Source organism: Quercus lobata, chromosome 12 (assembly GCF_001633185.2).
Source record: "Quercus lobata isolate SW786 chromosome 12, ValleyOak3.0 Primary Assembly, whole genome shotgun sequence".
In the NCBI taxonomy this organism is placed as follows: domain Eukaryota; kingdom Viridiplantae; phylum Streptophyta; class Magnoliopsida; order Fagales; family Fagaceae; genus Quercus; species Quercus lobata.
In genome coordinates this window covers 6669514-6730461 of record NC_044915.1, presented here as the reverse complement: position 1 = coordinate 6730461, position 60948 = coordinate 6669514, and the positions used below count along the sequence as shown (strand labels likewise).

Below are 60948 nucleotides of genomic sequence, written 5' to 3'. Positions count from 1 at the left end.
ACTTAGAATTTGTTGTAAAAATATTGTAGACATATCATTTATAAAAAAAAATTCCTTTTGTTTTCGATGATTGTTAAGGGCCTAGGGAGGGAGCCATGCCCATGGCCCCTGGCTTTTTAAATTTCTTACCCTCTCCCCTATTTTATTAATAAAACCTTTTTATTTTGTATAAATATTTTAATTAGATTTAAATTTTATTCTATATTTAAACATTATATTAATTTATTATCAAATCATATTATTTTAAATGGTTGATAGTTATATACATATATATATATATATAATCATAATAAATTTTCTATTAATAATTACCATAACTGTCAATTTTATATTAAAAGCTAAAAGTAAAAGAAAGAGAAATTGATATTTTATTAAGCCATTAAGTGCCTGTTTGGATTCAGAATTTTCCGTTGAATCTTAGGCTGCGTTTTCTGATTTTTTTTTTTTCCCCAGCCACACTATTTGACCAAGTCAATCGTAAACAGTGCATGAGTGCACTGTTCACGAACCCACAAATTTCATTTTTCAGCAACTTTTTCATTAAAAATGGGTCCCATGATACTATTCACACATTTAAAAATTATTTTGCTATAGTGTTTTCAGTTCTCAAAAAATTTTCAGTTTCAGCAAAAATAAGCTCAATCCAAATGAACCCTAAGTACATTTCATGAGTTACCAAGTACTAACTAGTTTTTAACAAATATACGAAGAGAGTGTTTATATTATCATAATTTAAATAAGTCTCGAGTTTAAATCCATAATAAATTTTTTTATAAAAAAATGATAAAATTAAATTTTTTATTTTTGGACATAAAAGATAGATAGGGTATACTAATAAATATTCACAGGAAGGAAAGTTTGATTATTATTTTTTTCAAAAGAATTTCCTTAAAAAAATAAAAATAAAAATTGAGGCTTTTATTTCTGTAATTTTAATTTATATGGGGGATGTTAATATGTTATATGTTGTTCAGATTCCTCAGAGGAGTCAGAGCCGCAAAGAGGCGCAGCCCAACTGTCCCCAACGAGACTGGCTCTCGTCCTCGTATTCTCTCTCTCTCACGCAAACACAAACACAAACACAAACACATATAATATAAACAACTCTTTCTTTCACTTCAACACATTTTTTCTATAACTCTCCGCCACCCTCTCTCTCTTCCTCTCTCTCTCTCTCTCTCTCTCTCTCTCTCTCGGAAGCTCAGAGTTCAATGGCGACGATAAATCTTTCGACTACAATGTCACTGCTGAATCCTGACCCCACTACTGCCAAGGCCTCTGATCGCCTTGCTTCCTCTAGAAACTTGAGTGACTTTGTGTTCCAACCCAGAAGGAAGCGCTTTCAGAAGCAATTCTTTTCAGTCAGATCGATGAAGGCCACGGAGCAGAGTCAGCATGGCCAACTCACTTCCCAAAATGGTCCTCTAGGATTTGTGAGTTTTGCTTTTTTGGCTTATGGATTTTTCAAGTTGTTCTTGATTTTTAGTTTTTTTTTTGGGTTTCTTACTCTTTCTGTTTGCTGAAAAAGTGTGGGAGAAAAAAGGAAATGGAGTTTTTGACTTTTGGGTTTTTTTTTTGGTAACTAAAGATGGTTGCTTTACGAACTAATTAAACTTTATGAAACTGTTTTGCTCCGTTTGGTTAATGAGAAAGTGTGAGAAAACTGAAGAAGTTGGGATTTTGGAACTTGGTTTTTGTTTTTTTAAAGGGCTGAAGTTAAAAGTTGGTTATATGATTTTGCTCTGTTTAGTTGATGAGAAAGCGTAGGAAATACGAAGAAAATTAGAATTAAAATATTAAACATTAGGAATTTCATTATGTGGCACCTGAAACTGCAAAGGTGTCCTCGAGAAAAAAAGGCCTAATTTAAACACTTTGGCTTAGTTGGTGATCTTAATGACATTAGATTTAGAATTTCCATTAGTGTCTGTGTCTGTCTAGCACTGGTCAACTACTTTCTCTACTTTTATAGACATGCTGATAAGCAGTTCCAAAGTTAAAGTCTTAAACAGTTCTGTTTTTTTTTTTTTTTTTTTTGGATGCATTTTTAGTTAGTGTTTTTCATTGGCAAGTAGGTAGAGTTGATTTATACTTCTCTTAACAGTAACAGGGAATAGGCCATATTTGTAATAATTGCATGTTGATTCATACTTAAAATTCTCTTGTATTGATGTTCTGCCCATGTTAAATCTTGGATCTTCCTTTTTTTTCTTGCCACTGCATTAAGGTTCATTGTGCTATCTAAGTCTAGGGGGTTTTGAGAAAAAAAATTCTTTTTGAGATGTTGAGCCAGACCCTTTGAAGACTTAATGTGAATGTTTACTCTTGGTTTGGTTCTTGAAAAATATGAGTGAAGGAAAGGAATATGCTTAAAAACGATTCAATATGCCAATGAAAGTAGAACTTGCTGATCCAAAAAAGAAAAAGAAAAAAGTTTAATTTTTTATTTTGTGTGGGGGGCGGGGGGGAGGAAGCCATTGCTAAGTGACCAAGTGTCTTTTCTCCTTGCTCTTATACTCTAACTGTACATGGACTTTTTGAAAGGTGCAGTTAAAAATAATTTGCATCAAAGATATCAATTAAGAGAGAAATGTCTTTTGATTAAGAAGTGGAGTATTTCTAAGAAACTAGTGCTTTTAAGGTAGAAATGGATATTGTGTAATTTCACATTTCGGTTACTTTGATTAGATACAGTTCTCCGATATAGAATGCTTTACGGTTGGTGAATTCTTAAGATTTTTAAAAATCCTATCTAGATTCGTGTTTATCAACTTCTCGTAAGGATGTGTTAGTGGCATTTATTTGATCCAATATGTTGTTAATTCCATTTTTTTTTTCTGAATATTCTTCTTGTTGTGTAATTTGTAACCGTGTAACAAGCTCAATTTTTTATTTTTCTTTTGTCAGGATAAGTTGAACTCTCCATTTGAGCTTCAGTCTAGTGATAACACTCTTGGGCAGGAAAGGGGAACTTCAAATTCTCTAAGAAAAACTAAGATTGTCTGTACAATTGGTCCATCTTCAAGCTCACGTGAAATGATATGGAAACTGGCAGAAACTGGAATGAATGTGGCACGTTTAAATATGTCACATGGGGACCATGCATCACACCAGAAGACAATAGACCTGGTAAAAGAATACAATGCTCAATTTGAAGACAAGGTTATAGCCATAATGCTGGACACTAAGGTATGTTGCTTAAAAATATATTTTGATTCTTCAATAACTGGTTTCCTCTGTGATGCTTAGTTAAAAGTATAGGGCATTATTCCATTGATACACGTTTGAGGTTACTTTCTGTCAATTCCAAGTAGATCAATGTTGAAACTTAAACTGAATATACGGATATAAGATTTTCATTATTATTATTATTATTATTATTACTATTATTTTTATAAATAACTGTTACTTTAATTAGGGTGGAGCACATTCTTGTTTCTGCTACAGAACATGGAAGTATTTTTCAATTTTTATTTTTCTTTAATATACTTCTTGGTATAGGAGCTGTCTGTGGAAGTTATGGTGAAAGTCAGAAGGTTGCTTCTTTTGAAATTAACATTTACCCAATGCGTATGAATTTATATTGGCATCCTGAAGTAGTTATACTGACCATTCATTTATAAGTTATAAACTAAGCAACATATTGCATAACCCAAATTTCTGTCTACCATTTGTTTTATCTACACATCAGTATCTATCTGGTTCAATTTTGCCATATATGTATATGTAGGCCTACAGCTATCATTTGAAGTTATTGATACACTACGCTTCTACTCTCTTCATGCAGGGTCCTGAAGTTAGAAGTGGAGATGTACCTCAACCAATTCAGCTTGAGGAGGGACAAGAATTTAACTTCACTATTAAAAGAGGAGTCAGTACAGATGATACTGTTAGTGTAAATTATGATGACTTCGTGAATGATGTGGAGGTTGGAGACATACTACTGGTTGATGGTAAGAATAGATGCCTCTCATGGGTGCTGAATTGGTGCATTAGTTAATGAATGTTGGGTTATTGTCCTATCTGATGCAGAGTTTGCTGTGCATATATTGTTTGAATTATTGATGTGTGAAGTCCCTGAGGACCCTGACTCATTCAAGTTTACAAGAAGTAGGATATAAGATGTTTCTCCATCTGCAGAAACCTGTTAAATTATTGATCATTGTGATGGGGTGGTTGGGAATTCATATATTTTATTTTTGGCCAAATGTTGGGATATACGATGAAGGGTAGCCCTCCCCTTCCCTTAAAGCCCTCCATCTTTGGTGTGAGTGGGATTGGATCCCTAGTCTCTGATACAACACCAAGAGACGTTACTATTTAGGCTAGTTGATATTCATGTTGAGAATTCAGATCTGCATGTAGATTATATCCTTTTTAGTCCATCTTTTTCTCAATATTTTTTTGTGCGAAGTAGCAAACTAGTTAGAGAACTGGACAGATATATATATATTATTGATAGGTAATGTAAAATATTATTAAAATCATAGCCAACCTGAGTACATTGGAAATGTACTATAGGGGCAAAAATCAAGAACCAAAATTACTACGATCAAGTAAAACTAGAAGGGAAAAACATGAAAAATGAGATAGAACCAAAATCCATTCAAGGAGAGTATGAAAGAAAAAAGACTTAATATCTAGCCTAGACCGTTCACATCCCTCAAAACTTCTAGCTATGTGACACAAACCTCCAAAAAGCTATATTGTGATTTTGCTTGAACTTACCTTGCCAAGACTTGAACAACTCAATAACCTTATGCGGCATAACCCAGTGAGTTCCAAAAAAGCAAAACACCAAAGACCACAGCTCATATGCTATGGGGCAATGAAGAAGAAGATGATCCACTGACTCCCTACACCTTTTGCACGCATAAGTATATAACACCAATCAAGAACAATAATACGCCTTTTTCGAAGGTTATCTATTGTTAAAATTTTACCTAAAGAAGCAAACCACGAAAAGAAAGGTACCCCTGGAGGAACCTTTGATTGCCACACCATTTTCCTTGGGAAAGATATGATAGTAGGAGGGTATAAAGAAAGATAAAATCCTTGAATCTCAAAACCTCTACTCATTGCTGGCTTCCAACAAACCAAGACCCCGCACAAACAAAGAGTGGACAATGTCCATAAACAAAGCCAAAGATTCGAGCTCCCAATCATGCACTATATGACAAAACTGAACATCCCAATGAATCCTCCCATCAGAAAAACACAACCTTCACAGCTGAAGAATCCCTTGCCCTACTAATACAATAAAATTCTGGAAAAGGCCTCCTTGAGGATACAATCCCCACTCCACACATGCTTTCAAAAATTCACTCTAGTACCATCACCCACGTCATATTGTAGGAGTTTAAAAAGTTCAACCAACCACTTCTAATGATTTTCCAGAGGCTAACACCATACGCACTCGACACAGTTTTCGTGCACTAACCACCATTGATTCCCATATATTGCCTTTATAACCCTCCTCTATATCGCATCTGTCTCCATGCCATACCTCCACAATGATTTGACCAAAATAAATGATAGAGGTTATTCCACTGGATTCTAATTAGAGAACTAGACAGACAACCATTTGTTGAGCTGGTTTCTAATTAACCTCTATTTGTTGGGTTTTGACTAAGTTGATCTGCGTTCTAGGAAAGAACTGAACTATGTTGCCGTTTTACGTCATAGATGCAAGTGATTATTCCACTGGATTTCCTGTAGTGTTCTCTTACGTAATAGTTGAATTTTTGTTATTTACTGACTTGGAAGATGGCTACCCTTACGTCACCTTTCAGCTTGTTAGTCCTTTATTCATATATTTGATTTATCAACCTGAAAAATATGTCATATCTCGTAATTGTTGATGGTGATTTACCATTAATTATTATTATTATTATTATTTTGACATAAGTTCTAAGATATAAATCCCTGTATAATATAAATATTTACCCTGCTGAAGTTTAAACTTAATACATGCCCCAAGTTGCTGATCCAGTCACCTAATGAGGTTTTTTTTATATTTTATTTTAAATCTATGTGCTAGGTGGAATGATGTCTTTAGCTGTTAAGTCAAAGACCAAGGATCTGGTCAAATGTGTAGTAGTTGATGGTGGAGAACTAAAATCAAGGCGTCATCTAAATGTGCGTGGAAAAAGTGCAAATCTGCCTTCGATTACGGGTACTCTTCATATGTAAATGGACTTCATGCAAGGATCTACTTCATCTACCTGTGGTATTGATATTCATTATATTTTTTCATTTGCTCAGACAAAGATTGGGAAGATATCAAATTCGGGGTGGACAACCAAGTTGATTTCTATGCAGTCTCTTTTGTAAAGGATGCGAGAGTGGTCCATGAGTTGAAGGATTACCTAAGAAGTAATTTTTTATTTATTTATAATTTTCATTTTTACGCTCTATTCAATTTATTATTATTTTTTGGGGAATACTTACTTTACATACTGTTTCTGATTCAAATTATTTCAAACCTCTTCTGTAGATAGCAATGCGGATATACATGTGATTGTCAAAATTGAAAGTGCAGACTCAATACCAAATCTTCATTCAATAATTTCAGCATCTGATGGGGTTAGTGTTAATATTATGATTTAAGTATTGTGTATGCTACATATGTTTGCTGCAGAAAGTAAAAAGGGAAGAAAATTTAAATACCATGTTGTGCTTATTTCCGTCATGCATTGGTTATAGTTTTTCTTTATTTTTGGGCGTGGTGAAGAAATTTAACTGGTGAAGATATCTTAAGAGTAGAAATCTCTAAGAGGTAATAAAAAGAAAAAAAAAAGCCTTAGAGAGATAAAAGTCTAAAGCAAAAGAAAATTACTTTCTTGAGTGAAATATTAACATTATGGTACTGTGCCACTATTGAGCTTATAGATGTATGTATTCCTTAGCTTGTCAAACAGTCAAAGGTGTATCAGTTGTCTTCTAACTCATCAAGAGTGGTTTGGGTTTTGCTCTTTAAGCCTTATTAAAATTAGAAGGTTTTGTGAAATACTTTATATAATATTTTTTTTTGAAACAAAAATAATTTCTAGTCCTTAACTTTAAACTTTCTCATACAAAAATAAGGTTTAGTGATGGTATTTGCATAGATTACCTATGCCCCGTCCAATATGACCAAACCTTCTATAATGCACTCAGTTTTTAGATTTTAAATGGAAAATTTGTTTTATAAGGTTGTGTTGCTGTGATGGGGAGTCGGTAGACCACCTTCTTCTTCATTGTCCTATTACTCATTCCCTATGGGCTTTCATGCTTTAGGCTTTTGGTATTCATTGGTTATGCCGGGTTCGGTGGCAGGTTTGTTATCTAGTTGGCATCAGTGGCTTGGGAAGCATAATTCGGAGATTTGGGATTTGGTTCCAGGGTGCTTAATGTGGATTGTGTGGTTGGAGCGAAATCGTCGATCTTTTGAAGATAAAGAGAAAAAGTTGGAGGAGTTAAAGATTTTATGCCAACGCAGTCTAATGGAGTGGTCTCGTTGTTGGAGTTTTACTAAGTTTTCTTCTCTCTCTGAGTTTTTGCCTTCCCTTAGCTTAGTTTCCTAACATCTCTCTTGCTGTTGTGTTGCTGTTGTTGTTCATCATCATGAACATCTTGTAATTCTCATTTATTTTTTTCCCTCTTTAATATAAGTTTTTTGATTACCTATCAAAAAAAAAAAAAAAAAATTGTTTTATAAGGTGCTTATCATGAGATGCTGTGAGAGTTATTTTTCTTTGTTAAAGTGCTAGGTGTAGACTATGTAATCTAGATATAGATAATTTTCTTATTTTGGAAGAAAAAAAAGGTTGGTACCATTTATTTGTGAAGAAAACATCATATTGTGATCCTCTCCAATTGCTGCTTACTACTAGTTTTCTTGACTTTTCAGGCAATGGTTGCCCGTGGAGACCTTGGAGCTGAACTTCCAATTGAGGAAGTTCCCTTGTTGCAGGTAAATTAGTAAATTGATGTAATGAATACACCATACTTTTGACATTTCAACTGAAAGTATGATAAGTCTAAGATGAAGTTGCTTGACATATATTGCTATAGTAGTTAACTAATTTGGTAATTTTTTTGTTTTGATTTTTTATAGATACAATAGAATAATATGTACTTTGGTTAAACATCAAAATTTTTGTGCAACTGAGTCAGGGAAAGAATAAATCTAAATTCTAAACGCCAAATGTTTGATTCAATTATTGAAGCAAGAGCCCCATACTAACTACAACACCAATAGTTTTGCACATGTAAATCAGGGAAGAATTGATCTAGCATCATACGTTTGTTCGTACCATTGTTTATATCAACTATTGAAGCAAAAGCCCCAATGCTTTCTTTTTAGACACTATTTATTCTAAATTCTTCACTCGATATCACATACATTAAATAATTAACTTACATGCATGTTTAATTTAAGTAAAGCCACCCCACAAGGGATCCAGTGCCTGCAGCAGCTAGGAGCCTCATTCAAAGTGCAGATGGTGTTGGATGCTGGGCTTGACATATAAATTTGGCCCCATTTACTATGGTCTCAAATGGTCTTTGGAGTATGGGCTTCGGAAGAATCCTTATTGTCAAACAGTTTAGAGTTGGCCATTGGAAATTGGGGGCTCTCTGTATTTGAGTTGGTTTGTTGTTGTTTGGGGGTTGAGGGCTGCAGATTTGACCCTCAACTCTAGCCTAACCAACCCATGAGCACTCTAATCCAATACATTAGGACATGCCTCATGTAGGCCTTACACATAGTCCATGTCTTATATGGGCCTTACATAGACTCCAACCCTATTAACTTGTTGCTGGGAAAATTACTGAAAGGCCAAAATTTCCCTCACTTGAAACTTGAAAGCTATCAATGAAAATGAAACTAAATTAAAATAAAGCTGATTTCCTGCTGCCTGCATCACACCTGGCCCATAAGCTGTTCTTTGCAAATGACTCCCTAACTTTGTAAGAGCAGTTGCTCTTCTATATTTTGATTAGGAAAGCAGCACATGGCAGGGGATAGCGTTTGGTATCATGGATGTAATATGTTGTAATATATATGTCAGGAATTTAAGTGGAGGAGATTGCAATACTCCAAATGAATTGTATTGGATTAAATTGGACTAGGGAAAAAGATACGTTGCAGTATAGATATGTCTGTCTTCTGTGTTAAATTTCTAACCTTATCAAGCTTGCATTATTAATTTAATATTATACTTCAAAAACTTAGGGTGGAATTGCTATCTCTAATTATATGTAGCCTTGCTATGTCATCATATGATATTTTCCCCTTTATATTCTGGAGTTTAAGAAAGTGTGACTGATGTTGTATTGGATTTCATTGTGTAACTCAATCCTATGTTTCATTCAAACAGGAGGACATAATTCGAAGGTGTCAAAGTATGCAGAAACCGGTAATTGTAGCGACAAACATGCTGGAAAGTATGATAAATCATCCTACACCAACGAGGGCAGAGGTGTCTGACATTGCAATTGCAGTACGAGAAAGTGCTGATGCAATCATGCTTTCAGGAGAAACTGCCCACGGAAAGTAAGTTTTTGTGTATGTCTGGTGGCCTCATCTTTTTATTTTTATTTTTATTTTAAGTTTATACTATAATAGCAGATGCATAAATTTTCAAATTTATGCATCAGCAATGATAATGCTTCTTTCATGCGGATTATCATCCTTTTTTCCTTTTTTTGTTGTGTTTTTTGGTTGTATCATTTCTTTAACCCAGGAAAATGAGGTAGAAAATGGTTGTTTTAAGGTTCTTCATGCTTTGGCTTATGATTTTGTGGGCTTTCTTAAGATACAGGTGTGTGTGTGTGTGTGAATATATATATGGGTTAAGTTCAAGTTACACTTGTTTTTATTTGATGCTTTTTTAGTTCTCATAAAATTATTACTTATCAAAGAAAAGTACAGATGCATTATCTATGATTGGAGAAAGAGTTTTTGGGGTTCATTTGACTTTATGATATGCAACTCTCATTTCTTACATGTCTCATTACTAGCTAAATTAGATATGCCATGTGTTTCTTTTTCTTTTCTTTTCTTTTTCTTTGGGGGGGGGGGGGGGGGGGTGGGGTTCTTCCATGTATACACTTGTTTATTTATCTGTTACCTGTTGTTGATGTTAACCACTTCAAGTCATCAACGATGATATTCATGCTTGCTCTTTTGTTTTGTTTTGTTTTTGTTTTTGTTTTTGTTTTGTTTTTCTGATTGGCCTATTCTTGTTATACATGAGTTGGTTATTCTGTCCTCTTCTAGACGACTTCTCTTTTTCCTCTTTCATTTTTTTTTTCTTATTTGAAATTTTTTTATTAATTGCATAATTATAACAATGACTCAAGGTATCCATTGAAAGCTGTAAAAGTAATGCATACTGTGGCATTAAGGACTGAGTCAAGTCTACCAGTTAGCACAACTCCACCAATTCAATTGGGTAGCTATAAGGTATGCATTCACTAAAACGAGAAGTTACAGCCTGTTTTTATCTCTTATATTCTTCCCTTGTACTTGGGTTGCACCCATTTTGCTCTTATTAATGAATCATTAACTTACCAAAAATTTTCAATAAGAACTGCTGCAGTTTCTCTTTTAAAATCTGATAACTTTCTGGACATTCTTTCACAGAGCCATATGGGTGAAATGTTTGCTTTCCATGCCACGACTATGGCTAATACTCTCAATACTCCTATCATTGTTTTCACAAGAACAGGATCCATGGCTGTACTTTTAAGCCATTATCGGCCTTCCTCAACAATATTTGCCTTCACAAACGAGTGAGTTCAGTAGCCTTATAGCATATAATATTTTTCAATTTCTTTTCAAGTCACATTTCATGATTTATAATGTGATCTTACCCTCGACAAAAGCATGTATGTTGGTTAATAAGAAGAGTACTACTGACTTATCAAAAAAGAAAGAAAAAAGAAGAGTACTACTGATTTAGTGCCATGTTGCAGTGGCCAACATTTTTTCCAGAATGATTGACATGCTGACATCTGTGCATTTATCATATTTTTATTCTTTGTATTCAACTCATACACGATGGGATTTGCATTCTGACCTCATCCATGACCCCCATACTGGGTTTGGAGGTGCCACAGTGGTTGAAGGTGTGTGTATTTGCTCAAGAAAAAATCCTTTAAAAGAAGCAAAAAAGAAATATCATGAAGAGTGACAGCCCAGAAACACCCCTCAAAAGAGTTATCTGAGCTTCTTTTGGAAATGCCCTTGGCAATACAGGACCTGAAACAATGTAATGATTAAAACCCAATTTTGCAAAAGTGTGCCACTGTATAACAGTCCCTGCTAATTCATTTGAAAAGCCTACAAAGTACTGGTATACATACTCATTCAGGTGGTGGACCTGGATATCTTCTGCTTCAAGGATTTATTTTTCCCATGAAGTTACATACACAATTTATCACTCTACAAAGATATAAATATGTTCTGGAAGAATTACTTCTGGCTTAATCAATTGTTGTATGCATATTTGAAGAAGCTAGATAGTCTCTTTATACTAACTGTTGCTTAATTTTTAAACAATTCAATAGGTAAGGAGCATAAAAATTTAATGGGCTTCCTTTACAACAAAAGAAAAAAACAGAACAAAAAACCAGAAAGGAAGAGGAAAAAGTAGTAGTTTTACTTTTTATGTCTTGTTGGGAGTAGCATTGGAATTTATTTGAAATGATTTCATGCTTAGCAGAGAAAGGATTAAGCAGAGGCTGGTGCTTTATCATGGTGTCATGCCCATATACATGCAGTTTTCGAATGATGTTGAGGAGACCTTCTCCAGAGCCCTTAAGCTATTAGTGGTCGGTAATTTCTGGATGACATATTATCGTTTGTCCACTCAAATTTTCATATTAGAGTAAAATGTTAAAATTCTATGCTTCAGGGTAAAGGTCTGTTGAAGGGGGGAGAGAGTGTAACTCTTGTCCAAAGTGGTGCACAACCAATCTGGCGTGAAGAATCGACTCACCACATCCAAGTCCGCAAAGTCGAAGGTTGATTTTGCACTAGTGAAGAGACTTCTACTTCAATAGATCTTATTTAGAGTAGCTCATACTTAAATTAAAGTATCATTTTGATTTTGGCTACTAACAATCTTGTGGTTTCTTCTTCCCAGTTTGAACTACAGTCAATTCTAATGAGTTTGAGAACCACAAAAGTTGAGTGATTATTGGTATTTCAGTGCAGAATATTATTGGTAACGAATTAAATTGTAAAGTTTCAAAAGTAACAAATTAAATCTTTTTCCTCCAAAAAAAAAAAAAATATATATCTTGGGGTATGAAAAGATGACAAATTAAACCCCAAGCACCGTGTGGTTCCACTATGGGCCGATGTTTAATTTTTACTTTTGAAACTATATGATTAATTTGTTACCCCTCCCAAATTATAGTGTTTAAAATGTAATTTACCCAGATTACTTAATTGTTTTAGATTTTAAATATAGCAAAGATGCGCCATTAGAATTACAATTCAGAATTATATATTTTCTTAGATTGATTCATATAAGGTGCCAAGTCATCATCGTTGTCCAAGCTTGTTTCAATATTCTCACGTCTGGCTTTGTGGATTGTATTTGCAAATCAACACCATATGAAACTGTATCTTGGATTAGTTTATGTTTGTTAACGTTTCTTTCCCACTTTTCTTTTGAGGTTCTCTTACCCATTGACTCTAGGACCCCATCATATTAGTGCTATTTTATATGTCATCCACACATCAGACTAAGCTATTCTGCTTTACCAGTAAGTTTTGTACTTTTGTGACAGTGCAGCAATTGCCAGTATCATTGTAGAGTCATAGAGATCTAGTGCTTTGTGTGTGGATATACATATAGGATTAAGAAGGAACATTCTTGACTTGTATTGTTCTCTAACATTATTTTCTTTTTAAACCATACAAGAAGAAAGAAAAAAAAAAAAAAAAACACCCTGGAGAAGGGGTATGGAAAGTTAAGAAGCCTATGTTATTAACCGATTTTCGATTAAGCTGAAGTCATGTATGGTTTTCTAGATGCTAATGGATCTATTGAGGAAGCTGTTGCTGGGTATGCAGAAATAATAGTATGGCAATCAGTCCATTCAGTCTTCTGACATAAAATACAGAACTACTGCTAGTGCTAGCATACAAACTACTATCACTAAAGTACCGTGTGGGTAAAGATTGGATCATACAGCATGGTAATGTTACAAACAACATTTTGTAAAACCTATGTAATAAAGAGAACACTCAGACCCCAGTAACCTCATCAGTTTACCCTAATGGGCCTAATGTCAATTTACCGTGACACTAACGGCCAAAATGGCCCATTAGCATTAATTTTTGAAATATTTAGCAACAGAGCACTGTTTCGAAAATAATTAGGGAAATACCACTTTTCCTGGTACTCGAGCTTGGTGAGCTCGAGTACCATGTTTTTTTAATCCACCATCGCCCCATATTCAAGGAGCCCTATAGTGGCGTTTTTAAGCCCTATAGTGACGTTTTCGGGCCCTATAGCGGCGTTTTCCTGCAAAATTTTTTTTAGTCCCATAACAGGTTAAGGGGCCTTATAGTGGCGTTTTTAAGCCCTATAGTGACGTTTTTGGGCCCTATAGCGGCGTTTTCCTGCAAATTTTCCCCATAACAAGTTCAAGAGGCCCTATAGTGGCGTTTTTTAAGCCCTATAGTGACGTTTTCGGGCCCTATAGCGGCGTTTTTTTTTTTTGAGAAGATGTTTGACCAATGAAAAGATGGTACTCGAGCTCACCATGCTTGAGTACCGGAAAAAGTGGTATTTGCCTAATTATTTCCGAAACAGTGCTCTGTTGCTAAATATTTCAAAAATTAATGCTAATGGGCCATTTTGGCCCGACACTAACACCTCAGCCACTGTTTTTTTATTTTATTTTTGCTAAATGAAAAAAGAGGTTTTTGGTGTGGACTCATCGCTCTAAGCCACGTGGCGGCAATGAGTAATACCTCGTGTATCACTGGAGTCTTGCTGGAATTATCACTCTAACCATTCACCAAGTGAAGTAATTTGAAGACTCTTACTAATAAGCTACACTCTCGCAGTGGTCTTAGTCACTGTTACCTTTCAAATAGAAAATAGATGCATGATGAATCATGTTTCTAAGAAACAATGAGAAAGCAGAGCAATAATTTATTTATTTTTTAAAAAACGCCTTTATTTCCAAGGTCTTGACACCTTTTAGACTCTTAAATTAAACCATTATAGATTTCACACGAAGTTTATCAAGTCTAGAATCTAGATGGCAGACATTGGTCATGCAATGTTTATTTCCTTATCCCTTTCTTTAACTTATGTCGTTGCATTAATTTGCCTCTATCAATATTAACTAAAATAACATGTTAACAAATTTCACTTCATTGCTTTTCTAATTCTTGCTTGGAAACATCTGAAGATTATAAATATACTCCTTCACTCAAAATAAGTGGATTAACTTGTCTATTTACAGTCTATTTACAGGAAGTGATAAAAATCAGAGCATCTATAAAATGTTTACACAAAACCATAACATCATGTGGACAAAATCACCCTAATACTACGCTACCGAAGTACTGCTTTTCCATGCTGAAACTCTGGGAACTCTTGATTGCACTAAAGAATATCTTGCAAAATTGAGCAATCACTCTTGTATACGCTTAGTAGTACACCTTGTCTACCCAAAACTCTTTCAACCGCACAACATGTTTACCTCGTATAACTAGTCAGCAGGGACAGACCCAGGTGGGACCCAAGGGAGGCCGGCCCCTGGAGTCCAATTTTTTTTTTTAGTTATTATATATTTTATTTTGTAGTTGAGCCCTTACCATTTTTTATTTTTTTGAGAAGGGGGCCGTTCTTCTCTTTAATAAGCTTAGTTAGTTTCATCCAAATAGTAACTATTCAACCAAAAACTTAACAAAAACAATAAAAACATTCACAATAGCGGTTTTATTTTAGCAAAAAAAAAAAAAAAAAAAACTATTTTACCATCATAGAACTAAAAAATCATGTATTATTGGAGAAACTAAAACTAAATTTTTTGCAACTACAGTAACTAGTATAAATATTAGTTGACTGCAGCAATTTGTTAAAAAAAAACAATATTTTATTAAAATTATATCTCTTCATTCAATTAAAAAACTCAAATTCTCTCTCTTCCTTTATTATTTTAAATGAAGTGATAAAAAAAAAAAAATTGATATTGGTTGTAATGAAAAACAATTTGGTAAAATAAATAAAGTAGTTTTTTGAGGTGCTAAAAGCCAAAATTTTTAGCAATACCAATATGAATACTCTAACTTAAAAAAAATAAATAAATAAATAAATTTAGCTAGCCTAGTATTAAAAAAAAAAAAATTTTGTTTTGTTTTTGTCTTTATTGATAAATGATTACATTTTAATGTATTAAGAAATAATGATTTTGTGTATTTATAATTTTTTAATATATAATAGACACCTATTTGGAGTTTTTTTTTTTTTTTTACTTACTCCCACTAGCTTGAAATTCTGATCCGTCTGAGACCACCTTTTCGGATTGTTTTTTTTAGATTTTGTTTGAAGTCAACTTTTTATTTTTGTCTAAAAAAAAAAAAAAAAAAAAAAACCAAAGCAAAACTAGAAGTTAGAGACGTAGTTAGAGCATCCACAGCAGTGGAGCTAAAAATTTAGCTTTTTAGCTCTACCAAAAGTTACTTTATCTATTTTACCTACACACATGCTGCAGCAGTGGATCTATTTTAGCTTTCAACACAATAAAATAATATAAACATCACGATAAAATAATATAACTACTACAATAAAATAATCCAACTCACTACAACATAATAATATATTCACAATATACCATTATCACAGCCACACACTCCACCAGCAACAACCTTCATGTGAGAACCACAACCACGGCAACAACCTTCATGTGACCACCACCAACACAGCCACAACCACCAACACAGCCCACAGCAACCATAACCACAGCTACCAAACCATCACCAACACAGCCACCAAACCGCCATTTCAACCACAATCCACAATCACAACCAAACCCAAAAAAAAAAAAAAAAAAAAAAAAAAACCAAACACTCAAAAACCCATAAACCCAGAATTCCCGCCGTCGCCGATCATGGGTCCAGGTCCGTGGCGCGCTTGAGTTCGATGGGTCCGTGAACCCACAAACCCATGAACCCAAAGATATTGACCGAGCATAGAGCTTCTATGGGTCCGTGGCGCGCTTGAGTTCGATGAAGGCGAGATGGGTCAGCGGCGTGGGACGGCAACTGGGCGACGACGATGAAGATCGATGGTGAAGATCGCGACGATGAAGATCGATGATGAAGATCAGCGACGATGAAGATCGGCGACGGCGAAGCAAAGAGTAGACGAGGGAGAGAAAAAAAAAAAAAAAAGAGAAGGAAAGAGGAAGAAAGAAGAGAAGCCGGAGAGAGAGAGAGAGAAAAGAAATATAAAGGAAAAAATATTTTTTTAATAAAAGAAGAGAGAGAACTTTAATAAAATAATATTTTTTTCTTTTAGATGTTATGAATAGTGCACATCTATTTATAGATGTACACTGTAGCAATGGAGCTAAATTTTTTAGATTTAGCTCCACTACTGCAGCAAGATTTTTGTGTTTGTGGAGCTAAATTTTAGTATTATAGCATTATAGCTACACTGCTGCATATGCTCTTACATGTGGAAGGTCGCATGTAAGCGGTACCGATCACGTGTCAGGCACTTCTTACTTCATGACTCAGGTGCATGCTTTCCTCACCTCTGCCTTTCCCAGTGCCCTTTTTCATGTCAGATCTCTGTCTCTCTCTGTAATGTGTATAGTGTTGTGTGCTCTAGGCTCACTTAGATTACTTATATAACATACATGCTTATATTATATTTTTACTTGTACTGCATGCATATGCCTCTTATATAAAAACTCTCATGTACATTCTTTAACTGAGAAATACAATACATTTATTCAGTATTTCTAACATGGTATCAGAGTCATTGCTCTAATTTTTTTGTGTTTTGTGGTCTTATCTTTATTGGTATTTTTCGTTGCCTTAACTTCTCCGGTCAGTAAACCTTTCCTTTTGGTGTCCTCTCCTGATTGCTCCATCACCGTCAGAGGTCCTCAAGGTTGAATCTTCACCGCCAGAAGCTCGCTCTCTGCCACAAAGATCATTGCCCTCATCGGATCTTCACTTTGAACCTCAAATCAGAACACAAGCTATATCATCGTGTAGATTGTTGCCTGATCTACTCATCCCCACCGGAATCGTCCATATAGGAAACTCCACGCGCTCCACACACCGGTTGAAAATTGGCGAGATCCATTCACGCGCTACACACACCCTCACGTGCCAAAAGAAGCTTGGCGCGTCCAGATCACGCGCTACATGCGTTACACGCGCCACTGGGAATCTCGTTGACGTCATCCGTAACATCATCACCTGACACATTAGCCCTACCTGACTCATCTGCTGATGCCAACCCTAGCTATTTGTTGACGTCATTTTGCTTACGTCATCGTTGACTTCTGCCACAGTTGACCGTTGACTTTGTAGTCAGGTTTGACTTTTTACAGTCCATGTGCTCCTTACTTAGTTTTTCGCGTAAATTTCATTTTTGCAGTCCATTTTTGCATATTTTGCTTCTAAATGATGAATAAGGACAGATTTTCTTCTTGTTGCAATAATCGTTGCCGACAATCTAGCAAACGTTTTCGCAATTTTTGCAAACGTTTTGGCCACAATATTGAGACTTACTATCATCACAATAAATTAGTTATTTCAATTTCTACTGTTACTGTTGCTAACACTGAGAGTTTCCAACCAATGGCTCTTGTCTCTGCATAATCTAAGTCTTTATGACGCACTTTCACCATGTCCACAAATGACCTTAAAAACATCATCGTTAATGTCATTTGTATGGTTGGTAATGCATTTTATTCCTCTTCTCTCTTAGCTTTATCTGGTATGTCTCCTTTCTCTTGGCTTATGGATTTTGCTTGTTGCAATCACATGACACCTCACTCGTCCTTATTTTCTGAACTTAAACCTGCACCACACCCTCTTAATATTTGCACAACAAATGGTTCCACAATTTTTGGTTATAATATAGTCTCTGTTTCGACCTCCAACCTCTCGGTTCCTGGGGTCTTTAATGTTCCTAAAATTTCTTACAATTTATTTTCTGCGGGACAATTAGCTGAGTTGGGTTATCACATTATCTTTGACTATTCTGGGTGTATTGTACAGGATTCGAGGATGGGACAGGAGTAAAGACTCTCATGTACATTCTTTAACTAAGAAATACAATACATTATCTAAAAACTGTCTTGGAATTTGGTGGCTCTCCCCCCGGAAAATCTGTGGTTGGTTGTAAGTGGATCCACAAGATTAAGACTCGCTCTGATGGGTCCATTGAGCTCTACAAAGTTTGTCTTGTTGTAAAAGGTTTTACACAGGAGTATGAGATTAATGATGAAGAGACCTTTGCTCTGGTTGCTTGTATCTCATCTATTCGTGCCCTATTAGCTGTTGCTGTTGCCAGTAAATGGGACATTTTTCAGATAGATGTAAAAAATGCATTCCTTAATGGGGATTTAAGTGAAGAAGTTTATATGCAACCTCCTCCTGGTCTTTCTGTTGAATCAAACAAAGTTTGTCACATTCGACATGCACTTTATGGCCTTAAACAAGCTCCATGAGATTGGTTTGCCAAATTCAGCTCTACCATCTCTCACTTGGGTTACATGACTAGTTATTATGATTCTACCTTATTTCTTCGTCGCACTGACAAAGACACTATTTTTCTTCTCCTGTATATGAATGATATGATTATAACTGGTGATGACCTCTGTGGCATTCAAGAACTCAAGGATTTTCTTAGTCAGCAGTTTGAGATGAAAGATCTTGGACATCTCAGCTACTTCTTGGGTCTTGAAATCACTCATTCTATAGATGGACTTTATATTACTCAAGCCAAGTATGCCTTTGAACTCTTGTCTCAAGCTAGACTTACTAATAGCAAGACCGTTGACACTTCAGTTGAGTTTAATGCGCATCTAACTCTCTCTGGATGAAAACCATTGTCTAATCCCTCTCTTTACAGACATTTGGTTGGTAGCCTAATTTATCTCATTGTCACTCATCTAGACATTTCCTATGCTGTTCACCAGGTGAGTTAGTATATGTCTGCTCCACGATCGACTCACTATATTGCTGTTCTGCGCATTCTTCGATACCTAAAGGGCACCCTCTTTCATGATCTTTTCTATTCTGCTTAGTCTCCTCTTATTCTCCGTGCATTTTCTGATGCTGATTGGGTAGGAGATCCCATTAATCGCAGGTCCACCACTGGTTATTGCTTTCTTCTTGGTTCTTCTCTGATTTCTTGGCGAAGTAAGAAACAAACTCATGTGGCTTGCTTCAGTACTGAAGCATAATATTGTGCCCTTACTGATACCACATCTGAGTTTCTTTGGCTATGATGGCTTCTCAAAAACTTAGGTGTGTTCACATCCTTTACTACTCCTCTTTATTATGACAACTAGAGTGCCATTCATATTACTCATAATGATGTCTTCCATGAACGGACTAAACACATCAAGATCGATTGTCATTTTATCCATTATCATCTTGTCCATGGTGCTCTCAAGCTCTTCTTAGTCTCCTCCAAAGATCAACTTGCAAATATTTTCAGCAAGTCACATCCCAATGGACGTCTTCGTGATTTGGTTGACAACCTTAAGTTGGTCTCACACCCACCTTGAGTTTGAGGGGGGCTGTTAACGTGTATAGTGTTGTGGGCTTTAGGCCCACCTAGATTACTTGTATAACACACATGCTTGTACTACACTCTTACTTGTACTGCACACATATGCCTCCTATATAAAGACTCTCATGTACATTCTTTAATTGAGAAATACAATACACTTATTTAGTATTTCTAACGCCATTACTTCCGGACAAAATTCCCACTCAACTCTTTGAATGTCTAGCTGTTATTGCACCTGAGAGCGCCAACACAATTATAGAACCGGACCGACGCACACTGACACATATGTACATGTATGTTGCTGAATGAGAAACATGTACATTTGTGTTGTATTTATGAAGAAATGCATGAGTCTTCGTAAATTCTGAATTGTGTTGGGATTAAGCAATAGAAACAAGATGAATATGCCTGAGCATACCTTTGTAATGGCTCCCATATACCTTTGCAAATTTTCTTGACAAAAGTGGGAGTAATATCATAGTAATTATAAAATCGATATGCAAGACCATTTAAAAGATAGAAATGAGAAAATGAAAATTATACTAATATTATTAGTATTTATCTATCTTTTTTTATGGGCTCAAAGTTTATTCTCACTCATCTCATCAATAGAAACCTTAAAAGGATTATTGCCACTGAAAACCTAGGAGACTTTGAAAAGGCTTAAGTAGAAAATGACTTTTCTTTTTCATTTCTTGAAGTGGATTTCTTTAAAATGGAAGGACTTATTAAATCTCTAACATTTTCAGCGGGATTATCTTGTGTAGGCACCATTCAAATCTCCTTAAAATTGTTGGTCCAATACGATAAAAATTACAAAGAAAAATTTATTTGAGGAACTCAACATAACTATCTCATTCTCTTTAAGGAGATTCAAGCCTTCTTGGTAGACTTTTCTTTTCCATTATTGAAGTGGACTTCTTTAAAACAGAAGGACTTATTAAATCTCCAACATTCTCAGTGGGATTGTCTTGTGTAGGCACCATTTAAATCTACTTAAAATTGTTGGTGTAATACAATAAAAGTTCAAAAAAAAAAAAAAAAATTATTTGAGGAACTCAACATAACTATTTCGTTCTCTTTAAAAAGATTCAAACCCTTTTGGTTGGCAAAACGCAAAACCCAACACTAGTGCAAAAAACCTTCTTTTGACTTGTATCCTCCATAATACAATAGCCAAGCATTCAAATGAATCCATTTTCTCCTACATTACATTTAAGCCCAATAAATCTCCACACTTATAAATTAATAATGACTTTCTCTCCTTATTAATGCGGAATTCCAAATTTGACTAACACACTAACTTCTCATTTACCACATAAATTCCCATATTTTTTATTTTATTTTATGCTCCATTTGTTTTGAAATAAAATATTTTTTGGAAAATGTTTTTCTATTTTCAGGTGTTTATTTGGATGTAAAATGTGATCAAACCTATAAAATATTTTCCATTGACTAGAAAATCCTTTATAAAAAGTTATAAAGTTTTTTACCTTTGAAAACTTGGTAAAACATTTTATAAGAATAAAAAATGGCTTCTTTTCCTCTCATTTGGTGGCTAGGTTGCTAGTCTAGTGGCTGCCCAGTAGGTGCCAACGATTTGGAGATGCCATTTCGGTGACCAGAGGTTTAGTTGCCAGAGACAGCTCGATTGTTGGTGCAACGGTCTAGACATTGGAGCCACTGTTTTAGTTATTGGTTCAAACGGTCTAGTCCCTAGACCTTTGACATGAGCATCTCAAGTGGCTGAGCAATCGGTTTTGGTAGTTTCTTTGAAAAATTTTACATGTCATACAAAATACCTGATAAAATTTTACTGAAAATGTTTTACTTGTAAAAATTACATTTGGAAATATTTTACTTCAAAACAAATAGAGCGTTTTGTCAACTTAATATTTTACAAAACACTCTATTTGTTGACAAAACGCTCTATTTGTCTAGAAATTGGTCTTTTGATAGGATCTTAGAGTGGAATGATCTTGCTTCAGTTAAAGTGATTAAGGCAGGCAGGAATTCTTATAACACTTATGGAAAGATTCTGGAGTCCATCTCATGGTTGCAACTGTCCTTACACTATTGTGATTTTAAATGTTTTTGAGTCCAATTTAGTAGCGTGTAAGGTTGTTGATTATGTTGTTACAACTGTTTGGTTAGAGGATTTACCTGTCTTTCACAGTAGTTTTAGCTGTTGATGCTTTATAATGTTACCAATTAATAAAGCTTTCTAATCTATTATTTTTTTAAGAAAAAAGAAGAAGAGATAGAAGAAAAGGCTAGGAGCACGAGCCCTACATTTGACTTTAATGAAAAATGTTAAGACTATAAAAAATTGTACAACTTTTGTTACAATTCATTATATGGCAAATTGTAACCATTCACAACTCAGCACGTGGTGAGTTGTGGTAAAAATTATGTAATTTTTTTATGCTCCTAGCATTGTTTTACTTTATTTTGCCTCATCTCTCTCTCTCTCTCTCCAAATTTTCCTTCCCACTTGATACACTTGTAGCACTTAGCACAACCAATATAGGCAACCAAATCTAGGAATGTCAAGGCGGCTAAAAGAAAGTAAAACCTGTCAAGGTGACCTTTGCTGAGATTTCCTGGGATCCATCCTGGCATGTGATCCTTAGTTGAAATATTCATAACCATGCTCACGAGTAAGATACTCATGTAGTTCCTAAGTGAGATAGATAACACGCAAAGTGTACTTCCAAAGCTCTTTAGCCCATCTGATGTCTGTGCATTGAAGAACTCCAATTGAGCTACATACATAAAAACTTCAGAAGCTCCTACAAATGCGTACTGTGGAATTTGCCAGAAGATGCTTAAGGAGCTTGACCCTTCACACTCTGTGCATTCTTTTATTGCATATTTTAGACTATAGCACCCCACTATTCCAGATGAAACCATTGCCATCGTTGCTATAACAAGGCCAGTTCCCATTCTTTGAAGCTCAGTAAGCCCCTTGGAATCTGATTTCTTAATTCTTCCCACAAGTGGGTCAATAACTCTCTGGCAAAGGAACTGCCAAACTGAGTATGTTAAAGCTAGACATGCAGGTGAAATTTGCAAGTTTGAGACGGTAGTTTTCATGACAGCACCTTGCTCCACGAAGAGAGAGGCCATTTGTGTGGAGACTGTTTAGTAGATTATGGTGAAGATCCAGATTGGAAGTATTCTCAGAATGCATTTAACTTCTTCCACTTGGGTAATTGGGCAGAGACGCCAGGGTCGTAAATAGCCTGGTTCTGGTCATCAAAATCCCCTGATGAGATAAATGCAGCCTTATCGAATAACCTATAATAAAGATGAAAAAAGTTAGCATTGTAATGGATAGTCACATGAGTTTTATCATTTCTATGTGGGTTTAGCTTGAATAATTATTGGTTTGTTTGGCAATACTAGTTTTAACCTTATCAAGACTCCTACCTTGAACATTGAAAAACCATGTTGGTCCAAATAACTTTTAGAGGTCTTAAAATTTAATATATCATGAAACACAATCTATTCCTATTAAAAATTAAGCAATTTGATGGATCTTTTGCCAAGTAACACGAGCTTAATGGAATTATATATGTTAATGATCATGCTCTTTTACTTACCTGAATCCATGCGTGTGGAGTATTCTCCTATTACCATTTGTCGAAGACTGTATTCCATCCACACATATAAGTCCTCTGCATTTGGTGACAGCTTAACCCTCCATTTCTTCGCCACGGCAAATATGACATGGCAAAATTTGGAGAGAGGGTTGCCATTTGGCTTGAAGTGCTTGTACCTTGAGCTCCCAACAAGAAACAAGACCAGAGCTGCAAATGCAGACCCTGCTGACACCCAAAATCCCAAAGCCCACATCCCTTCATTTTCAAAGTAGCCTAATATGGTGTTGGAGAAGAGGTAACCAATGTTTGGAGCTATGTAAAAGTAGCTAAAAAAGGCAACTTTTGATTGTCCCTCCTTAGGGTTGTCTTCTTCAAACTGATCTGCCCCAAATGTAACAATGTTTGGTTGATAACCTCCATTTCCTAGGGCAAACTTGGTGTATGTTTGGCAAAAATTAAAAAGCTAATTTATTTTACTATTCAGCTTATTTTTACTACTATTTATAGGCTTTATTGTAATTTTTGGTACTATTTATAGATCTCACTGTACTATTTCAGCTAATTTTTACCTTTATCTATAATACTTTCAGCAAAATAAACAGATTCCAAACAGATCTAATCGTCAAAAATTTAAACAATGAAAATGGTCTCACTAGCCTACATTCTTTTGAGGTTCAAGTACACGTTGACTATATATAATACTTCTCATATTAGTGCTATTATTATGTTTATGTGCCATCTGTACATGATACGATAAGCTATTTTGATTGTCTTCCTTTTAACGAAGTGCCAATTGTCTCCCCCCATTCTTGGGAGTATGAAAGGGTCGTAGTATTCATTTGGCAAACTCAGGTTATCATTCAAACTTACAATCAATGAGATTGAAGCCTGGGATGCCCCAAAAGTCTAATAAAGAGATTTGCCAGAAAAATGAATTGCTTGTGTTGGCTCCGGACTCCTGTACAAGCTATAGTTAGTATGCCCTCCTAAAAGAGAACCTGTCTCTTTATATTATGTGAACAGATGGTTCTCTTTTTGTCTTCTTGGATGGTGTCACCTTCTTGACCCACCTGGTGAACATCATTTATTTTTGTAGCAATAATTTGTTAGATTTATAAAGTCAATAACTTGGGCAGGTCTTGTTGGCTAGGGAAACGGTAAGATGCTGCAGCTCTGCTTGCTTTGTCTCTCTGATTGCACTTGAGGACCTGAATCAACTTGGAATTGGTGTGGTAAATTTTGTGTCAGTGTGCTAAAATGTGCTTTTATTAAATTTCATTTTTCCATTGTAACCTTCCTCACTAAGTGTGTATTTGGATACCACTTATTTTGTTGAAAATTAAAAACTTTTTGTTAAAAATAATAAAAAAATAATTTTGGGATTATTATTCACTATTGAAAATACTGTAACTTTACCTTAATTCACTGTTCATGTAGAGTGCAAGAAGCGCTGGTTAAAAAAAGAAAAAAGAAAAGAGAAAAACGCCTATCCAAACAGAGTTTAACGATTTAGCTTAATATTGGTTACAATATCAAAATCTCCATGTGTTTAAATTTAAAAAAAAAAAAAAAAAATCCATGTGTTTAAATCAATCTTTTGTTCTCCTTTTGGAGTTGATACCGGTCATTTCATTAGTTTATCATCTCACTCAGACTCATGTATGCACAGCAATGGTCTCAATATATAAAACAAATAATTCAGATAATAACAATGCGATTTTATATATATAGCTAGATACATACTTAATTATTTGCAACTAAAAGATCCAAATACATTTGAAGTTGAAGGGGGAATCATCTATTAATGTTCAAAGAGTAGCTCCTACGCAAAGATGTGGTGCAGTTTATACAGAGAACCAAGTCATTTTTTTATCCTCAAACTTCAGAAGATTAGTTAAATCCGTGGTGGCAATGGAACCAACGGATGACAAAGATGTTGGAAGATGATCTAAAAGCCTTCAAGCCAGAAACTACACCTCTTCAAACCCAACACTATATAAGCTAAGCTATCTCTTAGTCCCTAGAGCATGGAGATAAATACTACATTGAGTTAGGTGTAGTAGAAACAGCTAGAAGTGAACGTAATAAGAGACTTAGTTGGAAGAAAACATGTTTCTCTTACTCCACATATCTTCAAGCGTGAAGTCTTTATGCAAGTGCTTGTTGCAACCCCCATTTCTCTCTCTTATTTATATAAGCTGGGTACCACAGACCTCACATCAAACTTTAATGTCATCTTCCTCATCTGCCTCTTCAAATTTCCCTTCCAACTTGATACACTTGTACCACTTAGCAGAGCCAATATAGACAACCAAATCTACTGTTGTCAAGGCTGCTAAAAGGAAGAAAAACCTGTCTAGGTGACCTTTGTTGAGATTTCCTGGGATCCATCCTGGCATGTGATCCTCAGTTGATATCTTCATAACAATGCTTACAAGCAAACTGCTCACATAGTTCCCAAGCGAGATAGATGTCATGCAAAGTGCACTTCCAAAGCTCTTTAACCCATCTGGTGTCTGTGCGTTGAAGAACTCCAATTGACCCACGTACATAAAAACTTCAGAAGCTCCTATGAATGCATACTGAGGAATTTGCCAAAAGATGCTTAAGGAGCTTGACCCATCACATGTTTTGCAATCTTTTATTGCATACTTTAGTCTATAGCACTCCACTATTCCAGCTGAAACCATTGCCATCACTGCTATAACAAGGCCAATTCCCATTCTCTGCAGCTCAGTAAGCCCCTTGGAATCTGATTTCTTAATTCTACCCACTAATGGGTCAAGAATTCGCCGGTAAAGGAAGATAAAAAGTGCCACACTGAGTATATCAAAGCTTGACATGCTTGCAGGTGGGATTCGGAAGTTTGAGATAGTAGTGTTCATTACAGCACCTTGCTCCACAAAGAGGGAGGCCATTTGTGTGAAGACTACTGAGTATATTATGGTGCAGAGCCAAATTGGAAGTAGTCTCAGAATGCATTTAACTTCTTCCACTTGGGTAATTGGGCAGAGGCGCCATGGGTTGCGAATACATTGGTTTTGGTCAACAAAATCCCTTGATGAGATAAATGCAGCCTTATCCAAGAACCTATAATATAGTTGTGAAAAAGTTAGCATTGTAATGGTTAGTGACATGAAGTCAATGGTAATGGTTAGTGACATGAAGTAAATGGTAGTATATATATGCTAATGATCATGTTCTTGTACTTACTTGAATCCATGGGTGTGAAGTATTCTCCTATTACCATTTGTGGAAGACTCATTTCCAGCCACAGTATACAAATCCTTTGCATTTGATGGCACCTCGACTCTCCATTTCTTCACCGCGGCAACTATGACCTGGGAAAACCTTGAGAGAGGGTTGCCACTCGGCTTGAAGTGCCTGTACCTTGGGGTCCCAACAAGAAACAAGACCAGTGCTGCAAATGCAGACCCAGCTGAAACCCAAAATCCCAAAGCCCATATCCCTTCATCCTCAAAGTAGACCAGTATGGTGTTGGAGAAAAGCTCCCCAAGGTTTAGAGCTAAGTAGAAGTAGCTAAAAAAGGAAACTTTTGAAAGTCCCTCCTTGGGGTTTTCTTCATCGAACTGATCAGCCCCAAATGAGACGATGTTAGGTTGATACCCACCATTTCCTAGGGCAACAAGATAGATAGAAAGGTAGAATAACCCCATCTCCATGCTAGAATGGGCACCACATGGAGTTAATTCATCCCCACAACCTCTAGGCATGAGCAAGAAAAGGTATGATGATAAAGATAGTGATACCAAACCCTGTCATCATTTACATATATAGTTACCATAAGAATGGGAAGAAAATTAGTACTCAATTCTCCTCTGTGGTTAGAATTCTGTCCAGGAATTAAATATATAGCAAATTCAGGACACTTACTATGACAAAGATGACCTGAAATATGGCACAAGTTTTGTATCTTCCCCAGTAGGAATCACTAAGTAAAGCACCAATCAGAGAAAAGATGTAAACTGTCCCAGTCCATTTGCTCACACTGTTAGCAGCATCGGCATTGTTTTCACCGACAACCCTTGTCAGGAACAACACCAGGTTCACTCCGACTCCAAAAAAGGCTAGTGTAGCCAGACCTTGGTTCACTATTGGTTCATTGAACAAAAAATAAAAGCAGAACACAAAGTTAGGAATCGAATTTGCTTGAGAAATTTAAGTTAGGTGAACATTTATTTAAAATGCATACGCACACAAAGTTATGGGCTTATATACTCAAGGATATAGAACAGTTTGTTTGGCTTAATTCAGAATAACGTACCTCTTGAAGTGGCTAAGTTAAGGTCAAGAAAATATCAATTCATCTTACACCTAGAGGATGTGAAAAGCTTGGTAAAGACCATCCCTAGAATATTGCATGCTAAGAACTTATAATCATGGCCAAAATGTCACATCTTTTTGCATGTGCAGTGTGCCAGTGTCTTTCCTATAGATGAACGGTTACAATCATCTCAATTAATTTGACTCTTGTCTAGAAGATAGGTCGGCCATTAATAAGCACCATTCATCCTATATGATACATGTGCTTTAAAACCAAATGTTTTAGCAACTTGACAAGTAGATTAGAGGTATATATTTTCAGGATCTTTCTTTAAAAGCTTGGTAAAGACCATCCCTAGAATCCTTCGTGAGTAATAAAGCAAGCACATTAGCTCTTTTGCTCTTTTGCCGTAGTGAATTGTAACAAGTTACTTGAAGACCATATATTTCACTTTCAAATGGTATTAGAAAAATGTTTATTTATTTATTTTTTCTTTTTAATTCTCTTCCACTAATACTGTATATGCAAGTGAATTTCATGTCATTACTCATTAGCCAGCTAGTGGAATTTAAAATTGATACTATTGGAGAAGAAACAAACTTTTGGCAAGTGTGCATTTGGATAAACGCTTTGTTGGTTTCTTATTTACTTAAATTAATTTTTTCAAGTTTTTTTTAAGGACTTGTCAAACGCACTTTAATATAACATATATGATTGGACTTCATACAAACAACTACCACTAGTTTCCCATAAAAAAAAAAAAACTACCACTAGTTTGAAGGAAGGACCCTAAAACCTAAAAAGAAAAATAAATTGAAAAGCTGGTATGATAAAGTAAATTTGGATTTACAAGAATAATTAAAATTTATAATTGCTCAAGTTTGAAGGAAGGACCCTCAATCCCAAGAAAAAACTGGGAAAGCTGGGTATGATAAAATTATTTTGGATTTACAAGAATACTTTATATTTTATAATTAGTTTTTTGAGCAAAGAGAGTTAGAAACATGGAACTACATATAAGAAAACGATGTTTATGACATATGACATAAGACAACTATATTTGTCATTATTATTATTTTATTTGTTGGTGTTTTCTTTTTGTTCATTACCTTACTTTTAGTGCAACAACATAATCAAATTATAATTGCCCTAAATTTTTTTTTCCTTTTAACAAACACGTGCGGGACACACCAAATTTCTCACGTATTCGATCCCTTTCTTTCTATCTTTTTCAATTTGCTTTTTGGTTTTGAAATTTTTGACAGAGGAATTGGATTGGGAAGACATGGCTATGAACGGTGGTGCCAAACTCACGTGGGGGTTGAGTGGGCTTAACTTTCATTTTCAAATACATTCTCTAATGTAAGTTAGAGACGAATAGACACGTGGCAAAGACCCACGTCATGTAAAAGATGTGCTTACGTGTCAGGCATGTCTTGCATTTTTGTGCACGCTTTTCTTACCTAGATGTCTTTTACCAGCTCCCTTTTCATGCTCTCTCTCTCTCTCTCGCTCTGTGTGTGAGAGAGAGAGAGAGAGAGAGAGAGAATCAATGAGGGAAGCATGGTCATGATGAAGATCTCAAATAGTGGGGGTGGGTGGGTAGCTGGCTAATGCTTATCATGCAACAAGGCTGTTGCAGTTTGCAAACACCTGGTTAGGTTTTTGAATGCCAAATGTAACAACAACCCTTTATTTTTCAACTTTACTATTGTCCTTATGTGGGATTTGGTAACAAGGAGCTCTTATCAAAGCTCTTGTTATAACTGCTTATATATATATATATATAAAAGGGTGACATCAAGACAAAGTTCTCACTCAACTCTTTGAATGGCCTTAAATGTTGTTGCACCTGAAAGTGCCAGCAAAATTATAGAACTGGACGCACACTGATCACTCACATGTATATGTATTTTGTAGTATTTATGAAGAAATGCATGGCATGGGTGATGGGTCTCTGTAAATTCTCAAGTGCGTTGGGATTAAGCAATAGAAATATGATGAATATGCCTCTATCATGCATCCATAATCCTAGGAGGCCAGATGCTGGACCTTTTTCTTTTCTTTCTGGTGGGAATTCAAAAGTGGAGGATCTTTGGAAGTGATTTCCATGACTTTCATAAATATAGAGGAATATGAAAAAAAAAGGGTATAAAAAAATGGTTAACATTATATGAATTATAAGGTCTTCAAGATCCTTTATAATTTACGCATACCAGCTTATAAGAAGAGATCATTGAAAAGGGGTTTGTCATATAAACTAGTAAAGTTAATGAAAAGTCCTATAAACAATAAGAAAAGGAAAATAAACTAAGTGAGGCGTTAAAAACTTACAAAGTATGATAATTCCAGCAACCCATCGTCCAGATTTTGTTCTGATTGCAGGGCGACCATGCATGTCAACAGTTCCATCAAGAGTGCATGCGTCTTGATCTTCTTTGAACTTAGCCTGCAAGTTCTTGGGAAAAATAAAAACAAAATCAATAGAAATTCAAATTATATATAGTAGATGTGATCATTATCATCACACAACTTTGCTCTAAGAATGCATGTACAATTCTTTCTGTATGTAACCAATCAAAATTCAAAGACAAACATGACATGCAATGGTAAAAAATGGTACTTTGGAGTAAAAGAGATTAAGAGAAAAAAAAAAATAGGAGTGAGAAAATGAGTTAATAATTATCTAGGGAGAAAAAGAACAATATGAGACTTTTACTCACCCCCTTACTCAACTCCAAGCAAGCCATTGATGAGCTTGAAGAGGGAGAATTCGGAGATATATAATGCAGGGGAAAGAGGTGATTGGTTAGTGTCAAAGAAGAGAAAGAGCTTGGGACAGAAAATGAAATTGAGAGGAAGTATAAATAGAGGTAAGGGAAATGGTATGGACGGTGTAGATTTAGAGAAATAAAAAGTGGGGACACCCACATGACCAAATCATAAAAAATTTGGTGTAAGATGCAATTTGTTTGGGATGTGAATGGGTTGGAAAGTCTTTCTCCTTTATTGTTTCTAGGTACAACTTAGGAGGGTCATTGGTAAAAAGTATAGGGAATTAGGGGTCCCTTATCAACCCCCCCTCCCAAAAAAAGAAAAAGAAAAAGAAAAAGAAAAAGAAAAAGAAAAAAGAAAAAAGTATAGGTCCTCTCTTATATCCACGTTGTCTCTCATGGTGTAAATTGGTATGAGGTTGACACATTTGAAATGTACAATTTTAATTAAAAGGGTAATGCTTAGATGAGGTTGTCCTCATGAACATTGTCACGTGGTTTTTAGATGGAAAGTGCAAAATGCCATATCGTATCCATAAGAATGGATGGACGGTATCTATAAAAGGACCGGGAGAAGAGAAGGAAAAAGGTAAGCAGGAATTTGATCCAATTTAGTGGCAGAGCTAGATTTATTTATTTATTATTATTTTTTTTAAGTAGTGTCAAATTTTGAAAAATGCTTGACTGATTTTATTTGTTGATTAACGAAATATTAATGGTTATAATCTAGTACGATTTGTTAATTAACGAAATATCGACTGTCAAAATATTTGCTTAATTTGACACTTTCACTTAATAATATATATAAAAAAAGATTCACTCACAACAATATTGTTAGTGTTATATGTTCACTCAATAAGAAGTTATATATTATATTACTATATATAAAAAGATTTCCAACCGAGTTTTTATTGTATAGCACTAATAGCAGCCACAAACTGAAAGTTAACAAAGTTGAAATAACTTTTTTTTTTTTTTTGAGAAACAAGTTGAAATAACTTAAGAAAAGAAGAAAAAAAAAATCTGTATAAGAGTATAACACATAGCACATAGTAAAATAGCCCACGCCCCACGGTAAACTAGCAAACTACCGAAGTAAATTGCAATTTCTTAAGCATTAACAGTAGAGAGAGAGAGAGAGATCCAATGGTTGGGTTGCTGGTTTGGATTGAAGCAAGAGCCTGAGTTGAGCGGAAACCCATGGATTCATGCGCGGGGGACAGGCGGCGCTAAGGATAGATGCACGCACGGCACACACGCAGTAATGCAGACATAATTATTGTTGTTGTTGTTGTTTTTTATTTTTAAATTTTAATGTGGATTTGGTGTGTGTTTAAAGGAGAATTTGGATTTTGTTAGCATATTTGGAGGGCCATGGGCTGGGAAATTTGCCATCTGATGGGTTTTTTTTTTAATTAATTAATTTATTTTTGGGTTCTTTCCTCAAAAAGTTGATGGGCGTTCTAAATTTTAGATTTTATAAGAGGCGAGATTTTAAAATTTTTAAAATTTGAGGGGGCAGGTGCGTAAATTTTTGTTTAGGTTAGTAATTTTATTAAACACTATAAATAAATTATTGGAAACTACAAATACCCAAATGAACATTAAGAGAAACGATATATGAAGAGGATTAATACAAGTTGACTTTTTTTTTTCTTTATAATTTTTTTAGCGAATACACATTGAGATTTTAATACACAATGAATTTAACAATGTACACTTTGGTTTGAGAAGATGGTTCCCAAATTTTTTTTTTTTTTTTTGGGAGAGAGTTTCAATCTATAGCATCTACTACCGATGATAGCTCTTTACATTAGACTAAGACACCAATCGGTTTTTGGTGTAGGCAGAGATTGAATCTTAAATCTCTTATTCTACCATCAGAAACTTTACCAATTGAGTTAACTGGAATCCATAATGGTCCCTAATTTACTTGGTAGTTAATACAAAATAATCATACTAATACACCAATGGACAAGAAAATAAATGTTATTAATGAAGCCTATCTCAATTATTAAGGGTCAAGTCAATCCTAGAAATTTTGTTGTTCCTTTAACTAGCTTTTTATTTATTTATATTTATTTTTTGCTGAATACTTTACCTATCTTGTTATTCCCAACTGATCACACTTATGATTTATTTTTTTGGAGAAAAGATCACACTTATGATTTAACATTTCTAATTCTTTTTTTCCTTTTTAATCAAAACATATATATTAAGGTTTAATTGGTACAAACACGTGCATGCATATTGATATAGATTCATGTAAATTTGAATATATTGCATCACTTTGCACTGTATTAAAAAAAAAAAAAAAAGTAAGACTTAGGTACAGTACTTAGGTGAGATTTTTTAAATTTTCTTCTTAAGATTTTGCCATATGAATTTTTCTTCATGGGATGAAAGTGTATTTTTCAGTTAATTAGTTACACGGCTCAATCTTAAATGGTGAATTTAAAGAACAACATCTAAAGTATTGTACTTAAATTTTGTCATTTCTAAAATGATTCTAAAAATAATTCATTCGAATTGTGTTTTCTAAAGTAGAAATCTAGTTGAAGGTTGACAAGAAAAAAAAAAAGTAGAAATCTAGTTTAGTCTCATAATGAATAAGAAGATGATTCTATAAATAATTCATCTTAGCTTATGGAATAAAGGAATTAAATAGTTATTTAATTATGTATTATGTAGATATGCATCAAATATTTCAATACCTTAGCTGCTCAATTATTACGAAGGATAGGATTCCATAACTATATGCTCATTCATTTAAATGACACCAGATTACAGTTTTATTTCATTCTTTAGTGGACACATTGGCATATTGAAGTTCTCTTTAAGTGAATATTGAATTATGATCAAATAATACACTTCTTTAATCAACTTGCCAAGACATTCCCACACATATATCCTCATATGCCTATTTGCTTTGTCATCCTAAGGTATGCCCAATAGCACTTTGTCTACAATTATTTAACAGATAATTGTTGGCACTCAATTTCTTTAAAAATGAGGAATTCATTTTTCCTAGAGTAATTTTTGTGCCCTATCTTTTCTTGCTATAACATTGTGATAACACCCTGACCCCTCCACCCCAAATAACTTGCACATAGACAAACAAAAGAAAATATAATATACCCCTCTTTTCTTTTTTGCTAAGCAAAAAAAAAAAAAAAAAAAAAAGTAACATACTTCTTTTTTTTCTGGATAAAAAAAAAGTAATATACCTATCATCGCAGTACTAGATTAGAGGTTCTTGAGCTCTTCTATATATCTACCGATTTTCTTTTATTCTGTACTTTTGGCGAGCATTTTCCCATTGAATTCTTGAAGAATACATAAGATAAAATGCTAGATGCTTTCGTGCTTTATATATTCCCCTGCTGATTCTCTATGAAACACGTTCTCATTTTAGCCTAGAAATTGCATCATCAAATTCCTCAACTGTAAGCACGACATCAAGCATCTGTTATCACAAACCTCTCTTTAAAATTAAACATTTCGAATCTTTTTAGCTAGACAACATATACCGTAAAATGCTTGGAAGTGTGACAATTTCAGGTTTTCCACATCTTTTGGTTAAATTTTTATATCACACATTTAATAGCTGAGAAAACCCAGGAAATTAAACCTCCGAAATTTATAACCATCCGTGTCTAAATAAAATGGTTGTAATATTCCGCAATTTTGTGGCCCTCATATGGAGCATTAAATCTCAAGAATAGAACAGCATATATTAATAAAAAAGGTTTTTCTCATGCAACTAAAAGTGCAATTGTTTTACTCTAGAGGGACAACTGCGTCACACAGAATAAAGGATCCCTCAATAGTTAGGGTAGGCAGGCCAGTTGAATTGTATTGCTTATCATGCTGGCTTTCTTCTGTAAATCTTACCCTATATGGAAGTAATTTTGTCACTAAGATCATATTGTAGGTTAGAAATGGTTGTTTATCAATTTTACTAGTAGATATATTAAAACAAAATATATTCAAAATATGACATGGGAAAGGAATATTATATCAATTTGTGTTTGCTGGAAATTCAAAATTTGTGGAATCTGTTGTCCACACATTGGTCAATTACAAGCCTAATACATGAAATTTTATGCTAGCAATCGATAAATGTGTAGTCTTTATATGAATCTGACATTGATCTAATAGTTTAGAAGGCATGTTGGATGAACAACGAATGTATGCTAATTGAACAGAATTGTCCCCCAAACTTGATGAGTAAACTTCTTTCAACCCACTAGGAGGACAATATAAATGATCATTTACATATGCTTTTATTTAAAATACATGTGCATATTGAAGAAAACTTTGTCAAAATTGATTTTAAATATAAACATTTTAAGCCCAAGTAACTGTCTCAAGAAACTTGGGCAAGGTGATATGTGTTTTTGAATTAACCACTTGCCAATATGATGTATCCATACTACTAATTGGAATAGGATTGTGTCCAAAATTACCTTAAATTTTGGACTTGGTTATCTATCAAACTTTTCTTGTCGTGAAAGAAAAGATATATTTTTTACTTTTTTGGGAGTTTAATTATATGAAAGGAATGTCTATTTCTTTTCAAAGATGTAATTGATATTTCTTGTTTCCCAAAGAATATGAATTGAAGTATAATATATAGATAGTAGTAAATGGTTTGGTAAAATTGAGCCAAGGATCTTCCCATGTGGTCAGAGGAAGAAACTTTTAGAAGAAGAGTTCTTCTAAAAGAAGAAAACTTCTAAAAATAAGAGTTTTCCTTAATAAGACGTTGAGTGTTGTGAATTTTATTAAATAAAATGGATTTGACCTCTCTTTATAGAGGTAGTGTGTAATTCCTTACATCCCTAATGTTTTCCTTTAATGAATTCTTTAATAATAGATATATATTTATCAAATATGTATTCAATCATTATCCAGCCTATGTCGTTAAAATTTAGCATCATTTTAGCAAATAAAAATAAGGTTAAAATTACGTACATGCATGCATTATTTAAGAAATGTGATGGAAAAATACCTTCAAGGATAGACAACCACCAAGTTCTACCACCATAACACAAACAAATAGCATGCTTTGTCACCGCTAGCAGCCCAAATTAACTCATATCAACCAAAATTTGCAAATATTATCTCTGATTTGTCATTCAAACTTTCAAAGTATCGATTTGTGAGCTTTGCCACCGCGAGCAACCCAAATCTACAAAGATCAGCAACGATCTCTGACCTACTCCTCCTTGCTCAAAATGGTGAGAGAGAGAGAGAGAGAGAGATGCTTTATATTTTTTAATAGTTTGGTGGTGAATAGTGCATCAATAGTTGTATATTGAGGCTAATGTACTGTCTGTACATTGTTAAAATTTTGGAACAAATTATTAAGGCTGATGTGTGATAATTTTACTTGAGTTTTGTTATATATAAAATAAAAAACAAAAAAAGGTGTCAAAATGTTATTTTAGATGCTGTAACGTGCGTATGATTTTAGTACTTTATCTCTTTTGCTATTTATCAAATCAACAATAATATCCTATTTTTATGAATAAAAAAAATGCACAAATTGAAATTGCATATTTTTGCATTTTCATTGAATTTATCAATGATTCATTACATCATTATTTTTCCAAGCATATTAGGCACAACCAGTAGGATCAAACCCAACCCTACTTTCTACCACATTGTATACCACCTCCAACCTTTTTTTTTTTCTGCAAACTCTCAAAATCGCAATGAAATCTGCATCATTGTTTCTACAAAAGCTAAACATATCTGTGAGGTTTTTTGAGCACAAAGTATCCTTGACACATCAACCAGGGCTAGCCCTTCCTCTAGGGAAATTAGGCAACTGTCTAAGGTGCCAAGTGAAAGAAGATACTCAAATTATAACCAATATGGTTATTTCTTTACTTATAGGAGTATTAATTAAGGCCAACTATTAGCTAATAGGAAAAAAAAAATCCAAAAGAAAAACCAAAAAAAAAAAAAAAAAAAAAAAAAAAAAAAAAAAAACACAAACAAAACCTCTATGCGGCTCGTGGAACAGAAAAAAAGAGAAAAAAAATTAAAAAAAACTGTGGCTCGTGGGATGTGCTCTGAGTCTTAACTCGTTTTCCTAATGTGGGAGTTTGGGAACTAAAAACTCTCTCTCTCAACAAAGCAAAGCTTAAAAAAAAAAGAAATTTCAAGCACAATCCTTTTTTTATTTTGTGCACATCTGATATAGGACACGGTTTAATGTTAAATTTTTGTAAATATTTAATTTTAGAATTATTATGTAATTTTTGTTATTTTAGGTTTATGTTATTTCTTTCTTTCTTTTTAGATGCTTTTAATGTTATTTAGTCAAATTATGGTTTTATATACTTTCGTAGCCATCTTAGGGTTTTTAGTTGTCTTAGGTTTTGTTTTTACTATTTAAATGCAATGTAGCCTCCAAAGACGATTCAGTTATCAAACTATTATTAATAAACACAGACATTTTGTCAATTTTTTTTTTTTGGTAGATTCCAGTTTATCTCCTTGTAGATTCAAGGAAACCCTCATGGATTTGAGGTTTACTAACCAGAAGCTAACAATTTAGTTTCTATTAATCAAAGAGAGCATTATGTATGCTTTCTTTAGACTTCCGTGACATCGGTTGGTATTAGAGCCTTGACTTACCCTGATCTGATTGCTTACCAGCGAGATGGTAACCACTACCACAACAATGACGAATAACTTAGCAAGTATTACGTGACGTACAACAAGCATTCACAAATATCTATGCTAGGATGGTGTCATTGAATAATGAAAACAATAAGGATAACTGCAGTGGAGACGTAACTCAAGAGTAACCTATTGGTAAGCAAATCTCATATAGGCCTTATAAAAGAATTGCAAGTTTTAATGTTTATTTTATAAATGAAAATTTTCTTGATTGGTTACTTGATCTAGAGGATTTATTTTACACAATTAAATTAAATGCGTTTAAATAGAAAAAACATCAAAACTCTAAGGTAATTTCCGCAACAAGTCGAAAGAAGTGATTAAACTAGGGGTGACAAAATTGGACATGACTCGCAAACATGACACAACATAAAATTTACAGGTTATGAGTTGAGTCTTAATGAGTTCGTGTCATATTCGGATTAACACGACTGACCCGTTTAATAAATGGGTTAGGTTAGTGTTCAACATATGGAACCCATTTGATATGTCAGACTAGTTTAATTTAATGACATTTTACCAATATACTCTTCAAACCCTAGATATATAAATTTATTAGTTGTTTTGGTTTATTTTCTTTGACATATTGTGATTGATTATTTGTGATATTGAGATATGTTTTAGTTTTGAATAACTATTTGTGATGTAATTACTTGTTAGTTCTAAATTTTATATTAAAATATTTTTTTGTTTGTTTTTTCATAATTTTTTTTTTCTTTTCATTTTGATAATATCTAATAAACAGGACGACATGATTAACCAGTTTAATAAATGGATCGTGTTAGGGTTAAAGAATCTTGACCCGTTTAATAAACATGTCAGGTTAGTGTTGATCCATATAGATGGATACTCATGAGTTGACACGACATGAACCCAACACGCGAACACGGATTACCACCCCTAATTTAATCGCATTGTAGCTTCCAAAGGTAATTTCCACGGCAAAAATTACATAATAATTCTAAAATTTAATATTTACAAAAACTTAACATTAAATTGTGTCCTATATTAACATCGCTGGCTGGACTCGAATTCTTCTTTTCCGTCTCTTCCGGCTTTGCTCTAAAAAAATTTTAGATCTGTGTTAAGCTTCTACTATTCTTTGCTCTTTATCCATTGTGTAGTTGTTGCTTTTTTTTTTTTTTTTTTTGAGCACGTACTGTATAGTCCTTTGACTCACCATATTATGTTTCTGCCGTTCACTCTTTTTCTTCTTGTTGAAATGTGTGACTTAAAATGCTTGTACAATTACAAGAAGTCAATTGTCAAGTTGTAGACAAGAAAAGCACTGAGATTTTTTAAAATTTTTTATTTTTATTTTTTTAAACTAGATGAAAGTACCGATAAAGTAGAACAATAAAAAGAAGAGTAATTATGTGAATATAGCAAAAATTTATAACGTTTTCAAATTAATATACCAAAAAATTTAAATCAAGATTTCATAAAAAAAATAATAATAATAATCAAAATCGTGATGAGCCCATGTGTAAGTTGGCATGCTAATTTAAGAATGTAGTGAAAATTTTATAATATTTGGTCGTGTCCCTATAATTATTGAAATTAACAATACATGTATATAAAAGCATTAACATCAAAGGTGCACCCAAAACCCAAAAAAACCCACTATATTAATGGTGCCAAGAGTCAATTTTTTTAACACCTAACTACAGTAAACTGCCATTTTTAGCACTATATTGTAGCTAGAGAGAGAGAAAGAGACTTGAGTGGTAAAGGAAAGAATAAAAAGAGAATAAAGAAAGAATATTTAAATGAAATAGTAAAATAATAGAGTAATTGATGTAGGGTATATTGTAAAATGAGGTGTTAAAATAAATAAAATAACTTTTTGAATTGCTAAAATCTAAACTTTTTTAGAACCTTTGTTGTGAATGATCTAATATACTATTTGGTTTTGACTTACACAACCACATCCACTATCCTTTTGAAATATAAAAATATTATTTTATTAAAAAAATATTATTTGATACAGATATATGGTGTTTCTTTTAGTAGTATTGTGTTGCTTGAATTTTTTTATAATTCTAGTTAATATAATTTTCTAGATAGAGTTTCTTTTGGTTGTAACTATTTTTTTATTATAAATATCTACTAAAAAACATACATTTGAATATGAGAAACTTAGAAAAAGAAAAAAAAAAGAAAAGAGAAGAATAGAAAAATTAATTGAGTCAAAAAAATGTGTCTAGATAAATTTTATACAAAAATTTAAGTAGTGATTTTGCATATTAAATAGTGAGAGGAATAGATTTTAAGTAATATATATATATATATAATTTTAATATTTAAGTATTAAGATGTCTTAATTTCGTTGTTGTCTTAGGCCCCTAAATGTATAAGGCCATTCGGCCCATCCTGAGGTCAACTCTCATATTGAGTTTTTCTAACAAAAACATTGTGATTTTATTATTATTATTTCAAATTTCGACGGCTTCCCTAGTTGCGGTGGGTGTAACAGTTGCTTTGAGTTCTCCAAAGGAGAGAGAGAATGAGATGAGAGAGAGAGAGAGAGAGAGAAAAAAAAAAAGGATGAGAGGAAAGAGAAAATTTTATCTTCTTGTTTTTTCTTTCTTATTAGGAAAAACATTTATAATTATTTTATTTTACTTATGTAAATTTTTAAATGAGTTGATATATTTTAATTGGACTATTTGTAAAGATTGTAGATGTACGTTGCACTTAATAGTTACCTCATTAATGAAAATGGACGGAAGGGTTAAATCCAAACATTATATAATATTGTAAATGTGAATTCAAAATTTGAAACTATAAAGAGTAAAATCAAAATGATCTCTAATTAACTTCAAAAGTATAAATTACAATTTATTCAAAATCATATTTTAATAAAAGATTTCCATAAATTGCACAAATTACCCATTAGTTACTTCAGTAACGTGCTCTCTTTCTAACCCTATGATGGCCTTAATCAATTTACTAAATGTAGCAAAAAGTTCGAGGAATTTCAGCTTTGGTCTACCGAGTGCCGACGCTCAATCCAAGTTAACCTCAACCGCAAAGGTTTTGTCGTGGCTGTATTGACAAGAAACTGTCTTATCGATTATGAAGTGTGAACCCCACAGCTAATGACAGTGGGAAATTAAAATTAAAAAAAAAAAAAAATCTGATTCTATTTTCTTTCAATTTTGCTTAATTCATTTAACTTTTTAAAGATGTGTTTGAATATCGCTTATTTTACTGAAATTAAAAAATTATTACCGAAAAAACTGTAGATAAATAAAGGTAAAAGTTAGTTGAAATAATATAATAGAACCCATAAATAATGTCAAAAAATACAGTAAGACTCATAAATAGTAATAAATATAAACTAAATAGTGAAATAATTTTAATTTTTCATTTCAATCCAAATTCACATTAATAATATGTCTTAATCAGTAGGGACTTTCTCAGCACAAAGCTATAAATAAAAAATTTGTTGCTGAGGAATACAACTGTTAACCATGACCTAACATTTCCCACCGCTCTTTCATTCTTCTAGAAGTAAATAAAAGGCAAAAAGAGAAAAAAGACAACTCCACAACAACCATTTACACTATGTGGGGGCACCATTTAATTGTAAATCGTAGTCAAGATAAAGAGAATGTTATTTTGTTAGAAAATTAATTAGGCATGCATTATGTTGTCATTCTAATAACTAAGTGGCTGATTAATGATTAATGCATTTTTTTTCCTATGAAATGTTTTCAAAGTGTAAAATATTTTTCAATAAAAATATTTTATATTTGAAAATAATTTAGTAAAATATTTTTAGGTATTTGGAACGATACATATATTTTCAAGCACAAACCACTAAATCAGAAACTTAGCTGCCAGAGTTGATGGTTTAGTGATCAAATCAACAACCTAGCTATCAGATGGGGCGAGAGTCTTTATGTGATTTTGTAAAATATTTCACTAAGTTTTAAAAAAAAAATGTTGTAAAACATTTTACAAAGGATTTTATCAATGAAAAATATTTTTAAGTTTAACCAAATTTTATAATGAAACAAACACGGAAAACATTTTACAGTGAAATAAAGAGTGTTTTTTTAGTGAAATAAAGAGTGTTAGTGTTTGTAAAACCTCATATGATTTGTGAGGTTCTAAGATCAAGGGGCCGTTTGGTAATGTTGTTATTTTAGCAACGTTGTTTGTATTTTTTGAAAATATATATAGGTGAAAAAGTGTGGAAATACATGTAATTTTGTTTAAACACTAAAAATTATTGCTTGAAACATCCTATCAAACAGCTCCAAGTATCCTAAATAACAACTTTCAAGAGATTCCTCTGTGGAGTTATTAGGTGTGTATGCAGAAGGGGAGACTACTTTCACTTGTACTGATAAGGTGTTCTTGGAGTTGGATACCCGCATAATAATAATAATAATAATTATCATTGTAATAATTTTTACAGCTCTTTCAACACAAAGTGATAGACATGTATTACCAGAAGCTCAAGATAGCCAGTAGGTGAAACTTGCAAGTTGGAATCGAAATCATTTTGCAGTGTTTAGTAAAATTCACTAAGTGATGGTGAAACGCAATTGTTCTTATTCTGTTGTTGCACTAACTTATCAACAGCAACACCCATGAAAACCATATTGATTTTCTTACGCACGCACACACTATCAGATTTGTATTCATTTTCCACACTAAACGTGGTTTTATTATAGTATCGAAGGGTTGGCGTATCATCTGCATCCATGTTTCCCATTGTTATTTTCTTGCAATTTATTAAGTCTGTGTATACGAGTCAGATTCCACTTATTTGTAAAAAGCATCGGCATCCTGACCAAATTTAATCAGAATATCCAATTAGATTGCACAAACTTGATGATTTATCATGAATAGAATAAGGCTGCTAACAATGACCTATAATTTCGTGTTAATGTTAATAAGCACATTTCAAGGATTTTATTGGTTGTGTCTCTGTGGTGCCACAGTTAAGGAAGAGTTTTTTTCTTCTACTTTCCTGTGTTCTTTATTGTTTTTCCTGTTTCACCACAAGAGAAGTCAATTATTTAACTGTTAATGTCCCAATCTTCGCACTCTCTTATCACTCATTCATATATGTATACCTAAACATTCAAACTCCAACTTATTATCAGTATTTTTGTTTGTTCATTTCATTGAAAAATTGTCATGTTAGTAATCATTACAAGATCAGCTACGTCATAGTAGTAATAGTAACAAAGATTGTTGAGGAATTAATCATTGCAGATCATGACCGTGGTTGGTTATATATATCTGAGGGTGTTTGCCACTAGGAATTGAAGCTGCCTAATCAATTCGTTAATTTGGAACCACAAGTGTTTTGAGGTTTGCCTCCCTAATCATTCTTCTTTTTATAAAAAATATATTGGCAAGATCAGGAGGATTGTCACCATGTTCGTCCATGTGTACAGAAGCTCAAGCTTGGCCTGGGGATTAATTGGATAATGGATTTTGAGCACTACAATATGCGCATGCTTTTGTTTGATCAGCAAATCTAGTTCCAAATATAGCTAGCTTTAACCACAAAAGGAAACATGGCCTGATAATTACCTCTCTTTTTTTTTCTTTTTTTTTTTTTCTTTTTTTTCTTTTTTTTCATTTCATTGCAGAAAAATGGGACTCACGTGTGCAGTTATTATCTTACGCTCCAAGGTACAGTTGGGTAAGTCCAAGGGTAATACCGATCTTATAGTTGGGTAAGTCCAAAAGTACCACCAACCTGAAAGTGGAGTTCAGAGACTCCAACCCACACAAGCCCCATTGGTATTTAATCCATACGTTGAAATTGTGTAACCCACTCAGCGTGGGCATGGGTGTCAAACTTGGACACCTGATGGAGACATAGCAGCCACTTACCACTTTGGCACACAAGTTGGTGGTGGTCTGATAACTACTTAAAGAGTTAATTAATTAATTAAATTTAAATATATCTTGGTAGACTTAGACCTCATTAGCCATTGAAATGGACTGGTGGAGCTAGCAACATCACCCCCTCCTTGAGCTATCTTTTCAGTTAGGTCATTCCACAATCAAAACTAAGTTCTGTCCAAATGTCACCATTTCATAATTTTCTATGCCAGACTTGGTGAAGTCTCAATTTTTTTTTCATCTCAGGACCCAAGTGTCTCCAAACTAGTTAAGTGCCAAACAAATCAAGCTGTCTAATAATCTAAACTTGTTGGTGAGTATCAAATCACTGCTAAGATGAAGCACATGAACTTCAATGATAATCGTCACTAAAAAAGCTAAGATCCATACAATTTACACCTTTCTCTTAATGAGTGGGAAAATCCTTTAACGTTTCCTGAACTTTGGCTTTGGTGTCATGTGCCATATTGGCGTGCAAAGACGAATAACCATCTTCCCATTGGAAATTTCCATCCAATGACGAGAGATTTTTTGATATCATGAGAATGGAAATCAATTTGGATACAGCTTCAGCCACAAGAGGAAACATGGTGCGTATATTTTTTATCTGTTAAATTAACAATGATTTAGATCCACATGGTAGACAAGACCTTTCTAGCCACTGAGTTGGATGTAACAGCATCAGCATGTCCTTTAGCTACCTTATCATGTTATCAGTTAGGTCATTCCATATAGGTCATTCGATATCATGTACTTGGATCCATGCATCAATTGGTTAGTTACATACTGGGAGTCGTGTATTGAAAAGAAAAATTGTTTCTATATTACAAGTCCAATTATGTATTGGGGTAAAAGTTCAACTGTGGGTTGGTATTAAGTACATATTTCTTTTACTTGTAATCGCTTGTTTTAATAATAGTAGATTCTCAGGAGTGATAACCTTAAATTCACACAGTGGGGTTTTGTCTCTGTAGTTTTCCTTATTTGTAAACAAATCATACGTGTCAAATTTAATTTTCACTGCATTTAGTTATTTGGTAATTTATTTGTGCTACCATGCTTATTGTATGTAATTGAATCTAATTAATTTCACTTGGCTAATTAATTTGATTAAGTTATCAAAGGGGTCAATACATTCTTGACCTATCAGCATCTAACTAGTATACTAATGTCCTGACTCGGTCTTCACACTAAAATGGAATAAAGTTGAAGCTTCCCATTTTGCAACTATCTAAAGTTCTACTTTTGAGCAAAATAGTACATAGGGGTAAAATGTTCATTTCACATGCCTAGAAAATTTTGTAATTAACCTAAAACTCAAATTCATATCACATAAGCTAATCATGGAATTTAAAGGCATATATATATATATTTATTTAAAGTTAATATTTTGATCTAGGTGATAGGATGGAATAATTTTTCTTTGTCAAAGAATGATCTTACAATAGGCATGCATAGGATTAAGTTACTTTTAATTGGTCCTTAAAATATTAATTAAAATCTAACTAAAAACTTAATTCCTTTTGGTCCAAATGAAAAGCAATCATAGACATGCAAGAATAGGTAATCCTTAGAAATAATATTTAATTTCTTGGATTGTTAAAATAATTACTCATCTTCTTTGAGTTAGATGATTAAAACCCATAATAAAATTAAAGCCTTGATTCATCTCTAAAAAATATACAAAATTTATTTAAAAAAGGGGGGGGGGGGGGGGGGGGGGGGGGAAGAGTCTAGGCCTGCTCAGCACTTTGATCAAAACTGAAGTGCCAATCATGGCTCCTTGAGTGCCGATAGACACTTCACTTCAGTCCAAAAATATTCGATATATATTTTATGTTGTCTATCTAACTATTAAAAAAACAATTCATCTATAAGTGGAATTTTGGAGTTGAAACCAAAAAAAAAAAAAGAAATCTTATTCATGCAAAAAATTATTGCCGATAAACAAATGTAATGTAATGAATATGTTATTATTTTGTAGATATCCTTACATTAAAATATCACTTAATATACACATAAATAACATTTTGTATATCATATCTGTGGGGCCCAATAATTTATGGGCCAGGCCCACTTGCCCGTGGGGAGTCTAAAGGCCCAAGTCGAAAAAAGGTAATGGCCCGGAGATGCAGCCGAGCACAGTTTCGTCCTCGGCAGACCCAAAGCCCCATTGAGGGTAGGGGTAAAAAAAAATATATAATAATGATAATAATAATAAAGGGATAAATATGGAAGGAGATCTAAAATATCTGGGGAGAATTATCCCTACACTACCCTTCCCAGATAAGGCTCTGCACCTAACAAGAGCTGTATTCTTCAGCTTTATCAACCATCCCCCACAATTCTGGGACTAGACTGATGGGACAAATATCAGTCTAATAAAAGATCGGCCCTACACGTGGACGAAGGACAGCGGACGTAAACTAGTATAAAAGAAAAAGTAAGTGAACCTAGAAGAGGACGCTGGATCCCACCTCCAAGAGAGGGAGGGGATCTGGGTGAGAACATCTCAACAACACCTGAGATTACAGAAAAAACCCATCGTCGGGTAACCGGGGTAAGACCCCAGTGGTCCTCGGATCAAGTCCGAGGAGGCCCATCCCATAGGATCCGATGCCGTAGGGCTCAAATGTTCAGGCCCAAATCCTTTTTCTACATGAATTCCTCTAAAACCATGATCGGGCATCGCCCCGTGACCAACGGCTAAGCTTTTCAAGCCCACTCTCTACAAATCATATTGTGAGGGATCTTTCACGCGCGAGCCCAACATCCTTATTGGGCCGCCAAAGAATTGTGTCCTTACAATTGGCGCCGTCTGTGGGAAAGCTTGCGCGTTGGCGCAGGTGGCGGTGGAGTCAGCTCTCTAGCGAGCAGAAATTCCTAGGGCTTCCTCCGACTCCGGCGACATACAGTTGTTGCTCCGGCATAAGCTTCTGCTAGGGGCTACGCCTTGCAGTGCCAAGGGCGCGGGCATCTCTAGGGGCTTCCGGCCTCAAGCCAACTTTCCCCGCCCTGGTATAGGGGCTTATGGTCGAAAAATAAACAAAAAGAAAATCTGATAAGTTTTGGACAGAACCAAGGCCTTGCATGGTCCTCGGACTCAAGCCTATGGGGAAACCAAGTACAAAAAAAGAAATCTTATAAGTTTTGGACAGAACCAAGGCCTTGCATGGTCCTCGGACTCAAGCCTATGAGGAAACCAAGTACAAAAAAGAAAATCTTATAAATTTTGGACAGAACCAAGGCCTTGCATGGTCCTCGGACTCAAGCCTATGGGGAAACCAAGTACGAAAAAGAAATCTTATAAGTTCTGGACAGAACCAAGGCCTTGCATGGTCCTCGGACTCAAGCCTATGGGGAAACCAAGTACGAAAAAAAATCTTATAAGTTTTGGACAGAACCAAGGCCTTGCATGGTCCTCGGACTCAAGCCTATGGGGAAACCAAGTACGAAAAAGAAAATCTTATAAGTTTTGGACAGAACCAAGGCCTTGCATGGTCCTCGGACTCAAGCCTATGGGGAAACCAAGTACAAAAAAGAAAATCTGATAAGTTTTGGACAGAACCAAGGCCTTGCATGGTCCTCGGACTCAAGCCTATGGGGAAACCAAGTACAAAAAAGAAAATCTGATAAGTTTTGGACAGAACCAAGGCCTTGCATGGTCCTCGGACTCAAGCCTATGGGGAAACCAAGTACAAAAAAAGAAAATCTTATAAGTTTTGGACAGAACCAAGGCCTTGCATGGTCCTCGGACTCAAGCCTATGGGGAAACCAAGTACGAAAAAGAAATCTTATAAGTTTTGGACAGAACCAAGGCCTTGCATGGTCCTCGGACTCAAGCCTATGGGGAAACCAAGTACAAAAAAGAAAATCTGATAAGTTTTGGACAGAACCAAGGCCTTGCATGGTCCTCGGACTCAAGCCTATGGGGAAACCAAGTACAAAAAAGAAAATCTGATAAGTTTTGGACAGAACCAAGGCCTTGCATGGTCCTCGGACTCAAGCCTATGGGGAAACCAAGTACAAAAAAAGAAATCTTATAAGTTTTGGACAGAACCAAGGCCTTGCATGGTCCTCGGACTCAAGCCCATGGGGAAACCAATTACTTAAAAGAAAAATCACGTTACATGAACCTTAGAATCTATCCGGGATCTACCCATTAACAGTTGGGTTAATCCCCATACTGAATGGATTCCCCAGTTTACCCTCGGATCCTCAGTACCAAAGGGACTGATGCTACATAAAGCGGTATGTTACCAAAAACACGATTGAGGTCCCTCATTGCTCGGCTACCTCCTCGGATGAATTATTTAGGAGCTTATCGTTCTTGGACATTGGCCTAGCGTACATCGCGCAGCACTCAGCAGATATCCCGGTTAGTTCCAAAAGTTTAATTTATTAAGGATTATCATTGTTGTACTTGATAATATTTATGAGTTTAAACTAGTACGAATCTGTGTTAAGGCATTTTTCTGCCCGGAATATCATTAAGGGCAAGCTTAGATTTAATATTCATGCACAAAGTAGTTGTTGCAGAGAAGAAAAGTATGTATAAAGAGGTAAACACATCTTTTATTAAGGCAAAGGAGCAGTACAATGTACAATGACAAGCTGAAACAAGCTTACATCCAAGTTAACTACGTAAGTAAAAAAAAATAATAAATACAAGAGAGTGAAGATAAAGCCGAGGAGGTGACTCAGAGGAGAGGTTGGCTACTGCTTCGAGACTTTATTCCTCCTCAATACTTTTGCACGGCCATAACTCAGGCAGCAAAAGAACCCAACTTGAGCCTGACACCGGTGAAGAAAAGGTGCAGGGAATCTGACCTCATGCTAACACCATCTACAGAAAAGGTGCAGGGGGCCGGAAGTTGGGAAGCTCCCGCAAAAATTTGCCTGCTACAAGGCAGACGGCGCTGATGGCGGAAATTCTTTCTTCTGACATACCAAAAATCTGGCATGACCAGAACCTGCTTCGGATTTTGACTAAAAGAGGGAGGAATACCCTCTTCCTCCCATCAAGACGGAGGACTGGCTTGAATCTGTGCCATCCTTGTCCATACCGTATCACCTTGAGGGTTCGGTGCCTCTGAGGCGTGCGGAGATCTTTCATCCCCATCCACGCCTCTAACATCTTGCTTTGAGGCAGTGGCACTAGAAAAAGAGATCGTGGGTATGGAAGATATATGGTTCTAAAGGGAACAGGAGAGTTCATGTGCAAGTGAAGTGATCCCCTATCCTATTTGTACCCAGAACTGAACTGGTAGCATTTAATTCATGCAAGTTCCCAAGGAACGCTACGGATGAAGTAGACTTGGCTCAACTTCCAACTTCATCCTCAGCCGTAGGATTTGAAGATCCTCGAGAAGGCGCACCTCGAACACCGGGACACCAAAAAATACCGCGTGACCCAAGAGTACGGAAATGCCTCTCAATTTGTGGGCCTAGTAAATTCGCGGCCCAGGCCCGTACAGCATAGGGGCCCAGGGACAGAACTGCTCGGATAGGGAAAGTCCCCAGCTCAAATACTGTAAGGTGTTAAGGCCGATAAAAGTGTTAAGATGATGGCGAGACACTCCACCATTCGGAAGCCTAAGGGGGCTGTTCACTTTGGCGGATGATATGTCTTTGAATAATTACTTCCTACACCACATAGAACATCCAGTTCTAATCTCGGCTTCGTTTCGGACAAGTATCGCTATTTACAGGTGCGCATTGATATGTCAATCAATTCTATTAACGTTATAGTGACATCTTTTTATTAGCAAGTATTTTGGCTTTAGTTATCATTGATTCAAATGGTATATTATTGTGCCGAGCAGCGCTTGCAAATTTGTAAAAACATAGACAGAACATGCGAAGTAAAATAACAACTTTTATTAATATGAAAAATCATTACAACGTACAAAGAGGGGCTCAAACAAGCCTATACAAAATGTGAACTGCCTAAGCAACGGTAACATCCGCAGTACAGATAAGTAAACAGTCAGGCGTCTTTTAAACTCGTCTTCAAAGTCTCTCCAATCTCTGCCTCGATGCTGCTCATATTATGATAAGAACCTTCTTTGGAAAAAAGATGAAAGGAGAAGGAAATAGTAAGGAAGAAATCAATGAAGAAGATGGAGGAGATGAATGAGAAAGATGGAGGACATGAGTAAAGAAGGAGGAGAAGAGGAGAGAAGAGATGAAAAGAAAGAAAATGAGCAAAAGAGGGAGAAGAGAAAGCACCAGAATGGATCTGGTGCTGGGAAGACTAAGAAAGGGAAGCGGAGAGGGCCACCAGTGAACGAAGAGAGGAAGAAGCAGAGACACTTAGTCCCTGCCTCGTTCCTGACTCCTAACACACTGGAGCCATATTAGGTATGCTCGTAAGAGAGCGGTTGGTTACGATGATGGGAATTCTCGGCTCAGTCACGCCGAAAATTTGACGTGATGAGCCCCTGCTTCGGATTTTGGCTGAAAGGAAGGGGGGACAAATCTTAAGTCTCCGCCATCCTTGCCCTGACCGAGCCATTTCGAGCTTCGTTAAGACAGGGCGTTTCTGGGAAGGGAATGGTTTTTTCATCGCTTACTGCTAAGAAGAGTGTATTTCAGGCTAAGGAATAATCGGAGAGTAAAAGTAAATTCCAGAAGGAATTTAAGGGGTTTTCAAATCTTAAAGGGATTCATCTGTGGGAGAAACGATTCTTGTTTCTCCTCTTTATATAGGGGACGAAGAGGGGAATACTTAATGTGTTCAGATCCTCGAGGAAGTCTGCAGACAAGAATACACCCGATCCGTTCCCCCATGCCATCCATAACCATTGAATCTGGGAAGTCTCGTGAAGGGAAGATATTAAAGACGCGCTTCGGATAACCAAACGGCCTAAACGCATCATGAAGAAATTAAGAGGAGCACCTTGTAGACCGGTACACTTCTTGGGCAGGTGAAGAGTCGCCAGCGTCAGTCAAAGACCGAATTAAGTGAGTCACAATAAGGGCATGGTATTACCAAAACCCCCCATTCCAATCAGGGTGTTGGACAGCAGGGTTTTGAGGGGCTATTGTGGGGCCCAATAATTTATGGGCCAGGCCCACTTGCCCGTGGGGAGTCTAAAGGCCCAAGCCGAAAAAAGGTAATGGCCCGGAGATGCAGCCGAGCACAGTTTCGTCCTCGGCAGACCCAAAGCCCCATTGAGGGTAGGGGTAAAAAAAATATATAATAATGATAATAATAATAAAGGGATAAATATGGAAGGAGATCTAAAATATATGGGGAGAATTATCCCTACACTACCCTTCCCAGATAAGGCTCTGCACCTAACAAGAGCTGTATTCTTCAGCTTTATCAACCATCCCCCACAATTCTGGGACTAGACTGATGGGACAAATATCAGTCTAATAAAAGATCGGCCCTACACGTGGACGAAGGACAGCGAACGTAAACTAGTATAAAAGAAAAAGTAAGTGAACCTAGAAGGGGGCTCTCGATCCCACCTCCAAGAAAGGGAGAGGATCTTGGTGAGAACATCTCAACAACACCTAAGATTACAGAAAAAACCCATCGTCGAGTAACCGGGGTAAGACCCCAATGGTCCTCGGATCAAGTCCGAGAAGGCCCATCCCCTAGGATGCGATGCCGTAGGGCTTAAACGTTCAAGCCCAAATCCTTTTTCTACACGAATTCCTCTAAAACCAGGACCGGGCACCGCCCCGTGACCAACGGCTAGCTTTTCAAGCCCACTCTCTACAAATCATATTGTGAGGGATCTTTCATGCGCGAGCCCAACATCCTTATTGGGCCGCTAGAGAATTGTGTCCTTACAGGAAGTTATATATATATTAATAAAAGTTAAAATTAGTGGTTAAGAGTGTGTTTGGGAAGCGATGAAATCCATAACTTATTAGAGTTTTTAACTTATTTTTATTACTATTCATGGGTTTCATTACAATTTTTGGTACTATTCATGAGTTTCACTATACTATTCAGTTAGCTTTTAGCTTTTTTTCTACAGTACTTTTAACAAAAAGTTTTCAGTTTCTGCTATATAAGTTGTTCCTAAATGAACCCTAAATGTGGTGAATTAAGAGTCACTTTATGGTTTTTTTTTCAAATTTGATTTGGTAACCTTGTTTTACTGGAATAAGATCCTTATCATTTCACATGAAATGGAGTCTATTTTATGATTAAGATAATTTTTAATATAACAATGTATAAAGTATCACATCATTTAAATTTTTAAATAATGTAGTATTCAATATATTTTTAATTAGTAATATTTAATATGAACCATAAAGTGTGTCCATTACAAATGCATGATCCTAATATTGTCTAACAGTGGTTAATGGGACTTGATAGTTGATAAGATTGTATTTAATGTGAATAATGAAGTTACCTAATGTAAACTTTTAAAAATTAGATGTGTCAAAAGATTTTTTTTTAAAACAAAATTTATAGTTATATTAGGATTTGAATCTATGACATTTTTTTTATGATGATTGCTCTTATTATCAAGCCAAGATACTAAATAAATTTTTTGTGCAGGCAAGTTCTGAGCTCAGGTCTCTTTTTCAATATGATAACTATAGTATTTTTGTGTCGGGTCGCCTCATTATCAACAATGTTCTAATTGCATTTGAACTCTTACCCTCGATGCAAAGTAGAAACAAAGGAAAAAGTCCCCGAGCTCGAAATGAGAAAGATATGTGACTATGTGGAGTGGTCTTTCTTAGAGGTCATTATTAGGATTTCACTCAAGTTGAGTGCATTTAGTCATGTAGCGCATTTCCACATAGCCTCTTACTCTATTCTTATCAATGGAATGCCTGGGACGAAAGTACACTATGGTTAGGGAAGGGGGCCATGATTTTAAATTTTTATTTAAATTATATATATAAATAAAATTTTAAAATTAAAATTAATTATACTTGGCCTCCCTCAAAATGTAAAAAAAAAAAAAAAAAAAAAAAAAAAAAAAAAAAAAAGAAGGGGCCACAAAAGCCAATAAACACATAAGTCATCTCATTCTTGTGACTCTGCACAATGAGATCAAGTGTATCTGTGTGGTGTATGTATTGTTTCTGGCTTTTTGTAAACTTCAAAATTGTTAAGTTGTTTGGCTTTGGTTGTTGTAGTTTGAGACTCAAAGTTAAAAGTGTGGATATTTTTCTTTCCTTGGAAATGCTAATTAGGTTTTTAGTTCAAAAAATTATTAGATATATAATTTGATGTTAAATATGATATGACTATATTTGAATTATGTCAAATTAATCTAACTACGTACAATATTTGATTTTTTTTTTAATGCAAATAATTCAAAAAAAATTATTTTGTGTCTTTTCTTTTATTGATTGGTCAAAAAATTTATTTAGAATGGTGGCACAACTATTATAAATCTTACTACATAAGTCTTAGAAATTGATGTATTAATAATTAAAGCACAAAACATATGTAATTAAGAATTTTATTTATTATGTTGTTAATGTAGCACCAATCATATTTATTGTCATATTATTTTATAAATATTTTTTAGTTTTTTTTTTTTAATACAAGATAGAATTCTACTCTAACCTAATCTAAGTGTATATGTGTGTGAAACTCTCTCCTAGAGACTTGAACCCCGGCTCTTGCCCCCCACACCCCACAAGCACTTATACTTGTGGAGTAACCATCACACCAAGGGTGTGCGGTGGGTAAATATTTTTTAGTAAAATTGGCAGTAGTTTTGATATTTCATTTATCTATATATTTATTATGTTTTTAATGTGACATTGATCATGTTCAATTCATTGTCAAATTAGTATTTAATTTTCTTTTTAGTAAAATTAATAGCAACTTTAACATTTTCCTCGTCGATATTTTATTTATACTAAAAAAATACTAGTTTGTATTGAAAAAAAAAAAAAAAATCATTTGTGCTTTGGCCTCGCCCCAAAAGTAAAATCCTGACTCCAGCCCTAGGAATACTGAGAGGTTTTATCCACTACTCAAGACACATTAGACATAGCTTCGCCTTATCCCCTTATATGTTCATACTTTATATAGTGGGATTCAATGCTCTACTTAAATAGATAAATCTTCCTTATTATTTAGCAAAACAACACTCAGCCAAGATAAAAAAGCATGATCTAAATTTTGATTATTGGAGTCCCAGATAAGGAGCCACAAGAAGTATCTTGGCTTGCCTAGTATGACAACACACAAGCTTCTGGAAAGATCAAAGATAAACTGTGGAAGAAGCCTATTGGCAGGAAAGAAAACTTTTGTATCCATTGTAGGCAAAGAATTTTGATTAAAACTATAGCTCATACCCAGATATGCCATGAGTTGTTTCAAGCCCCAAGCAGCTTCTATCAGGACCTTACTTGAATGGTAAGCTAATTCTAGTGGGGACATCGTACACTCTGGAAGGAAGATACACTTGCTGAGATGTGATAAGCTGTGTCAAGCTAACCATCATTGTGAATAACTTTTTGAGATCTTCAATCTTCTGTTGGCTAATTAAGACTGGAAACTCCTGCAGACACCCCACAATTTGCCATACAGAGTGCCTAAAGCCAAATACTTTCCTACCTGTAGTTCTTGAAGCTAAGACCAGACACAAACCTTTTTATTTATGAGGAAGCTTGTTGGCAGTGAAGGGAGTACTAAAACTTGGTTTATAATGGAGATCGATACACAATGGCATGAAGGTCAAAATATGGATTTATAAGTGGTTGCTTACTTATAAGTTCACTCACAAGGTGGTTAAACCTGTCAATACTCTGGATAAGTCCTAATAAAATCTAATATTTTCTCAAAGATAATACCTAAATTTATTTATAAACAAATTCAAATATATTATTGGTCTCTACTTTAACCTCTCAATAATTCTAGTGTTTGGAATTTATAGTAATCTCTTTTAGTTCCTAATATATTTAATGGAATGATGATGTGTCTCTTTTTAGTTTGATTATGTCATTTAAGGAAAAATGATCACCTTCAATTTCAATAGATATAATTTTTTATGAGTTAAAAGTTTAAAGACTAACAATATATAAACCTAAAATAAAATATTATAGTTTTTTTTATTAAATTTAATTTCATACAAAATGATTTGAAACTCTTTCAAATTGTTTGGTTTCATGGAAGGAGAAGGAAAGGAAGAGAAAGGAAGGGGTTTCCTTTGTATGGTTAGAAAGGGGAAAAAATGAAAGAAAGTAGAATGGGAGGGAAAAGTTTTTTGTGGGACTCATCATTTTTTGAATCCTAAAATAACTCTTATATGGTTATACCCTTGAAAAGTTTTAATTTTTTTTTTATGCAAAATTGTTTCTGTATACTTATTAATTTTTAGTTTAAAGAGAATTATTAATTACACAGGTTTATGTGCCATATCAGCTAAAATTGTGAAATCTTTTTTTTTTTAGAAACACACATACACACAAGGGAGAGGGAAATAGGTTGAAATTGTGAAATCTTGAAATTATGTTTCCAACACACAATTTCTAAAATTGTATGTACATACAAGTGCAATATTAACCTAATTTAAAATGATAAAAGTGTAAGATGCATTCCCTCTCTTCTCTTTCTCTTCATCTTTACATCCAAACACACAAGTAAGTTTTGTTTTTTTTTTTTTTGTTTTTTTTTACTTTCTTTTCCCTTTTCCTTTCAAGTTATTCTAGGATCACAATATTTAGGGCCTATTTGGTTAGCTAAAAAAAGAAGTTTTTTTTTGTTTTCATTTGAGTTTTCAGTGGGACCCATAACAACAACAAAAAAAAAAAAAAAAAAAAAAAAAAAAAAAAAAAAACTTGTTTGGTTTAAAAACTTGTACTTAGTTTTCATTCTCAGTATACTAAAAGTTGGATTTGAATACAAAAAATGAAAACACATTTTCAGTGTTTTCATTTTCATAGAAAATGAATACAATGGCAATTTCGTAAATATTGTAAAAATGCAAAGGGCCCCACCTGATTGGTGTGAGTGTGTGTAAGTGAAAAAAGTGACTTTGAACAAAAAAAATTAGAAAACAATGTCAAACCGTGTATGGTGAATTTTATACTCAAATTATGTATTCAAAAAAAATTTATCTTTTATACTCAAATTATGTATTCAAAATAATTTATCAAACACCTTACATATAAAAATGGGTCCTTTTTTCTATATTCAATTTTAGAATTTGAATACAGAAAAGAAAAAATGAAAAGTGAATACATCACTTTTTAGAACCAAACAAGGCCTTACCACATTATTTTCACAACTATTTTATATAGTAGATTGTAATTATCTACTTATCATACTCACATGAACTCACTGTTAGGTTCTAAAAGTTTTAAACAATTGACAAATTGTGAACACAAACTTGTCTAGATATAGATCCTAGAGCCTATAGGTATTATTAGATAATACTCAAGGTGATTCAAGTTAAGATTCAAGAATATACAAGTTGTAGAAAGAAGAATTTAGAATTTTCCTGATTCGATCGATTGAGAGACAGGCTCAATTGATCGAGAGTCATATCTGTAGAATTTTAATTAAGCCCAAAGAGCAGTTCAAGCCCAAAGAGGATTAGGGTTTCAGATCTATTTCTTCTAGTATATAAAGAAAATCCTAAGCACATTTTTGTAAGGCTTTCAGAGAGAGAAGAGTGTGTCTCTTTTATATCTCGGTTTTGTACCCAAAAAGCTCTTTCATATCTTCTACTGGTGCTATTCCTTGAAAAATCCCAAAATTCGATATTGAAGAAGTTGATGCCTTTTCTAGTCATCAAAGGTGTTGATGCCTTTTCTAGTCATCAAAGGTGTTGATGATCTGAACCTTCAAGGGTGGTTTTGGAGTCACAAACAGGAGAGTTTATGTTGATAAACCCTTGAGTGGAATCTCAAAGTCACAAGTGTGGGTGCTTCTGTTGCAAAGGCCTAATAGAGAAGAAGTCTAAAGATTCGGAGCTTGCACAAGGTCGTGTTAGTAAGGTTTACATGTGGTTGTAATAGGATATTAATGTTCTAAGTCTTATTGTAAACTTCGATTCTTTATAGTGGATTTGTTTTTTACCTTGAGGATAGCTAAGTTAAATCCTCCGCAGGTCTTTCACCTGTTTGGTTTTCCTAGGCGATCATATTATTGTGTTCTTTATTTTTTGATACTTTACATGATATGACTTTGTTGTTTTAAAGTAGATCTAAATAATAAACCTAAGTATTCACTTGGTTAATTAATTAGGTTAAACAATCTAGTTTATAGGGATTTAAAACCTAATACTCACTATTTTTTCTCCATAGATAACCCAACCACATAAAGTGATAAAACAATTGTGGAAAATTATGTAGTAAATGTTGTGATCTAGAATTATTGCTTAGTACTTTTCTCTTCCCTTTCCTTCTATTAATCTCTACTCTCTATCGTCCATATTTGGTATGTGGAACATGGGGCCACAACATTAATGAAAGCGATTCTGTTCAGATATTCATTTGTTTTTTCCTTTTTTGAGAATCTGTTCAGATTTTGTGTATGGTATAGCACTGCGCGACTTTAATTTATATCCAATACATCTAGAGGCAACTTGCTCTATACTGTGAGTATAAAACTACACTTTACAGGCTGACAATTGCACTATCAGAGAGTATGAAGATTTCTATCCGTCTTTTGCTTACTCTCTCTGTAGCCATTGTATTGTTCGTTGTTTTTATGTCAATGTTACGACCTGCAGAGTCCTTAAATGGTGGTTCTGAATATGAAGTTCGTGTGGTCAATGGGTTCACAAACAACTCGTCATTGCCTCTGGTCATTTGGTGTGCTTCAAAAGACAGTGAATTGGGAGGACGTGCACTTCAAGAGCATGACGATTTCAGCTGGAGACTCAGGACCAACATATGGGGCACCACTCATTTTTGGTGCACCATGAAATGGGACCAAATGAGGAAGAGTTTTGATGCGTTTAAGGCTTCCAGAGATGCTTATCGATGTGGGACTGCTAGGAAGTGCTCTTGGTTGGTCAAAGAGGATGGGTTTTATTTCAGCAACGATGAAGTGAATTGGCAAAAGGACTTTCCATGGTACTAGGTTTTGCAATGGTACTTTGTTCATGAGAATGTAGCAAGAAGTTATGGTTTCAGAGACTGTAGCGGCTAACTGAGGACTTACTATTGAAATAGAGAAGAAATGGCACTCGTACTTCTTTGCTACCTTTACTTGTTTTTAGATACGATATTATAATCATAATATAGAATAAAGGACTTGTTGGGAAGCTTTTCTACAATCCCTGTATTGGATTGTGAGTGAGTGTGAGAAGCACTATATTTCAGAGGCACAGTGTCAAATTTTTTTTTTTTTTTTTTGGGGCTGAATGAGGCACAATGTCAATTGAATATTCAACTAATTAGAGCCTGAGAATCTGAGAAATCAAAAAGATTATGTAAAGGTAGAGTTTTTTTCCCCCCTGTTTATGATAAGATAGTGGTTCTTAAGCATGCATATGATTAGAAAACTTGATAAAATAATCGTAAAGTCCAATTATTTAAGAGATTGATGTTACGTATTTATTGTGGGCTAATCATATCTAGCTTTATCAAAAGAAATTGTGGGCTAATCACTTGAATATGATCTACGGGATTTGACAATTGCAATAATTTTGTTTCCCAAAAAAAAATCAATAATTATATTAAAATTTTAATAAATAAATAGTAAGCAAAATATTTTTTTTCTTTTGAAAAAATAGAATTACATTAAAAAAATTATATCTTTCAAATAGAGTTCTACAAAGAAAATTATCTTATTAAATGATCTCTTGACACCTCCTCTCATAACATATATGAATCTCTATATTGTAAGTGACACTATCACATAAAATACTTATATACTAGCATTATGTCCGTGCGATACACGGCTTAATCAAAATTCATATGTAGATAATTTTATAATTAATTTACTTAAAATTAAATAATAAAATAGAAATAAATGAATATTTTTCTTTAAAGTTATATAATGAATGTGTATTGTGTGAGACTAAAATAACAACAACAATAATAATACCCAAAATGAGATGAATACAATTCATAAATTATTTTTTTATGAAGTTAATTATATATTAATGACGGGGTTGGCTTCAAAAAAAAAATCAACTAAACAAAATGATGGCACTGCAATCCATTTATTTTGGAGATAGGATTTTATTTACTCTTAAAAATAAAGGATTAGATGAAGAATTTGGATTGCAATCCAATTTATCAACTTAGAAATTATAGAAAAAGAAGATAAGAAAATTATATCTTTTTTTTTAATAAAAGAAAGTACAAAAATTTCAGTACGATGCATAGGGCTTAATCAAGAATTGCATGTAAACTGAAAATAAGAAAATATTTCTTAGTTTCATTGAAATTAAATGATAAAATAGATAATAAAAAAAATTATTCTTTTACTTTTTTTTTTTTTTGGAAGTGAAGTACTCTTTTAGTTTAAGTTAAAACATAAAAAAACCACAATATACACACAGATATAAATGAAAATACTTAGGATTGAATATATAAATGCAATCCATAAAATAATTTAAAACATGGTTTGGTAAAAGATTCGATTAAAAAAATGATAATAAAATGTTTATCTGTAAATCTAAAATCAAAAAAACTTATTTCATTTAAATATTTTATATGGTTCCAAAGAGATTTTATCTCTAACCTAATTAATTTCATTAAATTAGAGAATTAAAATTTTTCCGCTTACATCATTTAGTATTTTTTTTAGTAATATTTAAACTTAAGAAATAGTAAATAAATAGATTTATTTACTTAATTAAATCATTATATATAATTAGATATAGTCTAAGAGAATTATATAAGTTTATTTATTTTAAGATCACTATTACAGTTATATTTGAAAAAAAATTGGTAATGATCAATACCTTGATGCTACCATTTAATGGTCCTCTTCCTCATCTTGTTCTTCCTCCTAATCATTGGACGTCTTTTTCTTCCTCCTAATCATTGGATCAAGGTTGTGGCGATTGTGTTGCATTGTTTATATTGGGAACTACTTGAGTTCATTAAAAAAAAAAAAAAAAATACTCGGCTTTTTTGTACTCTTTTTCAAATTCAAATATTCTTTTTTTTTTCTTTACCTCATTCTCACACCCCAAAATAAATAATAAATAAAATAAAAGAAGGGTGGGTATACCTGACTCATATGGTGAAATCCTATATCTGAAAATTGGTTCAGAGAATCAAAGATTCAAAGGTTTTAGTACTCATAATCTCACCACCACTATTCTCTGTCAACATATTCTTGTTCTTCGAGTTGATTACTGTTTTGAGCCATTGCATTGCATTTTATAGATTTTTGTGATGGGCGAAGTTAATCAGTTTTTTTGTGGGGGTGAGCTCACATAATGACAGGAGTACTAAATAGCTTAGTGTATAAGAATATTAGTAGATCTGGGATTTGAGAAGAAAATAACTTGATATGAACAAAAAAGAAAAATGAGCTTATCTAATCAAGAAGTTTAGGTATACTTTATCCCAAGAAATAGTCAATGTTATTGGCTACAAAAAAAAAAGAAATAAATTTATAAGTTTTTACGTGAAACAGGTGAAGTAGAGTGAAGTAGCTTTTTTTTGAAAAAAAAGAAAAGAAACTACTAAAAAACTCTTACATGAGGTGAAGTAGTTTTTCTTTTACGTGAAGTAGGTTTTTTTTTTTTTTTTTTTTAGATAAACTAATTAATGATAAGAATGAATTACAATCCTCATGAAATAAACTGCTTAATGATAAGAATGAATTTTTAGTTCTTTAAAAATCTATAAATTTAATAAAATTTCTGCAATTTGGTGAAGACACTTGGCCCAACCACGGCGTCTAAACCCAACTTTTATTATATATAATATGATATGATATAATATGATATAAAAATAATCTAATTTAAAAGATATTGTATTTTACAATATTCATTACTGTCAAATGTTGTATTTATCTACAATAATATCTATAATAGCGAAAATTCCAATTTAGAAGATCGAAAGGGGAATACTCTAACGAGGCAATTTGAAAACTCAATATTTACAAACATCAGTTTGTTATTATTTTATAGTAAATAAATAGTAACCTAAATATTTTTCAATTTCAAAGGGTTGAATAGAATGAATCACAAATGTGTTGTCTAGTTTATAATTTTTTTTTTTTTTATAATTCGATAGTTACAACAAGGATCAAAGAATAGGGATTTGAATTACCTTGGTCATCTTAGAAACATTAGAATATATCAAGTTAAACTATAAAATTCTTTGCACTCAACTTATTAACTTGACAACCTTTCGCACATAACATGATCATATGAGGTTCAATATCCCTTATAAGTCAAGTTCTCTTTTGCTTATAATGATGAGGGAGGATTTTTTTTTTTTTTTTTTTTTTAACCCCCTTTTTTTGAGAGAGAAGAGAGGAAGGATGAACTTGAATCCAAAATCTCAAGATCTAGAAAGTGTCACCATGAATTTTTACTGCGAGCCAAATTCTTCACTCACTACTTATGTTCCTCTAAAATCAGCTACAACAAGAGAATAATAAAAAGAGAGAATATTTACTTTGGTAACTGACTTTTTGTACGTTCTATGAAAAGATGGCCTATTTGGCCTCTTGCCAACGAATTGATAGTGTCTTTGAATTTTTTATTTTTTATTCTTTATTTGCCAACTATACCCTCCGCACCTCCCCCAAATGGAAAAAGTGGACCTCTATTGAGTCTTGTCCCTATCTAGCCTTCCCCAGACAAATCAACTCGTTCCATTCCTTCCCTTTTTTTTTTGTGAAGATTATATTATTATGTTATCTCCATGAGAGAGTATTTTAATTTTTTAATTTTTTTTTTTGAGGAACTTATATTACTTTTAATAGATATTTTTTTAAAAAGAGTATTTCTTTTAAAGAATTAACAAATCTAGCAATTAGTAATGCTAATAAGTTCATTCTCAAAAAA

At 34.1% G+C, this 60948-nt stretch overlaps 3 protein-coding genes and 1 pseudogene across 5 annotated transcripts; 2 read left to right on the top strand and 2 right to left on the bottom strand.

The window, feature by feature from the left end:
• The first annotated feature begins 980 nt into the window (after positions 1-980).
• LOC115971419 (pyruvate kinase isozyme G, chloroplastic) lies at positions 981-12283 on the top strand. Of its 2 annotated transcripts, none has more exons than XM_031091337.1 (12): positions 981-1433; positions 2908-3189; positions 3788-3953; positions 6041-6175; positions 6265-6375; positions 6497-6585; positions 7892-7954; positions 9363-9538; positions 10348-10450; positions 10631-10779; positions 11712-11820; positions 11904-12283. In XM_031091337.1, the coding sequence occupies exons 1-12, from the start codon at positions 1212-1214 to the stop codon at positions 12015-12017; spliced, it is 1719 nt and encodes a 572-aa protein (XP_030947197.1). In that variant the 5' UTR covers positions 981-1211; the 3' UTR covers positions 12018-12283. The 2 variants fall into 2 exon arrangements, with proteins under 2 accessions (XP_030947197.1, XP_030947196.1); XM_031091336.1 differs by having other exon boundaries at positions 11709-11820.
• A 9928-nt stretch (positions 12284-22211) lies between these two features.
• On the bottom strand, positions 22212-25562 carry LOC115970148 (annotated as a pseudogene).
• Positions 25084-30575, bottom strand: LOC115972367 (protein NRT1/ PTR FAMILY 7.3-like). Of its 2 annotated transcripts, none has more exons than XM_031092635.1 (5): positions 30395-30575; positions 30006-30129; positions 27281-27498; positions 26600-27162; positions 25084-26476 (listed from the first exon to the last, which is right to left on the bottom strand). In XM_031092635.1, the coding sequence occupies exons 1-5, from the start codon at positions 30419-30421 to the stop codon at positions 25606-25608; spliced, it is 1803 nt and encodes a 600-aa protein (XP_030948495.1). In that variant the 5' UTR covers positions 30422-30575; the 3' UTR covers positions 25084-25605. The 2 variants fall into 2 exon arrangements, with proteins under 2 accessions (XP_030948495.1, XP_030948496.1); XM_031092636.1 differs by having other exon boundaries at positions 30006-30120; positions 30395-30574.
• Positions 30576-56542: 25967 nt separating this feature from the next.
• Positions 56543-57382, top strand: LOC115971179 (S-protein homolog 5-like). The gene has a single exon (XM_031090918.1). It carries the CDS (start codon positions 56610-56612, stop codon positions 57045-57047), a length of 438 nt encoding a protein of 145 aa, XP_030946778.1. The 5' UTR covers positions 56543-56609; the 3' UTR covers positions 57048-57382.
• The last annotated feature ends 3566 nt before the right edge of the window (positions 57383-60948 follow it).

Bases quoted from the DNA above. Each gene is read 5' to 3' on its own strand.
- LOC115971179 (XM_031090918.1), top strand. From the start codon at position 56,610: ATGAAGATTTCTATCCGTCTTTTGCTTACTCTCTCTGTAGCCATTGTA.
- LOC115971419 (XM_031091336.1), top strand. From the start codon at position 1,212: ATGGCGACGATAAATCTTTCGACTACAATGTCACTGCTGAATCCTGAC. The intron at 1,434-2,907 runs GTGAGTTTTGCT...TTCTTTTGTCAG, and splicing joins AAAATGGTCCTCTAGGATTT to GATAAGTTGAACTCTCCATT. The intron at 6,376-6,496 runs GTAATTTTTTAT...CCTCTTCTGTAG, and splicing joins GTTGAAGGATTACCTAAGAA to ATAGCAATGCGGATATACAT.
- LOC115972367 (XM_031092635.1), bottom strand. From the start codon at position 30,421: ATGGCTTGCTTGGAGTTGAGTAAGGGG. The intron at 27,163-27,280 runs GTAAGTGTCCTG...AAATGATGACAG, and splicing joins TTCAGGTCATCTTTGTCATA to GGTTTGGTATCACTATCTTT. The intron at 26,477-26,599 runs GTAAGTACAAGA...ACTATATTATAG, and splicing joins CTTCACACCCATGGATTCAA to GTTCTTGGATAAGGCTGCAT.